Source organism: Cryptomeria japonica, chromosome 10 (assembly GCF_030272615.1).
Source record: "Cryptomeria japonica chromosome 10, Sugi_1.0, whole genome shotgun sequence".
Lineage (NCBI taxonomy): Eukaryota > Viridiplantae > Streptophyta > Pinopsida > Cupressales > Cupressaceae > Cryptomeria > Cryptomeria japonica.
In genome coordinates, this window is record NC_081414.1 from 496,744,015 (window position 1) to 496,816,103 (window position 72,089).

Below are 72,089 nucleotides of genomic sequence, written 5' to 3' on the forward strand. Positions count from 1 at the left end.
AGATGCAATGATGTTTATTGGGTTGAAGGTTTGAAATACAATTTGTTGAGTGTGGCATAGCTAAACAACACAGGTTACCGAATAGAATTTCAGAAAGGAATTGTCAAAGTTCATGACAAGAATGGAAAGTTAGCTGCTACCGGGACACAAAAAAAAGGTAACACATTTCACCTTGACTCAACTCACAACAAGTGTTTGTATGCAAAGATAGATGATACCTGGTTATGGCATAAAAGGTTTTGTCATGTAAATTTTGATAATCTGATCAAAATAAGTAAGAAGCACCGAGTAAGAGGTCTACCGAGTCTTGAAAAACCTGAGAATGCTATGTGCCGAGGATGCCAAATGGGTAAGATGACAAGATCAAGCTTTACAAGTAAGTCTTACACTTCTAAGGGAATTTTAGATCTTGTGCACACTGATCTTTGTGGTGCTATGAAGTTCAAAGTTATTATGGTGATAAATATTTCATATTATTTGTGGATGACTATTCAAGGATGATGTTGGTAATGTTTTTAAAAGATAAATCAAAAGCTTTTCAAATGTTTAAATGGTACAAGGCAAGAGTTGAAAATGAAACAGGAAGACAACTGAAATGTCTTAAGATCAGATAGAGGAGGAGAATTCACATCTGATGAGTTCAACTTATTCTGCAATGATCATGGTATTAAAAGACAAGTCTCTACACCGAGAACTCCACAGCAGAATGGAATAGCTGAGAGAAGAAATAGATCTATTGTGGATTGTGCTAGAACACTAATGATTGAAAAGAAAGTGCCACAAACATTTTGGAGAGAAGAAATAAGTGCAACAGTTTACACCCTGAACCAAGTACAATTGAAGAAAGGTACTTTGAAGACACCATATGAAATCTGGCATGATAAGAAACCTAATGTAAGTTATTTCAAAATCTTTGGAAGTAGATGCTATGTTCACAAAGATGATAGAAATGGCAAGTTTGATCAGAAGAGTGAAGAAGGAACATTTCTAGGTTATTCTTCTAGAAGCAAATCATTTAAATGTCTAATCAAATCATCTAACAAAATAGTAGAAAGTGCAAATGTGAAAATTGATGAATTTGTAGAAAGAAATGATGAAGGAAATTCCAAGGAACCAGAACACTATGATGAATTTGTCTATGTTCAACCGACAAGTCTTACTGAGAAGACTATTGAAGAAAATGAAGAGACCATCTAGTTACCGAGTGATGAAGAAGATCATACAGAGCCTACCGAGCCTGTATTAGCCAAGTATGTTAGAAGACATCATGCACCAAGTCAGATTATAGGAGATAAGGATGATCCAATGATGACAAGGAACAAACTGAGATAGAACACATGTCTGATATCTGAATTTGAACCGAGAATAGTGAAAGAGGCATTTAACAGTGAAGATTGGATAAATGCTATGACACAAGAGATTGGTCAAATCAAGAAGAATGACACATGGACACTAATCCCAAGACCAAAGGACAAAAATGTAATCAGTACAAAGTGGATTTTCAGAAACAAGCTAAATGAAAAAGGAGAGGTCATTCGAAACAAAGAAAGACTAGTTTGCAAAGGTTATGCTCAAGAAGAAGGAATTGATTATGGTGAAACTTTTGCACCTGTTGTTAGGCTTGAAGGAGTAAGAACATTGTTGGCATATGCTGCTTTCAAAAACTTCAAGGTATATCACATGGATGTCAAATCTGCATTTCTTAATGGAATATTAGAAGAAGAAGTTTTTATTGAACAACCTGAAGGATTTGTTGAAGACAAGAATAAAGATCAGGTATGTAAATTGAACAAAGCTTTATATGGTTTGAAACAAGCACCTAGAGCATGGTATGAAAGATTGCACTCTTATTTGATTAAGATTGGTTTTATAAGGACAAGTGAGAACAACAATATGTACATGAAGAATGATGAAAATGGAATACTGATCTCAGCCATATTTGTTGATGATATTATATTTTGTGAAAATGACTCTCTATGTAAGAACTTTGGAAATGAAATGAGCAAAGAATTTGAGATGTCATTAATCGGTGAGATAAAGTATTTTATAGGTTTACAGATACTGCAAATGAAAAATGAGATTTTCATTACTCAATCCAAGTACATAAAGGAAATCTTGAAGAAATTTGGAATGGAGGATTCAAAACCAGTAAGTACTCCTATGACTACCAACTGTAAATTATCAAAGAATGATGAATCTGCATCTGTTGATGAGACACTTTACCGATCCACGATTGGAAAGCTACAATATGTTGTTCACAGTAGACCAGACATAGCACATGTAGTAGGTATAGTTGCAAGATTCTCTGCAAATCCTAAGGAAACACACATGACAGCAATCAAAAGAATTTTTAGATACTGGAAAGGCACTGAAGATTATGGCTTAGTATATCAGAAAGGAAATGATTTTGATTTAAAAGTTTATACTGATGCTGATTGGGCAGGCAACATTGATGATAGAAAAAGCACAAGTGGAGGAGCTTTCTTTTTAGGAGAAAGACTAGTGAGTTGGCTTAGTAAGAAACAAGGATGTGTTTCACAGTCAACAGTAGAAGCTGAATACGTTGTTGCAGCATTGAATTGTACCAACATTGCATGGATCAAACAACTGTTGGAAGGTATAAATGAGAAAGTTACCGAGCCAGTAACTATATTCTGTGACAATACTAGTGCCATTAACATTTCAAAGAATCCTATTATGCACTCTAAGACAAAACACATCTCTATCAAATATCATTATCTTAGAGAAGAAGCTCAAGAGAAGAAAGTGGTGTTGGAGTATGTTAGCACAAAGGAACAAATAGCAGATATCTTCACCAAGCCACTACCAAGGGACACTTTTGAATATCTCAGAAGTAAGTTAGGGGTCCTACCCCTATCTTCTACTCACTGACCGAGTTCGGTGAAAGCATCAATCCGATGACTCTATCGAATATCTTTTAGGAGTTGATGTTGACTTACACACTTTAGGATGTTTTCTAAAGGTGTACAGGAAACCATACAGGGAACAAGAATTGAAGACAAAATGCTCTGACCAAGACTGAATTGACACATTACAGCAGGAATTCACTTCATACAGGAAGAAATTATGTTTTAGTTCTTTACTTTTTGGTATTGTTGTCAAAGGGGGAGAAGACTAATATAAGGGAGAGAAGACTGATTGAAAAGACTGAAGAAAATAGGAGAAGTCTAATGTATGGGGGAGAAAATATGTTGACAGCAAGAGAGCATTTCAGCATTTCAGAATCTTAGAAATCTGAATCTTTTAAGGTCAAATCAATTGGTTTTGCCATCAATGCCAAAGGGGGAGATTGTTAGCATTTGGCATTATAACAAACAATGGAAGATTGTTGGCATTTCAATAAGGATATTGAGAAGTTTGTTGATGATTATGGATATAACTGATTAAGGATGTTTACTGTCTTGATATTATTATTTTGTCATTGATGTCAAGAAATTGATTTTCTAATTCAATATGATGTTGCCATATCTTGAGAAATATGATTTGAAGAGTATAAAGATATCGGTAAAAGACACAGAAAGAATATGATGAATAAGAGGATGAATAAGGTATTCAATGGGCAACTATTACCGAGTCAGACAATGATGAGATCATAATGTTTATATTGTTTTGACATCATACATATGTTGTAAATTGTAAGGTTAATACTATACTATGTTACCAAGCAAAGAACCTAGTCGATAAACCCTAAGGAACCTAGTCGGTAAACCCTAAGGTTATCACTATCGGTTAATGAAGGCAGAATGTCTACCGAGTGAAGTTTAGTATTTACCGAGTTGTTACCGAGTTGTAACCGAGCTATAACAGAATACATTAAATGTTGACATGCGTTATTTAATGAAGGAAGCTGATGAGCTGAACTGATTAAATGATTGGTATGTTGTAAATAAAGTTTGTTAATGAATCTATGGTAAAGGAAGATCGACAGGAAGATCTACAGTTCAGATTGAACCGCAATACCCTAGCACAAGTTCCAAGAAATGTATGCAAGTTCCTAGGCGAGGTAAAACATTTTTTAGATCGAAGGATGCATTGAACCTGGTCAAGCATGAAGATCTGATGGCTATGATTAATCATGGGAAATGTGATCAAGGAGATTAAGCGGTTAGCTAATTGTTTATAAATAGGGAACTGTTGATAAACAATGCACGCGGGCAAGTGTATGCACAGGGATGCTACATAGTGATTAACGAGCACAGAAGCTTGAAGACCTTTTTGAATAATAGAGTATAGAAGCCCAGTAGATGGACAAGATTAGTTCTATGTCTAGATTGTATTGAACAAATAAGAATCTGCTTTAGCATTTTAGATGTGAAGTTGCAGATAGATTTTTATTACTATTATTTTGTGAAAGTGACAGAAAATCTCTTAACTGAGTGGACTTAATAGTCTTATTTGTAAAACCCTCTAGCAAGGTGACATTTTGATTGAGTGTTTGAAATCCTTTAACAAGGTCACTTCTAACAAGGTGAAGATCCTAACAGATCTGAGGGAAATCCCTTAACCGGGTCACATCTAGCAATGTGTTTGTAATCTTTAACATGATTTGCTTTTAACCGAGCATACTCTAGAAGAGTATATTTCTTAGTGAGTCCAAAATCCCACAGTGGTTTTTCCCTATTTGGGTTTCCACGTTAAATCTGGTGTTATGAGGTTTATGATGTTTATATGCTTTTGAGTTTGTATGTTTAGCAGTTTTGGTTATATTACTAAAGTATATGTTACCGAGGTTGAATCTGATGTTTTTATGGAAGATTAAGTTTGTATGATTCACCCCCCCCCTCTCATCTTGTTGGCTATTGGATCTGTACTTACATTAAGTATCAGAACTATCAAGTTTATTGTTTGTAATATAAATATGAGGCCTTCTTCTACTTCAAAGAGTTTCATGCTCTTGTGGAGAAAAATGTGAATCATCGTATTCATGTCATCTGCTTAGATCGAGGGGGGAATACACTAGTACTGAATTTTCCACATATCTGAAGGAAAATGGGATTAAGTGTCAACTAACTGTAGCATACACACCTCAAAAAAATGGTGTTGTAGAATGGAGAAATCGCATCATTGTGGAGATGGTTTGCAGTATGTTGAAAGATTCTCAACTAGATCATGCTTATTGGGTTGAAGCTATTCATACAACAATTTATCTTTTGAATCGTGCACTGACCAAGACCCTTGATGGCATCAATCCAAAAGAAGCATGGACAGGGGTAAAGCCTTCTATCTCACATCTTTGTGTTTTTGGATGCATTGCCTAAATGCACATTCCTAAACAGAAAAGAAAGAATCTTGATGAAAAATCCATGAAATATATACTTCTTGGCTATAGTAGCGTGTAAGGACCTGCTTGTCCTAACCCTAGTTAAACCAAACTTAAACTCACTGTTTTAATAAATAAATAAATTAACCATTATTGCATATGCAAAAGCAATAATTATCAACATGCAAGTAATAGATAAGTAACTGAACAACCATGCAACTCATAAATAACATGTAGAAATTAAATGTGCATGCAAAAAAAATAACAAACTAAAATTACGCATGAGGACCGAATAGAATGCAAACCATAATTAGTTACGATGTCGAGTTACGTGTGTGCATGAGTAGTGTAAATCGTATGCATGAAATTATTACAAATTAAATTAACATGCAAATACTCATAATTAAATAATCTACCAAATAATTAAATATGACCATGCATGCATGCGTAAATGAAAACTAATCTAAGAAAGTAAATCATGCATGTTAGTGGGTTAGTATGTTAGTAGCCTTTTCTTCTTCTTTTTTTCTTACATTGCATGACGACTTCTTGTCACTTTACATCATGTGACCTTATAGGTCCTTTTTTCATAACTTCTACATGCGACCATTCTGGTCTTTACAATGAAAATATATATCTTCAATTATTACATAAAATTTTATCTGAAATCTCTGACTTTCTTTGTCTCCAGATGTGTCGCCTCCGTTTGACCTGGATAACCTCCTCTCGCGAACCGGATGATGGACATATGACCCAGGCGTTTTATCCACCCAACCAAATGAAGTATAAGCTTCCCGGTGCTCTTGATAATCTCCCGTCCCTCACGATGGAGTATCCTAGCAAGTCGGTACCAACTGGTAGTAAAGGAATCCTATGTAATCATGTAGAACTAACTACATGTGTTATGGTAGGGAGAAAAATAAATAAATAAATATGATGGCCATCATTACCCTATTGGGGAGGTGAAGAAAATCACCCTTCCCCGGTTAGCCCATAAACAAGCACTCTCGTTCCATAATCATCCCTCATAGACAGAAAAATAATTAACCCTCCGCGGATTAATGTCAGAATAATATTATTATATGTTTTCTTTATAAATTTGTATAAATTTTCCCTTTATAATATAATTTCTTCAAATAAAAATTTAATTTTAATATTTTCAATAATTCTAAATTAAGAATCTCTATTTAAGTTAATATAATCTTTAAAATCAATATTGATGTTAGAATTTACCACTATCAAGACTTTCCAAATACGGTCATAATGTTTCAGTCGTTTCTTAAAAACCCAAATCCCAATTTCTTTGAAATTTTCACAGTAATCAGAAATATTTAAAATGCAAAAACCTAGTAAATTTCCCCAAAACCCAGTTTCTACTTTTTAAGATACATTGAGAAGATGGCATTGACAACACAACTGACACATCAAACAAACAAGCATTAAATCCACAATAGCCAATTTTTAAAGAAAAAGATCAAATTAAGACTCAAATAAAATATGAAAAATAAATGAACCTGGCTATGAGAAAGAAGAATCCCAGGTGTTTCCCAAATTTCAGACAATCTCTTCAATCTACCTTGTCGACTTCATAACAATCACACGAATCAAGAAGCTCAAAAAGAATTGGAATGATCAAATAACAGGTTTATTCCTCTATTTATAAACATTGAATTCTCTAAAAATAAAATTTAATTGTTTGCATGATTAAATTCTTAAAATAAAACTAATTATTAAAATTAGAACTCACAAAATAATTAATTGATTTTATTAAATTACAATTTGTTAAAGATTTAGTTTTTAAGAAAATAATTAATTATTAGGCTCTCGCATGTCGTCTACATTTTTAGTACATAAGTTTACTCCAACATTGTATTTTTGCATGCCTTGATCATTTATTTAAATTTATTAACTAATATTTTAATTAATTTCTTGAATCAATCTCATTCTTTATTTTAATTAGTCCTCTAATTTTAGTATTTATTTATATCTTACATAGTTTTTTTTATGTTTTATATATTAATTATCAATACATTTTATTTTTAATTACTCAACTAATTAATTTATTTACTCTCTTTTAAATAATTATATTATAAATAAATTTCTAGCTTGATTTAATAATTTATCCTTTTATTATAATTTTATTTTATTTTATCAATTTATATTAGACTCCATAATTTAATTTATTAATTGCTTATCTAACTGGGTACTTTGCACAAGGTTCCAATACTTAGGTTGCTACTGGCGAGCTAGAAAAACCCCTCCTCGGTCATATGTTCGCCTTCGACAGTTACCCTGCAACTTATACTTGACAAAAATTCGTCAGATCCCATTACATAAAAAATCTAGCAAAATATTAACATCATTAAATATCATAAAAATATTATTCATCATTATTAAATAACGACATCATATCAACAAAACATCATTATTAAGTATTATTAATCATAATAGTAAAGTAACATCATAAAATAACTAACCATCATCATTTTCACTAAACCACACAATATCATCCATCATTATTAAAAGTTAATCAAAAGGTATCTGACATAATAAATAAATCTAACTGAGGTCTAATTTGAGTCGTGACATAGCGAGTCTAAGGCATATTGCCTTATGGATTGTAACACAAAGAAAATATATATTAGTAGGGATGTCATTTTTAATGAGAAGAGAGTCAAGTTCTCATTCCACATCATCACCTACTTCAGATAGTGCTCCCATATTCAACATGGATGGTAAAAATGATGGGAATGTTGATAGTCAATCAACACCCACCAATGTCAAAAAACCACTACCAAAATGGTATATTAGTACCATTCAAGATGCAAAGCTTGATGGAGTTCTAGGTACTTCAACTTCAGGTTCGAGGACTCACAACATGGCCCACAATTAGGTAAACTTTGGACTAATGACTTCAGTTATTGAATTTTTTTAGCCATCTAATGTTCCAAAAGCATTAGAATCAAAGCCTTGGAAAGAGGCTATGGATGCATAGTATCAACCTTTGATGAAGAACAACACTTGGGAGCTTGTGGATCTACCACAAGGTAAGAAAGCAATTGGTTGTAAATGGATATTCAAAACTAAGTATAAAGCAGATGGTAGTATAGACAAACATAAGGCTAGACTTGTGGAGAAGGGCTATGCCTAGAATGAAGGTATAGAATTTGAAGAAACATGTGCTCCTACAACAAAAATTAAAACCATTAGAATGATTTTCGCTTTAACTGCTCAATTTAGATGGAAATTATACGAAGTGGATGTAAAAATTTCTCAATGGAGACCTTAAGGAAGAGGTCTATATGACCCAACTAGAGGGATATGTTGCACTTGGTAAAGAAGAAAAAGTGTGCAAACTAATCAAGTCCCTATATGGTCTCAAATAGGCTCCTAGAGCTTAGTATATCAAAATTTATGATCATTTGCTAAAACATAGTTTCACTAGGCATCCATATGATTGAAATCTCTACCTCAAGGATCAAGGGGGGGATATTGTAATCATTAATGTATATGTTGATGACTTGGTTATCATAGGAAACTTGGAAGCATTGGTTGAGGCAACTAAGAATGATCTCAAGAAGGATTTTGACATGACAGATCTTAGAGTACTACACTTTTGTCTTGGCCTAGAGGTATGATGAACACATCACCATATCTTTGTGTCACAGATAAAATATGCCAAGACATTGCTTGAGAAATTTATAATTATGGATTCCAAACCTATGTCTACACCTAAGGAATCAAGTTTGCAATTATCTACAACTAATACATCTTCTCAGATGAATGCAACTCTCTATCGTCAAATGATTGGAGGTTTGATTTACCTGACTTATATTAGACCAGACATTAGTTTTGCAGTTAATGAGCTATCAAGATTCATGAAAGAACAAATAATGTCCCATTAGAATGCAACAAAAAGGATCTTAGGGTATATACATGGTACAATGGATCATGGTCTAGAATATAAAAGAGTGATCAATTCTTCTTGATGTGATATACAAATGCGGACTATGCAGGTTTTGTTGATGATACAAAATCCAGATCTGGATATGTTTTCTTCCTAGGTTCTAGACCTATTTCATGGGGAAGTAAGAAGAAGCCCACAATTGCTCATTCTTCAACAAAAGTTGAGTATCATGCAACAAGTGCAACCGTTTGTGAAGCAGTTTGGTTGTGTCACATATTAGAAGGATTGGGGGTACCACAAAACCAACCTATAGTCCTCTATTGCGATAATCAAAGTATTTTCAAGCTAGTTTGTAATCTAGTGTTTCATGAACATACTAAGCATATTGAACTTGATTGTCACTTCATCCAAGAACATGTTCAACAAAACAACATACAACTCCAATTCTGCTCAACTCAAGAACAACGTGCTGCCATCTTCACCAAGCCTCTTGCACGAGTCAAGTTTGAAAGTTTTCAAGATACTCTTATGAGTACTTTAAATAAATGATGTAATAAGGGGGAAATGTTGGATATTCCATCATTCAATCCATGTAGAAGTTTATTTAGATAATTTGTTTAAATTATTTTAAACATGTGATGTTTGATATAGCATATGGTTTTGTATATGTTTACGTGGTTGAACTTGTAAGTGTTATTTTAAAGGATACAATTCATTGATATTACTGTTATAAATTTATAGACCTTGAGGGAGAATTCAATGAGATAGTATTATTTTCTCATTTCTTCTAATAACCTGGAATCCTTTATATTATGTGGAAGATTTACAACTAAGGGCACTCACCTTATGCCTCGTAAATGAGCAAGAAAGGGGAGAAAATATTTAGCAATATAAAGAGAACGGAAAGACATATCCCTTGAACATAAGGCCCAAGAGAGACGATCCAATTATCATTGTAGATGAATGGATTGATATAATCCAATGATTTGGTGTGTCTGCAAAGGTTCATGATATCAGACGAGAGAATTATCAAAGGCTCCAAGTGTTCATGAGAAATACAGTAGAGGAATAGACTTTGGGACACATGTAGCAATGATGGAGTGAATTAACTCCAGAATTGAAACACAGAGAGCCACATTACCTATATCACTTCATTGAACTATAATTAAGGGTTAGAAGGTACATCAGAGTAGTAGAATTGTGCGGAATTGAATGGTTGACTTTGCACTTCCATCCTCCATTACTTCTACATCCGATACCTCATTAGACTGGATAACATTTGACAAATAAGGATGAAGAAAAATACTATTTGGAGCAATTGACAGAGATAGGAGATTCTACCTACATAAGACATTTGGAGTAACTCAAACAATTGACTATAGGCTAAGTGTCTTAGGTAGCAATTCTTAGGATTTGAGTTACTTGAGGATAATAAAATGATAAAGTTGGGGGGTATGATGAGTCTATCTAATGTCCTAGGTTTTGTAGCTTGATGTCTCCAATGTATACCACTTTTAGACTTTTGTTAAGACTTATTTATACTCTATGCAGTCTATGCATCTAAAAGACTACAATTACTGTGTGTGTGTGTGTGTGTGTGTGTGTGTGTGTGTGTCATAATGGTTGTTTGATGAATGCTTGGCACTAAATCATTGCGAATAATGGTTTTTGTGTGTTATTTATGTCTGGTACTAATGTGGCATAGGAGAATGAATTTGAATGAATGAAGGGAGAGTTCTATTGCACCGATCATCATTAGTCGAAGGGGAGGGATTGAATGAACATGCATGTGGGATAACTAGGAGCGAGAATAGTCAAGACAGGTGAAGAAAAGTCTTTGGGGACTCTACCTCTATCTAAATGTAATTGTTGTTTGAATTGATCTTAGTCATGCACCATCACTTCCATAGTGATGGGAAGGATTCATTTATGTTGTGTTGTGACTGTTTAATAAAGGAGTTTCTTCTATAACAAACTCCCATAGTTTTGTTGCTTCTGTTGAATAAGTTGCTTGAGTCTTCAACACAAGCGACATATAGCTAGAAAAGATTAGAGGATAATTAATTATTAACTTCCTCCTTGGTGTTTAAATAGAGATCTATTGTTCTATGTAAATTGTTAGTCGATAAGAAAGAAGAGGAGTTATTCTATCAAATTTTAGTTTGTTTTGTACTTAGTTGTTACCACATCCATGATAATGAATAAAATATATTGATCTAGATTGTCTGCAACTAATTTAAAGTTACTTTAGATACTTTTTATAATGAAGAATTGATGAATGTTTCATAAGTAGTACTTTTATCTCATAGAGGGACCACATTACTCAAGCAGGCCACTTGAGGTAACATGAAACTCTCCTTTTTTTATTCATTCATTTGCATGCATGAAAGGATTAATTCACATTGATTTGCAGTTGTTATTACTTTAAGTTTGTTGATAATAAAGTTAGTATAATTAGTTAACTTGGTTGCAACCATCCTTAGCCGCAGAGTTGTTCATTTTAGGAAGCATTTGGCACCCGCAACCACTACTGTGTTTCTACAGAAGCACCCATAGCCATTGTTGGTCAATTAGTTTCAATTTATTTAATCTTGTTTATAGGTAATACACTTTATTTATGAAACAATAAGAGATAGAACCCTTCATTGCACATATAGTGCCAGTACCATCTTTGAGATATGTCCCTGGTTGATAATTTAAATGAGGCACTATTTAAGTCAATCGATTACCCCTTGAGCACTTCAACTGGGTTGAGTACATGGTAAACTATTCCAAACCAATTGAACATAATAGAGACTAGTCAGGTAGCCAAAATAAAAGCACAATGGAAGAAGATCACATAGGATGACAAACAAATGTCTCTTTAGGTCAACATGGAAGAGACCAAAAGAGATCGTAATGCCTTGCATAATCCCCCAGTAGAAAATACAAGGAACAAATAGCAAATGCATGACTAATAGAATAATGTCACAAAATATTCAATATCTTTATTACCTTGCACCAATAGAGTAACGAGGGTCATTCAAAGAGGACGTAACATAACACAAAGACATATCAAGCAACACATCATGAACAAGCAAACACACAGAGATAATCTAAAACACGAATGAAGATGGTCAAGCAAATCATCCACCCCAAAATCTTTCTTAACATCATTTAGGGAGGTGGACAAGATGCAAGACTGACAATATCAATCATGGTAGATGGAGCTACTACCAGTTCCAAACAAGGACCATACTCTAATGATGTGTCACTTTGTATGTCACTAGGAGATAGGGTTAATGCTTTGGAAAATCTCGAAGATAGCTCATGATTGATTTCAATAACCTCATACATATCATCGCAATCATTTGAATTATTTGTATTATTTGCATCTACATTGTTAGTATCATAAACATTATCATCCATATCATCATCTAGATTAATCATAATAGGATCTTTAATGTGAAAATAACAATTATCATACTTAAACAATTTAATCTTCTTAAGATATTCTTCCTCCCTTAGGCTAGTTATGGTTTGGTCAAATGGGATTAAAGCATTGGTAGGTGCCTTAGGGGAGGAAATGATTTGGGAAGCAAGTTCATGGGTCTTAGTACAACGTCTTCAATGTCAATCACAAGCATTGTGGTTTCATTTAGTTCGGTTTGAAATTTGAGAAGGTTTGGGATCAACCAACATTGGCTCCTTTTCTTCCTTTGTAGAAGTAAGAATGGAAGGAACCTCACTAAATGGAGAATTAGAGGATGTTGGATGTTTGCATGAAATAGGAGGTAGAATTAAAGCATAAATAGGAGGAATGAAAGGTGTAGGAAGGAGTCTAGTTCCAAGATGAGGAGGTCGGACATTCACTTTGGAAATTATTTCATTTTTATATTTTTGGTAAGATAAGAAGAAAATGTCCTGACGAGGTTGCAATGGTTTAGGTATTTGAGGCCAAGAGAAGTAAAGGTCAATGTTTCCATTACTTGCTATAGGCTTATAGAGACTATGATTGGTCGTGATAATTTATCCATTATGAGGGAACTTCAAACATTTATGGATAAGATAAGAAATATCTTTTATGGAGGTAAGCCAAGGAAGTCTTATTTCTTACTAGGAATTGGTGGGAGGTTGGGATAATGACAAAGGTAACATCCAAACACTTTTTACTAACTTCAACAGGAAGGGTAATGAAACCATAGATGGGACAAGTAAAACCATTATAAGCCTTAATTATCACATCATATTTGTCATAAGAGTCTTGATGAAATTGTCTTGTAAAGAGATGTTCTTTAGTTATAACATTCGCCATACACATAGGATCAACAAGCACACCCTGAGAAAATTTGCTATTAAGCTTTGTTGAAATGTAAAGGGGTCCATCAAGTGCCTTAATAGTCTCCTTATGATCAAAGGTAATGCAAGGTTTAGGCTTAGGTTTGGGTTTTAGTATTATCAAGATTCTTAGTGGTAGGGTTGCTAGGCACAACAACATTGGTGGAAGAGGAAGAGAATAAGCTAGAAGGTTCTATATTGTTGGTGGAATGAGAAGGTAAAGGATTGGTATAGATTTGCAAGTTTTGGTTAGGGGGTGCAACTGATTTGTTTCCTTTGTCATTAACACTTGTAACAATTATGGTATCGGAATCAATGAGATCTTGGATGAGATGTTTCAACCTATAATACTTCTTAGTATCGTGACCAAGTTGACGGTGATATGAGAAAAAGGTTTTGGGATCATGGGAAGTTGGAAATGGTTTGGAAGGGTCATGTGGCTTAATGGGAGGCAGTTTAAAAACATTAGCATTAATCAATTACAAGATAATATTATGCAAAGAGTTAGGAAGAGGTGTAAAATTACATGTTGATTTAAAAATCGACGACAAAGGAGCCACACTTGGTGTTGTAGCTTCCACTTATGCATCAACATTGTTTGAGGAATTATTGATCTTAATGAATCCTTTGTTTGGTTTTTGAAACTTTGGGAAATATTGTTGAACGACATCATTCTTATCAACTAGAGCCATTGGGGTGGATGCCTCAAAGTGGCTCACTTGAAGCCGATAATTATGAAGCACTGCACACAATTGGGTGAAAGAGGTAAACTCATATAACAATAACTTATCTCTAATGTCTTTGAACATCCATATTAGGCATATGATAAGATATTTGAGCATGCAAATGTTTAAATCTACCAATGAAATCAGTCACTTTTTATTTAACACCTTGTTTATAATGAATCAAATCAATCAAATAAATTTGAGTATCAATGTTATTTTGAAATCGTTGAATGAAAAAATTAGTCAATTTCTGAAAAGAATCAATAGAATAAGGAGGTAAAGAAAAAAATCATTGTAAGGCCTTATCTCAAAATGTCCTAGCAAACAATTTAGCCATCAATCTATGATCATTTGAGAAGACACTACACAAAGTGCAAAATATTTTCACATGAGTCAAGGGACCACCTTTTCCATTGTACACCTCTAATTGGGGAATTTCTATATCCTCAGGGGGAATGTTATGAACCACATAGAAGGAACGTGGTCTTGCAACATCATATGTAGGAACATTCAACTTGGATTGGGTCGTTAAAGCAATTTGTTGTTGTAAGGAGGACATGGTTTGGGCAAGACTATTAATGGTTGCTTCATTGAATAGGTTGGTATTGGACATGTTGGATAATGAAGGATGTGGAATGGTACGGGAAATGGATGGAACATTGAAATATAAAAATAAGACATGGTGATAACTAGGTATAGGAGATGTTTGTGAAGGACATGGAGCACTCACAAAAGGTGGTAAATAGGGATTTCTCCAAGACTAACATGTATAAGATTGATATTTTGTGTAGATGTAGCCATGATAGGTGTAGTATAAGTAGGCACATTAGGCAATGATTTTTGAATAGAAATAGGAATTTCAACATTATTAGGAGGAGTAGAAAAGTGAAGAACCTCGACACAACTTTTCATGGACATAAGATTATTATTCACAATATGAGATATACCACATAACAAATTCACACCATGTTCATCATTTTGAACCATCCTCCTCAACACTTCAATCAAGGGGATGACCTCACCATCCGAGTGTTATTGACCCATCCAATGTTTAAGATTTTCCAAATCATGAACATGATTTACTACTTGGATAGGACACACTCATGTTAGCAAGTCATCCTCATCATGCAAAGTATGGGAGGAATGATTGCCAACAATGTTAGGTATTTCATGTGGAGGTATAGAGGTTTCACCCAAGGTCCCATGGGAAATATTAATTGACTCGGGATCTACACCTTTTAGGGAAGCCATGAGTCTATAAATTATTCTCACAGGGATATTAGATGTAGGACTTAAGTTCATAAAATTCATACACCAAGGAAATATTCAAACAATAATTTTTTTTAACAAATTGACCATTTAAACATTGCATTGAATGAAGAAAACTTGAATCTCTAAATACATAAAATGTGATAAAGAGAAGTGTATGAACCATGTAGAGAACAATAATTAATAATAGTATGAAGAGAACCATCAAGGGTTAGAAGGGAAGAGGAGAAGATCTCGCTATTCTTTGAGAGATGTGTGGGGTGTGAACATACTTTTAGAGAAGGAAATGTAGTGAGAAAATAAGTACCCTTGTTATGCAACACGTGATATGTAGTGAAAGTGAGAGGTAGGGGGTGTATAAGAGGTATAATAAGAGGAAGGATAAAGGAAAAGGCTATCATTAAGAGAGAGGGCATGGAAGAACATTAAGATAATTGAGTCATGATGGTGAATGTCAAGGAAGTAGGCAAAGGTGAGGTACTATGAAAGAGATGCCATAATATGATATGTAGAAAGAGAAGAAGTAAAACTAGGAAATCAATGTCATGGTCAAGAATATTAGGATGGGTGGAAAAGAGTTAGTAATTAAAGTAAAGATTAATAAAGTTGGTACGGAAAGAGTTAAGGGAAGAGAGAAGCCATGGCGAAGGAAATGATAAGCTAAGGGCGGTTGGGAAGGGAGAGTAGGCAATGAAAAGAAAATAATGGGTATAGAAATGAATAGGTTGGTTGGTAGGCCAAAGAAAAATAATGTTTGAGGTGATGCCCCATAATGTTTTAATAAGTAGAATCTATTTATATTTGTCTTTGTTTTTAAGAAAATATTTCTGTGTTGGAGAAAAGTAGGTAGGATAAAAAAATTTGAAGTGTGTGAGAGTTCTAGTTCACCAAAATAAAGGATGTTGTTACTGTTATCACCAAAATTGCACCCGTGATGCAAAAGTTGGAAGCTTAAGCAATCTAGTGATACATGGGATAATTCCCAGGCATGTGGGTTGCCTATAGTGAGAATTAACCTCTAGATGAAGGGCCGACTCCCTATAAATAATTCTAAATAACTTAATAGGAAAAGGGAGAAGAAACTAAATTAATTCTGCGAATATGAAATTATGGTGATGCACCAGAAGGATGTTGGTATATGACATAAAACAGTCCTACAATCACCTATTTTGCACAGATTTAACTTCTGATTCTACAACACATAAATATTTCATGCAAAGGACATAAAATTTGTGAATTAATAGGAAAAATGCTTTCACAATTAAACACATGAATTCACCTATCACACTGCATAACCTGTGATCTATTATGAGACAAAAATTTGAAGGTCATTTAATCAATAATACATCAAAATAACTCTCAATTATACATAGAACATGTAAACTCAAAAAAAAGAGGCAAAAGCTGGTAATGGTATTCTATATTCTGTCAAACTACAAAAATCATGCGAGCTACAAGAATGTATTCTTTGCCAAAATGCAAGCAAGAGAATGATCAAGAACTAGTGAAAAAAGATGAATCTTTTTCACTTTATACAAAAAGCCTTCCAAAAGGCAAAGGAAAGATGACTCCAAATCAACTGAAGAACTCCCACTGAAAATATCTCCCCAAAAGCTCATCTACGAGCAAAAATAAAAAGCCATGAAAATAGGCTTCAAATCATGCAAAAAATCTCAAACTCTTGGTCAACTCAAGGTTGACCCATGTGGTACTCAAACTCAAACACTATCCCCTCAAAATCATGAGAAAAACTCATCCAAATCTCCACTCAAGCTCAAATCTGACCCCAAACTGCATGATGACTCCTCTTCATGATGAGTTTAATCTTTAACATGTATGCATACTAGGAAGATTTTTAAAGTAAATATATAACACATTCATAATAAACACTAAGTGGATTCATGATTTATCCAACTTAGATATTTTTTTTTACAATTTTTTCATATTGTCTCTACTTGCTAAAAATTGAACTCAAAGTGCCTATTAAGACGCTAATTTTTAATTATTTTTACATAAATATATAGGGATATAAAGATTAAAAACAATTCTATATATGTGTGAAAATAATTAATAATAATAATTATTAATTACTATACTAATATTGGCACATGACTTGTTTGTTTTATTTGCCAATATTAATATATAGTAATAATAATTTACAAATGTAAAAAAAAACATCTTTTATAAAATTTAAGTCTTAAAAGACAAGGGTTTTAGAGCCACCCCACGACTTTAATACACGATTTTCTTGTTTTCTTAAAAAAACAAATAAAAACATAGGCCATTAGAAAATGGATTTTAGGGCATGCAATGTAAAAGTTGAAACCCTAAAAGATTTCATTCATTCTGTCTTTCTGCTACTCGGTAAATTTATGCTCCTACCGATATGCAGTCTCAAGCTAGAGTTAAGAGTTTGGACTAGAACTAAAACTAATGCTCTCGGCATGAACTAGATTTCTATGCATAACTGATAGTGGTATGTGACTTTATTGTTCTATTTCTAGACCGATACTTCTAATACTTCACTCGAATTTTCTCTTCTATGTGAAAAAGTATATTTTTTGCATTTTCTTTGATGAATGCTGAGGGTTATCATTTCATACTGCTTGGATGGTCTTTTAAACTCTCCATTTTGCCTTACATTTTCCTTCTTAGAAGACTTTAACTCTTAGAAATGGTTTGTATGATTAAGGTTTTCGAAATGAAAACCCCCAAATTTTTGTATGATTTCAAAGAGTCAAAGCTTTCAATCTACTTGAAGTTGATGAATAACTTATTTATGCCGTTGTATTTTGCATTCATAAAACTCAAACAAGGCTGCTTATGAAGGATTGTGAATGTGATTGTCTTATTCTTCTATCACTGCTTATTCCTTTCCTTGAATCTGCTCTTTAAATTTGAAAGCTCACTGTCCTTTTCCTCTGTTTAAGAATGAATCTTTGGTTATGAAATCTCTCTCTTTTTACCCTTTTGAACTGGTGAAATTCTCTCAAAATCTGTGAACTGGGTTTTTTAGAGATTTTTTGGGTTCTTTCGTTTCTTTGTTTTCTAAATTATTTGAAAAAATTATAACATTTGCGATTTGGGTTTTTAAGAAACACTATGACTGTATTTCAAGGGTATTGCTAAAGTTGTTTGTATTATGCAAAAATTCATCGATCTTGTTGTTTGATATTTATGCTGGAAAATATCACTGTAGATGTAGCTTGGATTATCTCTGCTCATAATGATGACCAAATCATCATGCACCTTTATAATTGTTCTCAAAGAAAATAGTGACAAGATCATTTGGAAATCACTCTCTGTTAAAAAAAAATCACTGTTTTGGTGACTGAAAGGATCTTCATTTTCCGTCTTTATTGGTTTATGTTGTTGCTGTCTTTTGGGACTGTATTTTTTGTTCTCCTATAGCTGCAGTTATGCTCTCTTGTAGCTTTTTGACAATAACATGTTGTATTGTGTTACCATTCTCATGATGGCATTAGTGTGTTTTAGACATGGCTACCATCTCCTCTGTTGCATGTATTGTTTTTGGATGCCCAGTTCTCATTGTCATTGAATGACAATATATGCAACAATATAGCTCTTTCTGTTTGGATCACTTATGTCACCCTGTGAGTGGTGGCTTGTACGTTGGGCTCAACCCTTGTGGGAGCCCATTTTATCCTACATGCATAATCTGAAAATAGTAATAAGATTTCTCCTACACCTACACAATGAAAAAATAAGTTAGCAAAACACGATGAAGCTGAAAGCTTCAGTGAAATTTGTGCTCTTCTTCCTTCTAACTTTGAGTTTGGGCATTAAACACTTAGTGGCTGCCTATGATGAATGCATCTGGTATATCTAGCTATAGTGTAGAGGCAAAAAGTACTTGTTTCACCATTGCTTAGATTACAACTCTAAATCCATCTCTTACTCATGTTTGCAAGATTTTGAGGATGCAGAGTTGTTTTTTTTTCTTGAAGTTACTCGACCACAACTGGACGAAGATTGAAGAATAGAGGGAAGATGCTCATCACCGTAGGCAATGATGGAACACTTACCTTCTCTCCTCTCTTCTAGTTAGCAGTACCAATTCATTTACCACATGTATCTACTGTTTTCTTCATACTATGACTCAAATAAGGCTATTCCCACGGCTTGTGTGGGATTCTAAATTTAATATTATGAATGCAAATTTCAAATTTAACGCAATTGTTGAATGTGTCTTTCTCATTGTACTTGCATGATTTCCCCAAACTTTAAAATTGATAACAATGATGAGCAGAAACATGTGTACCTTTCTCAATCTGAATAAAATGAACCAATGCCACTCTACCTATTTGAGGTGTGGTGAAAAATAAGCAACAATTATATCCCTCTTGTGCCCTAATATTTTGATAATGTTTAAATGCACTAATTCATGTTGCTTCATATTGTTGAACAAAGATTCACAATGCACATGCAAATGATTTTGTTTTAAATCATTATGTATATATGAGTTATTCTTATCATGTTTGAATATGTTAGAGTTATGATGTGATTCCAAACTAACTACATGGTTTTGACCTAGTGGATGCAAAGAATTCATCACTCTCTGAGAAGGGAGGGAAAGTATCATTAGGAATGAGAGGTAATAGATGAAGGACCTAATGCTATTTGGAACCCATAGCTTGTATGTTATAGACTTGTTATGTTGAGTCAAGGTTAGGGTGTGGCGTCATCAACTCAGTGTTTATCCTGGTTAACCCCAGATGATTGGTCTAGTAGTTAGGGTTTGTTGCATCCTTGTTACAGACTATGTCATTCTTTTTAAGCAAAATTTTATATTTGAATCACTCAAATAAGTAAATATGATCCTTTTTAACCATTATGATTCACAAGATAAAAGAACAAATACATATATAATTACGTGTAAATAGAGCGAGAAATATAATTTCGTGTGTGTTATGCTACATGATAGTCCCCACACTTACACATATCTACTTATATATACTTACATATTATAATATAGGGTTCCAACTCTATTTACACACAACCACATATGTAAATTATGAATTGAACATGTCCACGACTTGAGTGGACCTTGCTTTACATATGTGAGTTTTGAGTTATATTAACATCGTAAACTTTCTAATTAAGTTTATGTGCAAGCATAATAAAGAACCATATGCTTTTAGTCGATGTGAATGGAATTAAAATTGTACTCTTAAACCATATTTGATATCACCGCCTTTCAAATGATAAGCGAATAGATTTACCACATAAAGGAATGAGGATCTGAGGTAAAGAATTGGAATTCAATGTTAATGACATGATTTTGGCTCGAAATGTGTTGAAATGATGATAACCATCTGCTATCAATAAACATTAAGTAATTTGAAGTCCCTAGAATTTAGACGAAAGTTCATAGCATTTGTTGGGACGAATTCGACATTTTATGGTATAATTAACACAAAATTCATCTTGGATAGTAAGAACCAAAACATAAGTAGGGAAACATAGCTGATAGAGGATTCAAGGGAACGCAGTTAGCTTTCACAATGAACCAAGAGTTCTCACATTGTGCTTGCAAATAAACTCTACCAAGTTACGTGCCTTTCACGGTGCTTGTTTGTTTATATTGAAACAAATAAAAGCTTTACCAAGTTTGATTGTAAGAAAAGCTTCGTTTATCAATCAATATTAATATTCTTGTACTATTTCTTAATGAATGTTTCTTACTGCATGAAGAGTAGCTAGATAGATGATAGTTAAGAGATAACTAGATTGTGCAAAATAAGAAATGTACAGAGATATGACTTCGATAAGTTACCTAAATATTAATTGAAGTTAATTTACTTAAAGATTGTTATCTTTACCATGAATTGGTATCATATACAAATATAAAATTGGAATTTCTTAAGGAAGGAATTGCTAGATGCATCTACAATATTGAAATGGATAGTTGCAACTCATTTGGGAGTTGGAGTAGTTAAAGGAAGTTTATCCTAGTAAACTTAGCCATGGTTAGAATCAACAAAAACACGACTCATATGCAATCTTGAGAAAAAGCTTTGAATTCATTTTGTTTAAAAGGACATAAAAGCTTAATTGGTTATTTCACAAAAGAGAGCAGAGAAAGGAATGAGGCTCAATTTTCGTATCAACCTAGAGAGTACTTCACAACCGGATTTGGAAGGCAGGTTTTGCCAGGTTATGTAATTTGCGCTTTTTATGATTATGTAAAGAAATTTTGAATGGTACTATGCAGTAATTATGCTTAAAGTTTAATGCATAAGATGAAAGTCAGAGTGAAAATATAGTTGTGATTAGGCCAAACAAAACAGTAAAGGGTAAACATACCTTGTCAGTAATTCGATAAGTTATACCCAAAATGTAAATGGAAATAATGACACAAGCAATGTTATAGATACTGTATAATGGTATCAAATACATTTAAAAGCTCAAAATTTTCCTAAGGATGGAAACAAATTGCAACACCGTTGTTTGTAATGAAAAACCGCGACTCAATAGTAAGGCAACGTAGTTATACAAGCTAGATTTGAAAAGCATAGACATAATTAGTATCAAATATAACATTTTGAGATCGTTAGTAGAACCAAACATTGAACTAAATGTTAGGAATCATAATTTTGATATGAAATTCCTTGAAAGGATAAGCACAAAAATTCTATGACTTCTACAAATTAGCAAAACTTTCAGATCTAATGAGAATCTTGTAACAATAAACATTTAAAAAGATAATTATAGCTCAATGATAGATTGAGTTCCTATACATGTGAACAAGAGAGAGCATGGTTAGCTAGCTTGTGAGCACAAGTATGGAACTAATAGATAATATCAATAAAGAAATTAAATGAATGAAAAGTATTTCATAAAGAATGAATAATAACAATGTGCCTATTACAACAAGTCTATTTTCTTCTAAATAAAAAAACATGATATGTGTAAGTTGCCTCAATAGAGTTAGTTAGCAGTACATAAGAGACAAACTTGATGGCTTAGAAATCTATCACTTGTTTTGGTCTAGCCGAGTAGGGTGATGATCAGTGACTACATGCATTAAGTGTTGCAAACATGTAAAACCTTTAGCCAAGGTGACACTACAATAAATATGCATCAATCAATTTTTTTGGTGTAGATATGCAACCCAATAACAGGTCATACTAGTTAGGAGTTTCCTATGGTGTGTGATTGACTAAGGTTGTCTAGGGTCAAACACCAATCTCATATGACATTAGATCCAACATCTATTTATACTCTATGAAGGGTTAGACCCTTCCAGTTGGAAGTGGCGCGAGAGACTGATAAGTCTATGGTTGGGCGGAAAATCACCTTGATGATACTTTCCCTCTTCCAAAAAGAAGTGACACTTAAAGATTCAGATTGGAATTTAAGAATCAGTGAACCCTAAACTACTCTTGTGTTGATTTATTATGTAGTTGTTAATAGTTTATGATATGAAATTATTTATGGTTGTTTGAAGATATTACTTTCTTAGAAAAGATAGATTTCTTTTCCTTTTGTAAAAAAAATTGTAGCTAAATTCTTAAGTTTTAATTAAGTAATTTTGTTTTTATTCCGCTGCTTAGAAATAACTTATTATAGACGTCATTTAAACTACCCTATAACATGTATTTATTTAACTAATAAGCACATTCCCTTCATTTAAGAAAAATAAGTATAAATACCAAGTCAATTGCAATTAAATCTAATTAAAATGGTAACTTTTGTTTACTAGACAAAAAAATGCTTTAAATAAATAAAACTATGTAACGTGGAAAGAAAGTGCTTACAAAGACCAAGAAGGCAAGAAAAACATCCCTAGTTTAATGTTTAAAAGAATGGAAGCCTAAAGGAAGATTATGTAGACCAATAAAAAATCACAAAAGCCTTTATTCAAATACATGAGTAAAACATAGAGTTGTAAAGACATTATAACATAAAAAATGAAATATGTTGGAAACACATAAATGCACATACATGATAAATTTGGGAACAATAATGGCAATATTCGAATTATGGTAGAGACCATGCACTTGTGGTAGTATCCCTTGATTGTACAATGACTAGATTTTTGGTAATGCATGTTATGGTTTGTGGATATTTGTAGTGCTTACAAATTTAGAATCTAACGATGGGCCTCAATATGTATATCTTGAACATGAAAAATTGTTGGGATGGAGTATGTCTCAATCATGTCCCTATTGGGTGTATTTAATCTCTACATGTAGTCTAAAATATTGGGAGTGTGTGTTCCCTATGGGTGTTTGTGGAGTGTACAAGGTATTAAAATTACCCATAAAATCCTTTAAGATATCTAACATTGTTGTGGTGTGGGTTTTATGAATGAAGGAGGTAAAGGAAAATTGAATCACCAAATTGTGCTAAAGGTCAGAGGAGGAATAAAGGTTTCAAGACTATAATGAGAATCTAAAAAGGGATACATAATCATAATGAGCTTATAGGGAATAATGTAAGAAAATGCTATAAAGGATATTCATAAGAAGAAATCGAAAGAAGTAGAATGACAGATTCAATAAAAGATCCATTTTTTAAACGGTTAAGGGAGATATCTTTTTAAATAATCTGAATGGGTTGCTGGGAAAATTAAAAAAAACCACGAGGGTTGGATTTTGTTCATTGTAAGGCACAAACATGAGATTTTGACCATTGTACAATATATTTGAATATTAAGAATGTTATTGCAAATGCGATGGAGTTTAGAACTCTACTATGATCATGTTAGTGTCTAAGTGGGAAAATAATATAATTGAAATTTGTCGAATGTTTAAATTGGATATAATATGTATTTTGACATCTTGCAAGGATATAAAGTTTGATAATTTAGCTAAATGTAATTTCAAATATATTAAAATGCTGATATTTGTATAGTTTGATGGTTAAGTTGTTGTGCTATTCTTGCCATCAAAGTTCAAACCGTCCTAGAATGTTTTTATTAAATGTTTATATTAGAAATGAAGTCCCTTGACTTCATTGATTTATAACTCGAAATCAAAAATATTTACCCCTTTATTAAATAAATAAATTAGAAAATAGATAATTTACTCTTTAATAAATAACATGCTAAAAACAAAATATTTTAAAAACCAATGAAAGGGTGCAATAAGTACCATGCAACTTCTTAACTAATTATTTAATATACATTGCTCAAATTTCCTTAGAATTTTATTGTAATTGATAGTTAGTAAACAAACTATAATCATATTATACTTACTAAATTTTAAATTGAGGAAAAGGACAAAACATATAATCAAGCGACAAATTTAAATCAAGCAAGAAGTGTATAATTTTATTATACTTTATGTAAAAGTGAAAGTTCAGTGCTTATTTTAAAAAAAATATAAATTATATGGTCCTAATAAAAAATAGTTATAGAGCCACCTACACCTTAAAATTTACGCTGTAAACGGTCTCTCGGGACGATGGAAAAAAAATATACGTTTAGGAAAGTAGCCGAAGCCATAACGGTCAATAACCTAACTGCAGTTAAGACCGACGTTACTGCAGTTAACTAACGCGGGCCCCACTTCCGACACTTTTTCTTTAATTTCCACAATAATTCATTTTCGCGATGTTGTATTCGATCCAGCGGTTTAAGAGCAGACGATTAATGCATAAGCTGTCTGCATTTCTTTAATCTACATTCGGGCGAGGTGTTTTGCTCATAGATTCCACGCCTTGCTGTGAAGTTGATCGCGGAAATAAATTATTCATTGGCCATCCACTGAATTAGATTGTGGGTTGACATCCACCGAAGGTTTATAAATTGTTCAGAGGCCATTGACGGATTTCCGGGCAAATCTTTTACAGCGGCTAAGCAAGGGCTTTTCCAGAGCACATTCAATTTAACGTTCCAGCTGGATAGGCTGGAGTGGAGTCGTGGTGTGTGCCTGGAAGCTCGCTGAGATTTCAGGCATGAAATTCGGTTAATCTTACTTAAATCTGTTTTTGCCGTTGATTCGGAGGTTGCTTGGCGAACATTTATGACGATTTTAGGGTTGTATGATGTCTAGTAGGTTGTCTTGCTAGTTGTGCAGAAAATTCACGGTTGGAGTTTTTTTCTTTCTATTCTGCTGCTGTGTTCGCGGTTTTATAAAGAAAGCTCATCTGTATTTTCAGCGTGTCAAGACAAATTCTTTTCGAGTTTAGGGTTTAATGCTTGTTGAGCTGTGTGAGGGGAATGGGAGATCTATTGTTGAATTTCGTTATGTTTTTGTTGACATTTTTCTGATCTCGAGCTTGGTTGAAGGAAACCAGTGTTGGTTTCGGTATCAAATGCTGTGGCTTTATGGAGCTGGAGTATTCTGAGGCTTAACTTTTTTGAACTTTTGCAAGGGATGGGTTTTTACAAATTCCTTTGTTTTTTGAGTTATGGTCATCAGTTAAGCTCTCGTGTAATTACAGACGAACACAATAGAGATATCGAATTTTGGATTTGAGCCTCAATAGATCCAGGATGGGTTGTTTTCATTGGTTTTTATCAGAGTCGTGAATTTCTGAAGAATGTTAAAGCGAAGTCTTTGTTAATTTGTTTATATAGTGGGAAAGTGTGTAAATTCTTCTTGATGTTTGTATTGTACTGTGATTAAGGCCAAGCTTAAAATTTACATGGAAAGAATATACGCAATAACCTACCATTTTCTTTTCCTGCCCGTTGTTTCTCGGATCAGCGAAGTTAACCATATAATGGTTCCCAAGTGGTGTAATACAAAGTGGCCCTTAGTTTATTTTTTTCCCTTTTCAAAAGGATCTCGTCATTTCAATTTTTTGGCTCGTGCTTGTGATTCCAAGTCTAATAAAATAATTAACCCAACATAATGCACTCGTCTATTTCTCAAACGGGACCTTAAATGATGTAGGTTTTTTTTTCAGGTTGTCCTGATCGCTTTATATTGAAAGTATTGCTTTGAAAAATATGGAAGCTGAGTTTTGTTAAAGACATAAAATTCCCAGAGTCCATAATATTGTAGATAGTTTTTCTGTATTAAGCTGTAATTATTTTTCTCATCAAATATGGTTTTGATTAGGATTGGCTATTGTTTTTGAATTCCCTAAACTCAGTCAACGTGGGGAAGATCAAGTGGGACATTTTAGATGTTGCCACATACATAGTTAAAAGTCATTGATTGTTATATTTGTACAGAAAGCTGAAGACAGAGAATTGCGCATAAGGGATAACTACAGTTTTGAAGAAGGCTTGGGCCGGTGACAGATTTCTGGCAAGACTGGAAGGCATTTTTCGAGTTGTAGGCCGTGTTAAAACACTCTTCGATTGAGTCTCATGGTAAGTTTGATTATTTCATTCTATTGAAAATTGGGAAGTAGTACCTTCTTCAGGGAAACATTTGACATAGGGAAGTTTCTTATAAAAAGTTGGGTTGACTACGTAAGCAAGTGGAAATCGTTTGTCAACATCCGAATCCTTGGTCGTGTTAGTGGCATGTCGGGCACAAAACATAACTCTTAGATAGTTGGTTCTGTCAATATGACTAGATTGGCAATGGCAATAATTAAGAATCGAGTTTTAGTGATGTTCGTGTAAACTCTCACTATCATCTTTCTTATTTGCTATTATCTTTCTTCTTTTCTGTGATACTATCTTACTTTGTTTAATCCATCTAAATGCAAGAGTTATGGTTCCGATTTCTTTCCGAAGAATCACAAGCCTTTAAAACTTCTGTGGTTGTATGTCAGAAATAGAGTTATGGTCTCTTCTTGTCTATTCCGTAATACAATTATTTCTTAATGGCTACTTATTGGTTTTGGTAAAGATTTTCCGTGCCTCGTGCTTTAGAATTAAATTTGAGTTGTGATCGTTTCTGACAGGCTGAAAATGAGAACCTTCCTCCCAAAGTAATGAAGGAACTTGCGAGGGAGATAAAGAGTCTTGATGAAACACCACCAGCAGGCATTAAAGTAATCGTTAATGATGACAGTTTCTCAATCATATTCGCAGAAATAGAAGGACCAGGTATATTGCAAATGAATATTAGTTAAAGTTAACATGAATATAAAAGTTTAATGTTTTTGTATCCTTGACATATACTGCTTGCACTTGTGAGAGGTCTCAAAAACAGTTTACCATGAATGTCATTTTAACTAGTGCTTTCTTTGTTATGCAGCTGGCACCCCATATGAAAATGGTGTTTTCCGCATGAAACTTGTCTTAACTACCGATTTTCCACAATCTCCACCAAAGGGTAATTTGTTGATTTGCATTACTTTTAAGTGTCGATTCTATAACTTTAAAAGGATTACATATTTTTCTAGTTGTGAACATTCCCTTGGTTAACTATTCTTCATTTCATGTTCAAGACCTTCTAGTCCATTTATCTAAATGGGTTAGTGCTTGGGAGGGAGTGTCTGTGTTTTATTATTTGATAGTTTGTCTTTACTGCAGGTTATTTTGTGACAAAAATATTTCATCCTAATATTGCAAATAATGGAGAAATCTGTGTCAATGCTCTGAAGAAGGATTGGAATCCAAGCCTTGGATTGCGACATGTTCTTGTGGTATGCTTATGTTCCCATCCCTGTTTTTTACTCATGAAATGTATTATATTGGCTGCGAGCTGTGACAACCAACAAGTTAGATGATTGTACACAATTGGAAAAATTATTTGTAAATGACATTCTGTATGTTAGTGAATTTTTCAAATCAAATGAGGTTGGTTCTCGTGAATCTGAATTGCAAAGTCAAAAAGTAATTATTTATATAGATGCACGTTTGGATCAATCATGGGGATAAATTGGTTATGCTAATAAGTTCTAATAACCTGGACTTTTCCCTGAAACTCTAATTATATGGGTTGCTTGAACAAGAGCTTCTTGTGTGAGATGATTGAGAAGTATCCTTTTGGTGTACTAGAGATTCGAGTTTATCTAAGTAGTTTGTAACCGTAATGGATTAGTGTTGGGTATTGCCATACAAAAGATATAAAAACTCTTACCAAACAAACAAAATTGACCATATAATTTATAAAATATGAGATTCAGCCCTGAGCATCAACTAGTTTTTATTGTTTAATCCTTAATTTTTCTGTTTTACTTCATTTAATTTAGATGTGTCAGAAGCTTGTGGCAGACCTGGGCAGGGTGCTGTGTGCCCCGCTTAATCCTGAGATGATTGAGAAGTATCCTTTTGGTGTACTAGAGATTTGAGTTTATCTAAGTAGTTTGTAACCGTAATGGATTAGTGTTGGGTATTTCCATACAAAAGATATAAAAACTCTTACCAAACAAACAAAATTGACCATGTAATTTATAAAACATGAGATTCAGCCCTGAGCAGCAACTAGTTTTTATTGTTTAATCTTTAATTTCTCTGTTTTACTTAATTTAATTTAGATGTGTCAGAAACTCGTGGCAGACCTGGGCAGGGTGCTGTGTGCCCCGCTTAATCATGAGCATCAATGAATGTTCACCTTTTTGTTTTTGAAAATTTTCATTGGAAAACTATTTAAAAAGCATTGTGATTGAACTCAGGTTCCTCATGTGTTTTTTTGGAGTGGATTCAGGACAGCTTTGTTGAAGGGTATGACTTGGGTTTGAACAGGGCATGAGGTTCCCTGCACAGGCATGCCAGAAATAGATACCTTGCTTGAGCCCTGCCTGGCTCTTGCAAACCTAGGATAGGGTTTGCATACCTAGGCATTATACCATAATCAGAATGTACCCAGGTCTTTTTGACATGTGAACCAGACCAGGCGCAGGACCTGGTTGGTGCAAACCAGGTCTGGGGGCTGAACCAAGTAAATTCTATAAGATAAACTTAAGGCAGCTCCACATTCAACAGTTGAAATTCCATCATTTCGGATGGGGATGATGATGATCCCTTTTGAAATGTGAAGCAGCCCAGTAAAAGGACCTGGTTTGAACTGGACCTGAGTCTTGGGGTTCTAGAGGAGCATAATCCGGTTAATTCTATAGCATTTCTCTGCTGTTCTTCCTATTGCGAAATTTTTTTCAGTTGACTATAATCTATAAACTTAAGACAGTTCCACAATCATCAATTGAAATTCCATCATATTAGATTTAAATGATCAACTGGGGAAACTGGTTTGCAAGTAAGTTCCCAATTTTAGTGTAAGCCATTCAAAGACATATAGATATTTGAGTTTTTGTTGTGGCGTGTGTCTTTATGTCACTAGAAGTTGAGAGTCAATGCTTTAGGTACTTCTAACAGTGCCCTTGATAGACTTCGATTTGGGAATTTTGGGTATGTACCGAGTGTACATAATATTTAGATAGGAAAACATGGAGAAACTTGCCTCAAATACTAGTGTGTTTGTAGAAAAGTTTAGCTGCATGAAAGTTTTGGACTGCATATAGCAGCATTCATTTGGTGCATTTTGATTTGTTTTGCACATCATAATAAAAGTTATCAAATGTAGCAACTGTTAAAAATTCATAGTTTACACCTTGGCAAGTACTTCCGCACAACTTGCTGAGTTGGCATGGCAAGTCGTAAGTGAAAGCTCACCGAGTTTTTGGCAAAGTGCTGAAAACTTGCCGCCACTGTCTGCATGGGAAAAATGTGGGTTTGAGGTGAACAAAGGAAAAAAAATGTGGGTAAACATCTACGTTGTCGAATCCTCTTTGATGAGGACTTTTCAAAAATATTAAGTCCCAAAATAGTCGTTGTCAACTGTTTAATCAATGTTGGATAGAGAAAACTGACTTCACATGCCAACAAAGAGATGACATTATTATATTTTTATCAAACTCGTTAACTTAAATACCATTTACCCTCAACCTACCATTTTTTTTACAACAATGTGTACGAGAAAATTGTAAATCTTGTAATTTCTTACTTGCCTAGATATGCAATTTTTGATGATGATTTTCAAAGACAATCATAAACAATATTTATCATTTAGCAACTAGCTATTGTTTCCACTATTCGATTTTTTAATCCTGTATTCAAGAATCAAATCTAGTAGAAAATATTTCCTAATGGTTTTTTAGATTCATCTGATACATTTTAGAATTGAATTTGGTCAAAATAGTTAAGTTTTTTAAAGAATCAAATCTAGTAGAAAACACTTCCTAATGGTTTTTTAGATTCATCTGATAGTTTAGAATTGAATTTGGCCAAAAAAGTATAAGTTTTTTAAGGTTGCCGAGTTTTTGTTGGGTTGTAAATTTTGGGCTTGCCGGGGTACTCTGAGTCTGAATTTGTGAACTATGGTTAAAATGTTAAAGAATCAAATCTAGTAGAAAAGTAAAATACTTCCTAATGGTTTTTTAGATTCATCTGATAGTTTAGAATCGAATTTGGCCAAAAAAGTAGTTTTTTAAAGAATTGAAGTATTTTTAAGGTTGCCGAGTTTTTGTTGGGTTGGAAATTTTGGGCTTGCCGGGGTACTCTTTGAGTCCGAATTTGTGAACTATGGTTAAAATGTTAGCCACCCTATATGATAGTTGCTACTTCCCAACTTTATAAACCTTGGAGATATCATGGAGGATTTTAGCCACCCTATATGATAGTTGCTACTTCCCAACTTCATAAACCTTGGGGATATCATGCAGGATGTTTAAAAAGCATGTTAAGTTATTCAGATTTTAGAGCTATTTGGAATGGCCATCCATCATTGGCATCTGTATTAGATAATAGTTAAACTTGAAGATGAATCCTAGTTCTGGGACATGAATTGAAGACATAACAAGGAGGAAATAGATTTTTTTTATTACTTATGTCTAAAGACAACTCTGAGACAACCAATAACTAATATGTTTGAGTTCTGGTACTTTGGGTCGCCCACAATTAGATTGTTGATGAAAGACAAAAGGGATGGGGCTTTCCATTATTCTGGAACAATCAATAAATGGATGGGGCATTCACAAAGTAAGAGCTGTATTTCTGAATGTTTGCACCACACACAAAAGAAAACTAGCCAACTGGGAATACATCCTTTGTGATCCTTGCAACAGTTGATTGATATGGATAGAATTGATTTGTACTAAATGCAACGGTAGATTTGAAGTTTTATTGTTCTAGGCTAATATATTCAACTGTTTTTTATAGGTTATCAGGTGCTTACTCATAGAACCTTTCCCAGAGTCTGCATTAAATGAGCAGGCTGGGAAGATGCTTATGGAAGACTACGAAGCCTATGCAAGACATGCCAGGTATGTTCAGAATGAACCTCTTGTCTCTCATGTTCATCTTAAATATTAAGCATTTTATTGAAATTTTGATGTTGTCTGTATTTTTTTTTGTATTTTCTGCAACAGATGTTTGGGTTAAGTTAAGTTACCTGTTTGGGTTGACCTTTTTGGGGATATTTATAATATTTTTTTTTTCATGTCCCAATCTTTATCATGAGTAGTCTTATTATTTTTAAGTTAGATGTGGCGGTGGTTTTCCTTTGTGGTTTCTGTTTTATCCTTTCAAAAAACAAAATATGGAAAATTGTTAAAACAGCATCGACAAATTAAAATTGTTCTATATTATTATCTTGGACTGTGAAAGCTGAAGTCTCTGATTGTTAGTCTAGGCTTCGGGTAATCTCTGTAAACTATCCTTGACCTTTTAGGAATGGAAGCTTTAGTATATTTGCATATGTTATAACGTTTTTTTTTTAAAGAAAAATTTAGGAAATAATTAACCAAAAAGCATAATCAGGTCAGTGAATACTATGTTTTAACTTAATGAGGGGGATTTACTCTGTGGATTCTGATTTAGCCCGTAAGAAAACAAAATATGCTGAAGTAAAATAACATACATAAATCTCTAAATGGTGTTAACATTATTAACCAAAAAGGAGCAGCAGGATGATTTTTTGAGCCAAATTATCAAAATAGAAGATGTGTGGGGGATTTACTCTGTATTTTTAATCTAGTAGTGGGGGATTTACTCTCTGGATTCTGATTTAGCTCATAAGAAAACAAAATATGCTAAAGTAAAATAACATACATGAATCACCGAATGGTGTTAACATTATTGACCAAAAAGGTTCAGCAGGATAATTTTTTGAGCCATATCATCAAAATAGAAGATGTGTGGGGGATTTACTATAGTCAATGGATGCTAGTTTATAATCTAGTTGTGGGGGATTTACTCTGTGGGTTCTGACTTAGCTGAATATGTTAAGTCAGAACTAAATGGTGTTAACATACACCAATCACCAAATGGTGTTAACATTATTAACCAAAAAGGATCATCAGGGCGATTTTTTGGGCCATATCATCAAAATAGAAGATGTGTGGGGGCTTTACTATAGTCAATGGATGCTAGTTTATAATCTAGTTGTGGGGGATTTACTCTGTGGGTTCTGACTTAGCTGAATATGTTAAGTCAGAACCAAATGGTGTTAACATACACGAATCACCAAATGGTGTTAACATTATTAACCAAAAAGGATCATCAGGGTGATTTTTGAGCTGTATCATCAAAAGAAGGTTTAATGTGTGGGGGATTTACTATAGTCAATAGATGCTAGTTTATAATCTAGTTGTGGGGGATTTACTCTCTGGGTTCTGATTTAGCTGAATTTGTTAAATCAGAACCAAATGGTGAACATACACGAATCACCAAATGGTGTTAACATTATTAACCAAAAAGGATCATCAGGGCGATTTTTGAGCTGTATCATCAAAAGAAGGTTTATTGAACTGCTGCATAATCTGTGCTAACCTATATTAGAGGGAATGTGACATTGCATTGCTAATTTTCAACTATGTAAATATCTTATTTTCAGACAGGATGATCTATATTAGAGGGAATGTGACATTGCATTGCTAATTTTCAACTATGTAAACATTTTATTTTCAGACAGGATAATCTCACTTTAGAGATGAGAACAGAGAAAATGTTTTAGAAACTACCCCTTCTGGAAGCGATCAAGTGAAGTAAATATACAAGAACGTGAAAACAACAACAGTGAGGTGTTGGAGAGAATATATATTATAAAAAACCACCAGCAGTCCAAGATAATAAGTAAATAAGTTTAGAATATGTAATTTAGGGTTGTATTACCGATGGGTTTTTGGCTGACTTGGTTATTCTTTTACAACTCATCTGTTGAGGTTCTCATGAGATTATAGGCAGGTTATTTTCGCAAAGTTAACATTTGATTATACCTGGTTGTCTAGATGTTTTTTAAAATTATGTCGGTAATTTTCCACCTTTTTATTTTATTCATGATTATATTAGTACTTTCCCACCCGTGGGTTTTGCATTCAATTTGATTTTTTAAGTTATAGTAAAATATTGTCATGTTGCCCGTAAAGAACACACATATGATTCATGGTAAAGTCAGCTGTGTGCTATATATAATAAATGCAGCAGTGATGTAACTTTTATCCATTGTCTTTAGAATTTTATTTATATTTAATAGTCATTGGAGCGACCCTCTTTGTAAGTTGTGGATGCTTGTGCAAAGTAGAAAGTATGAAGGATTCATAATTTGTCCTACTACAAATAATAACATTATGGTAAGATATCAGCTTGAGAAGCTCCATTTCATGTCTTATCTTAAGAATTTATTTATGAGCTCTCTTTCTCTTGTCTTCAAAATTTGTTTACATGTAAGACTTGGATTAGAATTATTTCCCTTCCACAAGGATTGAGATTAAAATAATGATTAGAAGTTGAGTAATGAGCCCTCCTGCACTGGATAGGGGGGAATGCTACCCTCGCCTTTTCTTTTAGGGCAGCAATGCCCTATGCAAAGTGGCAAATAGCAAGGAAAGTTTTATTGTTGTACTTAGAGTTGATATCAAGTTCCATATAAAGGTAGCTTTAACTTAGTTGGGGGAACGTGATTTGTAGGAAACCTTCATAGTTTCCATGTAAGGCAGGGATATACCTAAGATATGCCTAAGGGAACCCTTTCCTTTTTGTAAAACCTTGATAGTTCCATATAACTAAGTTCTAGTTGCTAGTTGTAGGTGGTTATCATTCTTCTTTCTTCAATTCAGCTTCTTCTTGGACAAGTTCTTCATTTATAAATACGCTTAAATAGTTTGTGCAACCAGAAGAGGAGAGGGTTTGCCGTCTTGTCTGTTTCTGCAGGGATAGTTTTGCTGATTAGAATTCTTTCTAATTGCTACAGTTCAAAGCATGATTAGAATTGAAAATCTGGATGCACTTCTAGATGCCAAATAGAAACATATTTTCTCGCCCAAAAATCTTCAGTTTCTAGAAGGAGAGGGTTTGCTGTCTTGTCTGTTCTTCAGGGACACTCTTGCTGATTGTAATTCTTGCTGCTTGCTACAGTTCAAAGCATGTTTTGAACTGAAAATCTAGATGCACTTCCAGATGCCAAATAGAAGCATAAAAACATCTCGCCCTAGAATCCTCAGCATTTGATTCTTGCCAAATTTTTTAATCCTGATTGAAGTTTTATAAATTCAGTTAGGACTCCAGCTTACCATCTTATTTGTGTATTTATATGTTTGATTGATCTATTGCTTATCTTATTCTTTATCTTATCAACTAACAGTGGGAAACTAGCATGATGTCTAAGTTTGTGCTCAGGCTAATTTGAAGATACATATGATATTAATTTCAGCTGTGTTCTCTATAGTGTGTAAGGGGTGAACCCTGTTGTATGATGCAATCATAGAGTTATTAACTGTGACATCTGCCTGATTGGGATGAATATTAAGTTGTTTATCATATCATTAATTTTGTAAAGTCATTCAAATGGTATGTAAATTTCTGCGGTCCTTTCTATAGAGTGAAAGGGGTTTACCCTGTCCTATAACTGTTGTATAGAGTGGGAAACTATCATAATTTCTAAGTTCGTGTTCAGGCTAATTTGGACATACATATGATATTAATAATTTGGACATACATATGATACTAATTTCAGCTGTGTTCTCTATAGTGTGTAAGGGGTGAACCCTGTTGTATAATGCAATCATAGAGTTTTTTAACTGTGACATCTGGCTGATTGGGATGAATATTAAGTTGTTTATCATATCATTAATTTTGAAAAGTACGGTGTTCTCTATAGAGTGAAAGGCGTTTACCCTGTCCTATAACTGTTGTATAGAGTGAAAAATGTGAACCCTGTTGTATAATGCAATCAAGAGGTAATAACTGTTATATTCTTCAGATTGGGATGATTATTAAGTTGACCTTACTATGTTGCAATTTGTCCAACCAAGTCTGGTTTAGGCATATGTTATAAGTTGCTCATTGTTGTGATCTGGGTTTAGCATGAACTGTTAAGAGAAATTTAGTACAGAAGGGTTGACTATTCATTCATAGTTAGTGCAGTTTCAATTGGTTCAATATCTGGCACAGCTAAGTTCATGTGGAATGCGCAGATTTCTAAAGAGGGTATTTCTAAGTTCGTGTTCAGGCTGATTTGGACATACATATGATATTAATAATTTGGACAGACACATGATATTAATAATTTGGACATACATATGATATTAATTTCAGCTGTGTTCTCTATAGTGTGTAAGGGGTGAACCCTGTTGTATAATGCAATCATAGAGTTTTTTAACTGTGACATCTGGCTGATTGGGATGAATATTAAGTTGTTTATCATATCATTAATTTTGGAAAGTACGGTGTTCTCTATAGAGTGAAAGGGGTTTACCCTCTCCTATAACTGTTGTATAGAGTGAAAAATGTGAACCCTGTTGTATAATGCAATCAAGAGGTAATAACTGTTATATTCTTAAGATTGGGATGATTATTAAGTTGACCTTACTATGTTGCAATTTGTCCAACCAAGTCTGGTTTAGGCATATGTTATAAGTTGCTCATTGTTGTGATCTGGTTTTAGCATGAACTGTTAAGATAAATTTAGTACAGAAGGGTTGACTATTCATTCATAGTTAGTGCAGTTTCAATTGGTTCAATATCTGGCACAGCTAAGTTCATGTGGAATGCGCAGATTTCTAAAGAGGGTGGTTGTATGTGGTACAATCCAATGTTTGTTGTGTTCCGGTGGGCTGGAGTGAGCCCTGTTGTATAATGCAATCAAGAGTTAATTAACTATATGGTAATGCAGTTTCATTGGTTCAATATCTGGCACAGCTAAGTTCACGTTGGATGTGCAGATTTCTAAAGAGGGTGGTTGTATGTGGCTGTGCTACACTCCAAAGTTTATGGAGTGAGCCCTGTTGTATAATGCAATCAAGATTTAATTAACTATATGGTAATGCAGTTTCATTGGTTCAATATCGGACACAGCTAAGTTCACGTTGGATGTGCAGATTTCTAAGTGGTTGTATGTGCTACAATCCAAAGTTTATGGTGTTCTGGTGGGCTGGAGTGAGCCCTGTTGTTTAATGCAATCAAGAGTTAATTAACTGTGATTTCCTTTTAATTGTGATGAATATTAGGTTGAGCTTAATATGTTACAATTTGTTCAACCAAGTCTGGTTGGGCATATGTTATAAGTTGTCTCTATGATCTGTGTCTAGCATGAACTGTTAAGAGCAATTTAGTACAGAAGGGTTGACCATTCATTGATCTGCAATAGTGCAGTTAGGGTTCCCCTGAAACTATATGGTCAATGTGGTTTCATTGGCTCAATATCTGGCAAACAGCTAAGTTTCATGTGGAATGTGCATATTTCTAAAGAGGGTGGTTGTATGTGCTACAAAATCACAATTCAGTTTATGGTGTGCCGGTGGTTGTATATGTTATAAGTTGTCTCTGTGAGCTGTGTCTAGCATGAACTGTTAAGAGCAATTTAGTTCAGAAGGGTTGACCGTTCATTGATCTGCAATAGTGCAGTTAGGGTTCCTCTGAAACTATATGGTTAATGTGCATATTTCTAAAGAGGGTGGTTGTATGTACCATGTACTACAAAATCACAATTAAGTTTATGGTGTGCTGGTGGGCTGGAGTGAACTAGTACTAAACATCAATTTTTAAGATTATGTATTGTAACAGGGTCTCCTTGTTATAGAAATGTAGTGTATATGGTGTTCCCGTAGGCTGGAGTGAGCTAGTACTAAAACATCACATTCAGATTATGTATTGTAATGGGGTCTATTTGTTATAGAAATGTGGTGTAACTGTAGACAGCATCTTTCAAAGGTAAAATGAAAAGGTTGTTATAAGGTCACTCACTGACCAAGATCAGGTATAAACAGATTTATAATCAGATCTGACCAAGCTCCGGTATAAACAGATCTATAATCAGATCTTGCCATATTTAATCTTAAAAAGGAGCAGAGATTTTTTGAAAACTTTTATACAAGTTCTTGATCAAAAACTGTGTACACAGTTATTCTTTTCTAAGGTAACTTTTATATTGCAAGGAAGGGAGTAGAAATTGGAGTTGAAAATAAGTGCCATTTTATTTCTTAGGAACTTTTAATGTCTCAAATAGGGTAATTTTTTGAAATGTTTTTCAATCATTCTCTGGTGTTTGATGGAAAATTGTGTACACAGTTTTTCTTTTATTTTATTGCAAGGAATCCAGCTTTATGACTTTAGTGCAATAGCAATTCAGTAGCCTTTTAGGAGCTGTGTAAAGTTTTTGATTGAATGGAGGAGCTGTGATGTTTTTGCTTGAATAAATATTTTCCGAATGATGGGATTTGAAACCAATGCATTGTTTTCTCGGTGTGTCCGTTGAAGACCAAAAAACTATTTTTGAAGATTAATATTACTTTGCGATTCAGTAGCCTTTTAGGAGCTGTGTAAAGTTTTTGATTGAATGGAGGAGCTGTGATGTTTTTGCTTGAATAAATATTTTCCGAATGATGGGATTTGAAACCAATGCATTGTTTTCTCGGTGTGTCCGTTGTAGACCAAAAAACTATTTTTGAAGATTAATATTACTTTGCGATTCAGTAGCCTTTTAGGAGCTGTGTTAAGTTTTTGATTGAATGGAGGAGCTGTGATGTTTTTGCTTGAATAAATATTTTCCGAATGATGGGATTTGAAACCAATGCATTGTTTTCTCGGTGTGTCCGTTGTAGACCAAAAAACTATTTTTGAAGATTAATATTACTTTGCGATTCAGTAGCCTTTTAGGAGCTGTGTAAAGTTTTTCATTGAATGAATATTTTCCGAATGATGGAATTTGAAGCCAGTGTATTGTTTTCTCGTCGTGTTCGTTGTAGACCAAAAACTATTTTTGAAGATTAATATTACTTTGCATGCCTTTTATTTGTAGGACCAGGAAATAAGTGTTAGTTTATTCCTTAAAAGTGGTAGTATTGTTTTCTCTGGAATTAGGGTCATTTTTGAAATATTTGTCAATCATGGATGGATCTTCATTGTTTTCTAGTGTTATAGATGGGAATCAACAGGCAAATAAGTATATAGAACTTTGGTTTATTTCTCACAGTGATGTTATTCTGAATTGTACAGTGGTCACACTTTTGTGATTCTGAATTTAAATTAAACATTTTTGTTTGTTATCAAGTTCAAACATTCTGTTGGTTTGGTTTTACAGACTATATACAAACCTTCATGCTTTGAAGCCCAAGATGAAAAGTAAGGCAGCTATTTCAGAGTCTACTGCTCTAAATGAAGGGTCAACAAATAACATTGTTTCTGCTCCCGGTCCCCTCCTACCATGTAGTACAAATAAAGAAAATAATAGTCAAGATCCAAGCATGAATGTCGCTACAACAGAAGCTGTGGGAGTTGGGGCATCAGCAGTTCAGAAGAAAAAAGAACTGGCGGCATCTATGAAAGTGTCTGTGGACAAGAAAAAGTTGGATGCAAGAAAGAAAAGTTTGAAGAGATTGTAAGTTATTTGTCTGATGATATATTGCACAATGAGATAACTTAATCTGAATCATTGAAACCGTGATCTTTTAGCCAGATTGGGTAAATAATGTATGTAAAGTGAGAAACGTCTGGTCTCTCATTTTTTATGGAGCCAAAATTTGGAAACTTGATAATTTGTAAGAACAAGGTTCAAGCTGTCAGCGAGTGTCTAGCAAAATGAGATAATTTATTGTCATTGAAAATGTTTGATCTCTGTAGCCAATTTGTACAGTTGGAATTGCCTGGTCTTTCAATTCTTTATGGATCCAAAATTTGGTAACTAGATAAATTTTGAGAGAAAAATGTTGGCAAAGTTGAAATCTAGGAAAACAAGAAATTTCATAGATTCAGCTATTTACATTAGTATATCATAGATTCAGCTATTTCAGAGTTTATCTTTGTAGCCAGAATGGGTAAATAATGCATGTTAAATGTCTAGTCTTGCGTTCTTATATGGAGCCAAATTAATTCTTCTATGGTTTTTTGTAATAATAATTATTCTGCCTTTGGAATTGCTCGAGGCCCCAAAACAGAAGTCCTTTTATATTGGAATGAATGAAAAACCGTAGCTTGCAATGCTTTAGATTCTTGTTATCCGAGCCTTGAACATCTCTACTGAAATTGGTAAATATTGCATGTTAAATGTCTAGTCTCGCATTCTTTTATGTTATTTTGTAAGAATAATTATTCCACATTTGGAGTTGCATGAGTTCCCAAAACAGAAGTCCTTAGATTTTTATTATCTTAGTCTTGAACATCTCTACTGAAATTGGCTTGTCTAGATTTATCGAGGAACACTACCTTGTCCCTTAAAAGTATATCATTATACACAAAACTTGGAAAATGACTTTCATGTCAGTGAGGCCTAGCAACATTGCCTTGCTCCTCCCTCTTAAAATATAATTATATACAAAACTTGAAAAACTTTCTACTTCATGTCAGTGAGGCCTAGCAACATTGCCTTGCTCCTCCCTCTTAAAATATAATTATATACAGAACTTGAAAAACTTTCTACTTCATGTCAGTGAGGCCTAGCAACATTGCCTTGCTCCTCCCTCTTAAAATATAATTATATACAAAACTTGAAAAACTTTCTACTCCTTCCATTGGAATGAATAGCTTCCTCCTTGCCTCTCTATAAATACATAGATTCCTCCTTGCTCCTCTATAAATATGATTATGTAGAGCTCCTCTATAAATACGAATAGATTCCTCCTTGCTCCTCTATAAATATGATTATGTAGAGCACCTCTATAAATATGGATAGCTTCCTCCTTGCCCCTCTATAAATATGATTATGTAGAGCACCTCTATGGATAGCTTCCTCCTTGCACCTCTATAAAGATGATTATGTAGAGCACCTCTATAAATATGAATAGCTTCCTCGCCCCATTATGTAGAGAAGTTCAGGGCCGGAACGTTCAGATTCTGAGAGGAGTCAAAGCAATGATTCTGATCTGTTGTGATGCAGTTTGAGGAGTTGGCCGAACATTGTCTTGCCCCTCTTAAAATATAATTATATACAAGACTTGAAAAATGAATAGCTTTCTACTTGCCCCTCTATAAATATTATTTTATAGTGAAGTTCAGGGCCTGAATGTTCAGTTCCGAGCAGAGGCGAAACTATGATTTTGATCTGTTGTGATGCAGTTTGAGGAGTTGGCGGAACATTATATACAGAACTTGAAAAATGAATATCTTTTTACTTGCCCCTCTTAAATTATAATTATATACAAAACTTGAAAAAAATATCTTTCTACTCCTTCCATGTTATAGAGAAGTTCAGGGCCCGAATGTTCAGATTCTGAGCGGAGGCGAAGCAATGATTCTGATTCTGATCTGTTTGAGGAGTTGGCGGGTCTAATGGGAGGGAATAGAAGTCGGCTTAAGTAGGTATATGGAGAAAGTGGAGGGTTTATTAACTGAACTGCTTGAACAATGAATAGCTTAATACTAGTAGATTTCCACAATCTATGAGATTGATATACGCTGTTTCTGGATTTGATTTGGAAAAACACTCACACAATCAAATCCAGAAGCAGAGCATATCAAATGAATAGCTTTCTACTAACAAATTTATTTAAGTATATCAGAATGAATGAAAATCTGCAGTTGGCAATGCTTTTAGATTCTTATTATCTTAGTACAGAAATTGGCTTTTTAGATTCTTATTATCTTAGTACAGAAATTGGCTTTATCTAGATTCATGGCCCTGGTTAGCAAATAATGGAAACTTGCTTTTCATGTCAGGAACATTGCCCTGCCCCTCTTAAATATCATTATATGCAAAACTTGAAACTAGCATTCTACTTAAAATTGCCCAGATTTCATTTTCGGGAGCAGCATTGCCTTGCATCTTCCTCTTAAAATCATTATGTTTAGCTTCATGGATGTGGATGTTAAAAGTTTTTCTATATAGAAACTTTGTAATGCCCCGCCAAAATATCCTAGAGAAGTATAACCAACTAACAAGCAAATAGTGATAATTTTTTTTTAAAATACTTCATCTAATCCATTAATATAACAAATGAAAATGATACGCAAGTGGAAATAGATGTAACATCCCATGATAAACATTCCCTAGGGTATCTCAACGCCATAACTAAAGCAACATAAACATTCATCATCACATTGCACCTAGCATATTCAATTCTACTCAAGTGTGTCTTTTTAGACCATTTACTTCCTATCTCATTCACTACCCCTTTATCCTTTTAAATTCATTTTAGAGCACCAATATCAAATGTTACTAATCCCAATTACTTCCTATCTCCTTCACTACCCCTTTATCCTTTTATTTAACATTACTATGCCATTTCTAATTTCACCTACCACAATCTTAACCTCTTTTTTAATTACAATAACATAAATTTAACACTAAAAGCATAACAATAGATCCAATCTCATTATTTCCATTAATGAACTAATATTCATGATACATGTATATATTCTCTTACAAGAGTCATAGCCTCATTCTAATACATCAACCATCATTACATATACATTCCCATTTAAATCAACGAGCATAGCTCTCAATCTATAAATACAAAGATCTCGTGAATCCACATCCACGCACAAGCGCATCCAATAAGAACATCCCAATGGAAGAAGGCATCAAACCACTCGACCATGTGGAACCAAAGGACTCCCCGCTAGCAGATGACACAAGGTCTCACACACACTCTAGACCTAAGCTGACACCTAGCAACTAAAGGATACTACAACAATTCAAGCACCACAACAAAGAAATAACATATAATCAATAAGCCAAATCACATTGCAAAGCTAGTCATAAAACATAGAACTGCCAAGGACACATGTAGGAGTGGAGTGTCGTCACATGCTACCCTCACAAAGAAGAGATAATATCATACTTCGATAGACATGTCAAAGCATGCTATCCTCACAAAGACGAAATCACCTTGAGAGACATGTGGAACCACAACTCAACTCATTTGAGAAACATGGGAGTACGGTTTGCAATCACCATGGCCTTACCAACCTTATCCCAAAACAACCTCCCTGGGACTAAGCATTGGGGCCCAAAACTCTTCATTATCCTGATTAAATGAATCCTAAACACCCAATCCATCTAATTAATTATTAAAGTTATCACTTGATTACATAAGGAAAACTTTCATGAGCTTTTGGAAGTCTAGACCCACTAACATGTGGCCTATTCCCATGTGACCCTAGCCGACACATGAAAGTCCACTCCCTCGAACCATGTTCTAAGACCTTAGGGTATACACATACATCAATGACACAAGAGGCTCATACAAATTCATTCTATAAATAACATCCACTAACATATAGATATGAAGTCCAATCAATAAACAAAAACCAAAACGCTAGTAACATGAAGTGACCAAGAGCCTCAACAATCAATCATAAGAGCTTTCCCTTGCTCAGCCATACACATATATATAACTCAAACTCCACAGCAAGACACATCAACTTGTTGGAGCCATAGAACATAATAAATAAGCAAATCTCACAATATACGACACTGTAAATCACATAAACACCATCATAAGCCTTTGGTACAAAAGACAATTCAAAAATCCGATTCAGAAAGCTAAAATAGCCATAAACATGAAAACAGAGCAAACTGACAAATTTGACAGGTCTTGAAGTGCATATGACAGACCTTGAGGCAAATATGACACAGGAAGTAGCACATTTAACACAATCTAAAAACTCAGAAAAAACGGAAACATAAAGTTACGATAGACTCAGAAAAATCATTAAGGCTTTGAAAAGACGCTAAGGCAACCAAATAGGGTCGCAATAATGACAATAAACCAAAGGAACTCTTCCAAAAATCATAGGGAGAAGAAACCAAAATAAACACTTCTCCCAAAAACCATACGATCTAGACACAAGTAGAACCACAAGGTCTCCATCACAATGAACATTAGGGATTCAATGGAAGCAACACAATCTCAAAACAATACTGATCCTTAACAAACAGGAACATAAAATTGTCACGCCACACACACACACACACAAAATGGGTGCATTCACGCACATCAATATTCCCATAAATATACATTTACAAATACTTATTACTCCCCAAACATAATAGAATAAATCATACCATTAATCTAACTGAATAACATCCTTCCCATCCCAAAAAATAATCTTTACATAGGCACAAATCAAACATTTCATTTCAAAATCAAAATGGAAGAAGGAAAAAATCTCTAACCTGGAGTGTGGAAGTTATGTCAAGAGAATATGATGAAGAGCAAATCCGATCCAAGAAAAATTCCAAGGCAAATTCAATCAAGCTTACAAATTAAATCTCAAATCTCTAATACACAGAAACTAATTCCAGAATAACTGCCCAACAATCACACATGAAATCCAATCAATAATAATACATTAAAAAACTATAGAGAAATTCCAGCCAATCAAAATATTCCCCAAAACTATATTACTTACCTACCATACCCCCAAATATAATATTTTATTTACCAAGGCTATCAGCGAATAACACAAAGGGGTAGGTAGAATTTATAATATTTATTTACTCAAATAGTTACAAAGGAAGTATAATAATAATATAACAACCAATAAAAAATAAATAATAAATCAAGGTCCAATAAAATAAATCAAAACTCAATGATAAATAAATAAAGGACAATTATAAATAAATGCCACGATAAATATAAAATCATAAATATTTAAACAATAAATAATAAACAAACAATTAAGTAATAAATCATTAAATCAATTAAATAAATATAAAAACACCAAATAAATATTATTCGATCAAGAAACATAAATCAAACAATAATAATAAATCGCTCAATAAAATATCAAAGCTAAACATTAATTTAATTTATTTAAACTATTTGAAACAATTATTAATTAATTAAATAATCAAATACTCACAATGCCTCAAGGCAACCCAACATTGGGTCGAACATCATAACACATGACTCTAATCACCGACTCAAGCCACAACACTCACTAATAAGGACGACACGAGCATTTTTGCAATTTGTTTGGCGAAGGCATATAAGGTAGTTTAAAGAAAGATGTGAAAAGGGAAAAGTTGAACAACCCCATAAGGATACATCTGCTGTTGAAGCAAAAATAAAGCAGGAAATGCTGAGAGAATTTGAAGCAATTACCCCTGAGCAAGGGAGAAAATTGGTTGTAGATGCTCGAGTGCTAATTCTCCCAGAATGGGACATAGTTGATGCAATAGTTTTTGATGCAGTAAGGAAGGAGACCAAGCCTTTAGAGGGAATAAATTATAGTAACGACCATGCAGCACTTGTTATGTGGTCACTAAAGAGGGAAGAAAATAAAAGGAGGAAAGATTCCTCAGAATCTGATTACTCAGGGGGCATGATTGTAAAGAGAGTCAGGGATACAGGGGTAGTGGAAGCTGCTAGCATGACCTTAGAGTCTGCTAAATTCGGAATGGCAATGGCTGAGAAGGAGGCTAAGGAGAACGTTGATCTCTAGGTAAAATTAGAGGTGGTCCTTAAATCTTACAACAAAGTAAAGCTTGAGATAGCTCATAAGGATAACACCATTGCAGAGTTGAAGGGTAAATTAGAAGGACAATATCAAAAGGGTGAGTCTTCCAAACTGATAATTGCCTCTTCTTCTACTAGGCCCCCTCCTTCCAGCCCAATTGTTGAATTCCCTCCTTCTCCCACGACTCTTGGTTTCCAATCAGCTGAGAACATCCAAGATGAGATGGAGAAATTGAAGCAGGCTTAGGCAAATTTTGCAAGAAAATATGAGGAGAAGATCAGGGGTACCACTTTGAAGTTTGCTGATACTGTTGGAGCAACAATTGTTTATATTAATATGAAAAAAATATTGACTCTTTTGGGTTCCTTGAAAGAAGATAAGGCTATTTTGGATAAATGGATTGCCAGAGAGGTTGATTTAGAGTCTATATATTCTTTATCCCAGGAAGAAGTAGGTGCTGATGTCACTATCAAACCTACTTATGAATTATTAAAAGGTTTGTCCAGGTTTGCAGCGAAAATAGTCAACATAGAAAGGAGGGCAAAGTTGTATCAAAAAGAATATGCAGATAAAAAATTTGAATTGTTTCTTGGAGGTTTTGTTAGTATCAGTAAATTGAAAGATAAAGAAGTATGGCTAGGCGAGTTAGGTCATAAGTTGTCTCAGAGAATAAACAACATTATAAATATAGATGATACCTCTTTATTTATTCAAACCATTGAAGAGATTGAGAAAATAAAATCACATTTTGGCTTTTTGGAAAAGGAAGTTAAACAGTTAAAGGAAATGTGGAAATTTTTGAACAAGCTGAAGAAGAAAATTATTAGTTTCTCTTGGCCTAATGATGATACATTCAAGGTATGGGAAATAAAATATGTTGTGAAAGAGACAGAAGCACAGGGAGATTCTTCCGACGCTCCAACATGTGGCAGTTCTTAGGTGACCTGAAGTGGTTAGTTCTTATAACAATTTTTTCCGGGTAACTGAAATTTTGAAGAATTAAAGACACTTGGCACCTGACCTACAAATATTGAGAAGTCAGTTAGTCATCTTCCAGCTAAATAACTAATTAGTTATGCTCCTATTTCAATTGTAATCAACGTAACTTTTTTGGGGGGGAATTATGGTTAGGATGAGAATATTCTTCTAGGAAAGTCCGAAGCTTGTTGCATCAAATTTTTATAAATGGATAGCAACACTACCTGGAAAGGGGATCACAAGAATTTTGTATGAAAGCTCTGACAAAATGTATACATGCTTTTGTTTTGGCATTCTAGAGGATCATTTTGTGTCTTTGTAAAACTTTGATGAGAGAATACTAATATACAATCATAACATTTTTTGAGCCCAGTTCTATGTTGTCCTTGTGTCTGTATGTTGGTTATCATTTTGATTAAATGATCTAGATTGTTTTGTTAAATGATTTGCAAGGAAAATTATGGGAATGTCTTAGGTTTTTCCCTCAAGGAGGGAAATTAAATATACTTAATTCCTTTTCGTTGATAATCAGTAATTCTGCATGAATTTGATGACAGGGTCTAGCATAGGTTGAGAGTTTATATATGTCAGACATATATAGATTCAGTAAATCGAGGTGATGATATGTATGTGAATTTCCACTGTCAAATTGTTATTTGATTTTAATGACTCTGAGGCCCGAATAAGGCACTGGTATGGCCTGTTAAAGTTTCTGACATTCTTGGTGATCCATTACGATGAAAATGAATCTTTCATTTATGTTCGGGTGCATTTAAAGTGATAAGGTTTGTAGAAATTTGCATTGGTTTTCTTTAAGTCACCATTTAAAATTGTGAGAAAGCAATCACAAAAGGGTATACCTGCCCAAGCTCTATTGAGCTTGAAGTGTAGGAGGTTTCTTTGCAAACCTTGTTAATTGTTGTCTTGCGCTTCTATTCTTGTTGTTCTCTCCTTGTGTGAACAAAGGCTTGAGATCTTATAGAGAAAACAAAGCAATAAAAAATTGAGACCAACAGGACACATGTAGAAGTGGAGTGTCATCACATGCTACCCTCACGTAAGAGATAATATCATACCTTGAAAGAAATGTCGAAGCATGCTATCTTCACAAAGATGGAATCACCCTAATAGACATGTGGAATCGCAACAACCCATGTGAGAAACAAGAGAGTACAGTTTGCCATCACCATGGCCTTCCCAACCTTATCCCAAAACAACCTCCTTGGGACTAAGCATTGGGGCCCAAAAATATATTCATTATCTTGATTAAATGAATCCTAAATACCCAATCCATCTAATTAATTATTAAGGTTATTACTTACATAGGGAAAACTTTCATGAGCTTTTGGAAGTCTAGACCCACCAACCTGTGGCCTATTCCCACGTGACCTCAGCTGACACATGAAAGCCCACTCCCCCTAACCATTTTGCAAGACCTTAGGGTATACACATACATCAGTGACACAAGAGGCTCATACAAATTCAGTCTATAAATAACATCCACTAACATATAAATATGAAGTCCAATCAATAGACAAAAGCCAAACTGCTAGTAACATGAAGTGACCAAGAGCCTCAACAATCAATCATAAGAGCAATCATAAGTTTTCCCTTGCTCAACCACACACACGCGCGCGCGCGCGCGCATGCACACACACACACAACTCAACCTCCACAACAAGGTGCATCAACTTGCTGGAGCCATATAACATAATAAATAAGCAAATATGACAATATACAACACTGAAAATCACAAAAACGCCATCATAAGCCTCTAGTACAAAAGACAAAATTCAAAAATCTGACCCAAAAAGCTAAAATAATCATAAACATGAAAACAAAGCAGACTAGCGTATTTGACAGATCTTGAAGTGCATATGACAGATCTTGAGGCGCATATGACAAATCCTAAGGCGCACATGACACAAGAAGTAGCACATTTAAGATAGAGTCTAAAAAATTTTAAAAAATGGAAACATAAAGTAATGAATGACTTAGAAAAATCATTAAGGCTTTCAAAAGACACTAAGGCAGCCAAATAGGGTCACAATAATGACAGTAAACCAAAGGAACTCTTCCAAAAATCATAGGGAGAAGAAACCAAAGTAAACACTTCTCCCAAAAACCATATGATTACCGGTAGGAACCAATACAACCAGACATAGGTAGAACCACAAGGTCTCCATCACAATGAACATTAAAGGATTCAATGGAAGCAACACAATCTCAAAATAATACCGATCCTTCAGAAACAGGAACATAGAATCGTCACAACACACACACACACAGAGAATGGATGCATTCACACACAACAATATTCCTACATAATACATGTATCCATATAAATATCCATTTACAAATGCATATTACTCCCCAAAGATAACAAAATAAACCATATCATTAATCTAATTGAATAGCATCCTTTCCATCCCATAAACAATCTTTACATAGGCACATAGCAAACATTTATTTTCAAAATCAAAATGCAAGAAGGGAAAAACCTCCAACCTCGAGTGTGGAGGTTATGTCAAGAGAATTTGATAAGAGAAAATCCAATCCAAGTAAAACTCCTAGGCAAATCCAATCAAGCTTACAAATCAAATCTCAAATCTCCAATACGCAGAACTTAATTCGAGAATAGATAACCCGACAATCGCATAGGAAATATAATAAATAATAATACATTCAAAAACTATAGAGAAATTCTAGCCAATCAAAATATTCTCAAAAACTATATTACTTATCTACCATACCCCCAAATATAATATTTGATTTACCCAAGGCTCTCAACCAATAACACAAAGGGGTAGGTAGAGTTTATAATATTTATTTACTCAAATAGTAACAAAGGAAATAGAATAATAACATAACAACCAATATCAATTAAATAATAAATCAAGGCCCAATAAAATAAATGAAATCTCAATGATAAATAAATAAAGGGCAATTATAAATAAATGCAACAATTAAATATAAGGCCACAATAAATATAAAATCATAAATAATTAAATAATAAATGATAAACAATCAAATAAGCAATAAATCATTAAACCAATTAAATAAATATAAATGCACAAAATAAATATTAATCGATCAATAAAACATAAATCAAACAATAATAATAAATTGCTCAATAAAATATCAAAGCTAAACATTAATTTAATTTATTTAAACTTTATGAAACAATTATTAATTAATTAAGTAATCAAATACTCACAATGGATTAAGGCAACCCAACATTGGGTCAAACAACATAACATAGAACTCTAATCGCCGAGTCAAGCCACAACATTGACTAACAATGATGACAACTTAAGCCTAGAGTGTATAGAGGGAACTCATGACATCTCCAACAACTTGAAATTGGGATAAAGACATGCTCAGGTCTGCGAGACCAGGCAGAGTCGATGTCTAGTACCTGCAATCCTGCAACCACCAATAACCATGATACAACATATATAGTAACATATATCATAAAGGATTAGACAAGTGATAAAGAATCACAACGTCATATCATGCTCATGACGAGTGGTATGACATCATCCCTATCACAAAGACAGGAGTAAGACAATCACACACACCATAACATTAGTTCATCCAATTCAATCATAAAGTAGGGTTAGTATAATCAATATGCTATCATAATATCATAAACAATATAATCTATCCATGAATAGTAAGTGCATAAAGATCATCAAATGCATGTCCACCATCATAATAATCAAGGATAGCTGTCATCATCCATATAGGTCATCGTATAACATATGTCCATATCAATGTCTAGCATCATTAAAATAACATCTAATATATAGATAGGGTCATAAACATAAATCAAAACATTACACAATAGTCTAAATAAATCTATCAAAGCATGAATCAAAAGATGAATCAAGGAGGGACACTACATCCTCCCCTCCTTTGCCTAGGCTTACTCTTGGAATCCTGAGAACAAATAGGGGTAAAGATATTTCATTCGTGCTACATCCTCCCAAGTCACCGATGAATCATCACTCGGGTCCTATTGGATCCTCACCTGCTCTATGTCACGACCTTTGAGGGTCAGACCCTGACGTTGAAGAATGCACATGAACTCCAAAGAAAGCTGCCTGTCCTCTACCTGCAATGCATACCAATCCAAAACATGGGATACATCAGGATAATATGGTCTCAAAACAGACACATGAAACACATCATGGATACGAAACAAGCTGGGCGGTAAGGCAAGACAACAAGCCACATGATCAATCCTCTCCAAAATCTCAAAAGGTCCAACAAAACGAGGTGCCAACTTAGAGCCTTTTCCATAACGAATAGGACTCTTTCGTGGACGCACCCTAAAAAATTCATTGTTTCCCACTAAAAAGTGTCGATCAACATGATGAGCATCCACGTATTTCTTCTATTTTTCTTGCGCTACCATCAAATTCTCTCTAAAACCCGATAAGTAGGATGCCGATGAAAGAGTTCATCATGATCCTCCTCCTCATCCAACTCATTCACCTTTGTTGCAGACAACTGATGACCCTAGCACACACAATGCTTCCGCTGCACTACTTTGATCACAACTATGCACAAGGGAATCCATTGCCACCTATCAACTTGGTTTGCCACCACAAGCTTGCATTGCTCTACTAAAGATGGAGAAATGAAAGAATTTGAAGCATCTGAAACAAACAATACTGAGAAAGATATACCACCTATCTCACTTGCAGTCTCCACAAATGTAGGCTCTAAAGCTGCTGGCTTCTGACTGGTCCTCTGAGAAATTTTTTGAGAACAATGAATAGCAATATGTCCCTACTGACCCACAAGTGAAACAACTTATCTTACTAATACCTTGATTAGCTAAAGGTGTACCAGCTTGCTGAGAACCATCTCTATATAGGTTCTGCTGAGTATTTCTTGTCAACTGATCTGCGTGAAAACGAATAGCACACTGCCTACTACGCTTCTTATTAACCTACGATCTATGCTTGCGATGTCCACCCTTAAATGATGGAGGGTAACTCCTAGAAAATCCTGAAATCAACATCTTTGTGCCTCTCGCATCCAATCCTGCAGCTGGAACAACTGTCAACTGCACTTATGGCGTAACTCTTGAAGCCCAAGACAAATTCCTTTCAATCAAGCGCACCTCTCACTACCTACAAAGATCTAATAAGGAATGAGCACAAAAATACTCCAAGAACATCTCCCAAGATACCATCAAAATATCTAGATGAAGCTTTAGCTCCTCAAGATACCACCAAGTGGAAGCGATTCCACAAAGATGCATGATTGCACACCTAGCCTTGGTATTGCTGATACATGGGAACATAGAAAAATACCTTCCTAAATCCAAGAGCCAAATTTCTGTCTCAATTCTGCTGCCTCGAAAGTGGGAGGTCGAGACATAAGAAAATCTCTCATATGTCCTACTGAAATTGCATCTTGATTGAATACTGCTTCTTCTCTTCTCTGTGGCAAACTCTCTCTCTCTCTCTCTCTCTCTCTCCTGATACACAACTCTATCCAAATGTCTAGAAGGATGAGACTCCTCCCTCTGATGCTCCTCCTACCTCGATCCCAAATGTACAAGAAGCTCTTGAAGTATATTGATCAATTACGGATCTACATCACCCTGGGCTCCTTCCTCCTGATGGTTAAGCTACTGCCCCTCATGGCATGCCTTTTCAAATCCTTAGGACGAGGTTTTTGTCAAGTACCTATGCAACTACCATGTCCATGACCTCTACCTCTAGTAGACATCTTGTCTGACCAAGACGCAAAAGAACTATAAGATAAAACCTAGGGCAACTAATGCAAGAAAAACAACTAGCAGGGATAACCGCATGGCTAACCCAATCTATAGTGCTAATATGCACAATGGGCTCATATGAAACCAGAGTACCTAGTGTATAAACATGGGCTCTGATACTAGATGTAATGCCTACCAAAATACCCTAGAGAAATATAACCAACTAACAAGCAAATAGAGATATTTTAAAAAATAAATACTTCATCTAATCCATTAATATAACAAATGAACATGATACGCAAGCGGAAATAGACATAACATCCTGTGATAAACATTCCCTAGGGTATCTCAACGCCATTACTTAAGCAACATAAACATTCATCATCACACCCACTTAGCATATTCAATTCTACTCAAGCATTTCCTTTTAGACCATTTACTTCCTATCTCATTCACGACCCCTTTATCATTTTAAATTCATTTTAGAGCACCAATACCAAATGTTCCTAATCCCAGTTACTTAATCATTATTTAACATTACTATGCCATTTCCAAATTTACCTACCACAATCTTAACCTCCTTTTTAGTTACAATAACATACATATAACACTAAAATCATAGCAATAGATCCAATCTCATTATTTCCATTAATGAACTAATATTCAAGATACACCATGATACATCTATACATTCTCTTACAATAGTCATAGCCTCATTTTAATACATCAACTATCATTACATATACATTCCCATTTACATCAAGGAGCATAACTCTCAATCTATAAATACAAAGATCTCATGAATTCTACTAATACATAAGCCATATAAATGATATATATCCATCCACTACAATATCCATTCGAAAGTTGAAGAGACAAGAATCCACATCCACACACAAGCACATCCAAGAAGAATATCCCAATGGAAGAAGGCATCAAACTACTCGACCATGTGGAACCAAAGGAACCGCCTCCCCATGCTAGGAGATGACACAAGGTCCCACACACACTCTAGATCTAAGTTGACACCTAGCAACTAAAGGATACTACAACAACTCAAACACCACAACAAAGAAATAACATAAAATCAATAAGCCAAATCACATCTCAAAGCTAGTCATAAAGCATAGAAATTCCCAAAGGCGTACCGTCAACTATGGAATAAGGAACAAGGACCAAGGAGACATGTAGGAGTGGAGTGTCATCACATGGTACGCTCATGAAGGGGATAATATCATACCTTGATAGACATGTCGAAACATGCTATCCTCACAAAGAAGGAGTCACTCTGATAGTCATGCAGAACCGCAACTCAACCCATTTGAGAAATAGGGGAGTATAGTTTGCCATGACCATGGCCTTCCCAACCTTATATGAAAACAACCTCCCCGAGACTAAGAATTGGGGAGATCAACCCAGACAGTGCAGCAGGAGTAAACATAACGGAAACAAGACAAGATGATGGAGGCAATGCAGAACTGACTGAATTTGTATCATCAAAAGCAACTATAATCTACCAACAACATGTGGGCTACCACATTTGTCTCACAAGCCTGATTACAGTATATGCGTGTTATGCAACATCTTACTCAATCAAGAACGTGAGATAACTCCGGATCACCTAGTCCTTAGATTTATCCTCTATATCTTCCTCACTCCTATTACATGCTAGATTACATTGATTTATTTGATCTGAGGGATCCACATCAACCCAAGAAGAATCAAATGCTGATGAAAAAAATGAAATGTGTAAAACCACTAGGTCAGCCTCCGCTAATGAAAATCCTTCGAAAAATCCAAAGGAAGAAGTGCGGATGAGAAGGAAGGTCGGTCACATGCCAAGGAACATTGAAACAATGAACTGGAGCTTCGCAAGCTATGAAAAGGATCCACAAGATCCACCAATAGAAAATAGGTGCAAGCAGTTCTGGTGTTCTAAGCCAAAGAACTGTCTTGGAATCCAGAAGTGATAACTTTCCGGGAAAAGATCCAACATCCCGTGGACTTAGGGTAAGGAAGATCATCATGTCCACAAGAAAAATCGAGCTCCACAAGATCCAGTGAGAAAATGCAAAAAGAAATGTTGAAACTGCAAAATAGGGAACAAACTGAAAGGAAATGTTTTTGGTTGATGCAAGATTGCCAAGAACCAGAGATGCTCTTGCATCAAACATCCGGGGTTGTTAAAAAAAGTGAGTCCGTCACTTTGCTGTCAGAGGGAAACCAAGGTAGTCTGCCTCTGCTTGATAAATCCAAGATGAATCTTCAATTGGCCTGTCCTTCCATTTCACAAGATACTCTCTGTACTGGTTGCTCCGGGTGCTATGCCCTATCCTACTATCCAAAATGTCTTCAATCTGATTTGGTTCCTTCTGGGGCATCTTCTTCTCCAAGTCTGCAATACTGTCGCACTAAATTCTGATTCACGATACTAATGTAGATCTGCAATGTTGAAAATATAGGTGAAATACCCAAACTATCATGTAACTCCACTTCATATGCATTTCCGAAACTGAATTTCCTCAAGATCTTGCAAGGTCCAAACTTTCTCATCTGTAACTTGTTATAGGTTCCAACTGGAAATATTTCTTTTCTCAGGTACACCATCACTTCATCGCCAAATTCAAATTCCTTATTTCTTCTCTTCTCATCTCATCTTCTTTCTTCTTATACTTGTTGTTCATTTCCTCCAATTGTTGTTTAAATTGAACATGTAAGGCCTTCATGTGATCTGCAAATTTTTTTGCTTCTGCACTATTCTTGTCTTCATTACTGATATCTCTCAATTTTGATGTACCTCGAGGGTGTACTCCGATAACAATCTCAAAAGGTGTCCTTCCGGTACTCCTGTTCACTGAATTATTGAAGGGAAATTTGGATTGTGTAAGAATCAAATCCCAGCTCTCGGTCTTCTCTCTAATTAAGCATCTCAACAAATTTACAAAGTTCTGGTTTACTACCTCTATCTATCCATCAGTCTGTGGGTGAAAAGTAGAACTGAATTACAAATCTGTTTTCATCTTCTTCCAAATTGTCCTCCAAAAATAATCGACAAACTTAGTGTCCCTATTTGAAACTATGCTCTTAGGTAATCCATGCAATCTCACTACCTCCTTGAAAAATAAGTCAGCTACATGCACTGCATCTGATGTCTTCTTACAAGGTATGAAATTAGCCATCTTTGAGAATCCATCCACCACTACAAATATAGAATCATTCCCTCTCTGTGTCTTAGGAAATCCAAGTATGAAATCCATGCTTATGTCCTCCCAAGGTCTCTCCGGAACTATCAAAGGCTTATACAATCCAACATTCTGACTACTACCTTTTTCTATCTGACAAACTCTACAACTCTGGACAATTTTCCTAACATCCTTATGAATCTAGGGCTAAAAGTAATGTTCACTCACCAATGCCACTGTTTTGTCAACACCAAAGTGTCCGGCTAGTCCTCCACTATGCTTCTCCTTTATCAAATTCTCCCTCATAGAACTCTTAGGTACACACAACTGTACTCCTCTAAATAACATCCCATCCTGAATGAAATAATGTAACCACTTACTTCTATCCACCATAACTGGTTCTCTACATGCTTTCCAAGGTTCTGCAAAATCCAAATCTTCAACATACAAGGTCTTCAACTCCTCAAATCCTAACATTGTCACTCTCATCTCTATCAGTAAATTCCTCCTTATACTCAATGCATCAACAACTTTGTTTGATTTTCCACTTCTATGCTTCAAAAAAAAGGTGTAACTCTGCAAGAACTCTACCCATCTCATATGTCTCTAATTCAACTTACTCCGACTGTTCAAATACTGCAAAGCTTGATGATCGGTATACAACACAAACTCCTTAGGCAACAAATAATGTCTCCACTTCTTCAATGCTTGAATTATGACATAGAATTCCTGATCATACACAAAATATATTCTTGCATCATTCAACTTCTCATTGAAATAAGCTATTGCTCTTCCTTCCTATCTTAACACTGCTCCAATTGCATTTCCACTTGCATCACAGTCTACTTGAAATACTTTGGTAAAATCCGGTAAAGATAACACAAGCTGCTTAGTGTTAGTGAACAGATTTGTCCTTTCTTAAAATGATCAATTTTAAACTCTGTCGCCTTCTTTTAAAGACAAGTGTTCAACTAAACGGTTGGGTAAGTGTTATATAAACCACTTCCCTCTGAATTTTCCATAGGTACAACTCCCTATTTTAGTTATTCAAGGAATAATCTAATTAATTTTATTTGAGTAGTAGCTTTTAACCTGAAAGCATGTAAGGCTGCCTACTTCATTCTTGGATGAGAGGCCAATATTTCACACGTATTTCTGAAAAAAAAACTATCTTTCCTTTCTGAAAAAAAAAACTATCTTTCCAATCTTTTCAATACAAGAGATGGAAGTAACTGAAACAAAGTTCAGAACACCATTTCCACAATTCCAATAAGAAACAAACAGATAAGAGAAACCGAATCTGTTCTCAAACACAAATCTTTTCCTAAAAACAAACACTCAAAAGAAGGGGTACCGGAAAAATAATAATTTTCTGCAATAGAAAGGTCATTACTGTTATTTGATTAGATAAGCATATGCAAAGATATGTGTCTACACAGATTCAAAACCCACAGATTTTCCTTCTCCCAAAAACAATATGATATTTATATATATCTATATATGTTATGCGACAAAGGCACAATAATACATCTATAAATCCTTTCCAATTCCAGATTTCAAGACCAATCTGATCCTTCCTTCTCACAAGATTTTTACAAAATAGAAGAATCACAAAACCAAAAATTAACTAAAATTCTTTACATCATCTAACCCCTATTCTCTCTACTTTCCTTTAATTTAAAGTTTTTAGAACATGGGAGGTCTCCCTGAAAACTCGACCTCCCCCAAAACAGTTATGAAACCAACAAGATGTATTTTGGGACAGATGTCCCGAAGTCTTTGCATAAACATGAGAAATTACATAAATAAAGGAAACCGGGCCTGGATCAATGCATTATGTCGCTTTCCCATCACCATCATCCTCTCTGCTTTTGTGGGCGTCGTGGGCGGTTGTGAGCTCCTGGATAATAGATTGGTTTGGAACCTTCATCGCATTGAGCTTTGCCTTCGCCGCTTCCTTATTCCACCGGTGCTTCACCATCTTTTTGGCATGTTTCGATAACTGATCATTTCCAATGAAGGTCATGGACTCAATTCTAGCCACCCTTGTTATATCTTCCGGAGTGAAATTACCCTTGGCTTTGATTTTCTCCATGTTTATCCAAAAAGCCCTGATTGCATCCTCTGTGTTCAACCCGCAAATTCCCAATTGCCAATCATGGTCAAGGTTAACCACCTTGTTGTCATTAACTATACTGCACTGGAGATCCTGGAGCTCATAAACAGAGGTCTCAGCGTCAGAGATCACAGACTTGAAGGTAAGCACCCGCCACATTATGGTTTTCTTCAGCACAAAGAGCTGACATTCATCCACTAGCAGTTTGATTGAGTGTTCAGTCAGAAACCTGGTAACCCCATATTCTTCTATTTTGGTGAACAAAGGCAAGATATTCTGCCATTTGTGTTCCTCTTTCTCCCACGACACAAGCTGATTTTGAACTTCTGCGATAAGACTCTGCATCTCGTCACATAACTTCCAGGAGTCGGTGATATACTTCTCCCCATCCTTGACTATTCCCTCAATCCATTTCTCCATGGCTTCTACAATACTCTTGGCCCGTTGAACTTGTCTCATTAACTTTTTATTTTCTGGTGAAGTTGGGTCGAAGTTCTCTGTAGCATGAGATATAGGGAGTGCCCCAAAGCAACCAATGCTGTCGATGAACTGGGAAAGAATATTTATGTGTTGCTTTAGCTCTCTCTTTTCCCGCCCATCCTTCTCCGATCTGGTGAGCATTTTCTTTGACGATACCTGGAAGAAATGATTGTCTGAGTTCCTACTCATATTTCCCAGCTCCACCTTTGTGATCTCAAAATCATCGGGGCTAGCTTCCTTGTTTTCGTCCTTGGGTTTGTATGAGGCGATTTCAGCGACCCATTTTCCAGTTCCTTCATCATTGTCCAGGCGGGTGGCATTTTTTGAACCTTTTCGGCTTGGGGCCCTTCTCTGTGTACTTAACGACCATTTCCTGAATTGGAATAGTCACGGGAAGAAAATTCCGCTTTCTGTTCACCGATGTGGTCAACCACTTAGGAGTTGCACTGGAACTGGTTGTTCCTTCGATCACTTTGGAAGGTGGTGTCATAGCCACAGTCACCTTATGAGAATCTAGGGCATTAGCAACATTGCTATTCAGATATTCAACTTCAAATATTTGGGCATCAAGAATCGTATCTTTTAGCCCTGTATCCTTTGCTTGATACATCTTTCTTTGAGCAACACCTCCGGACCGGGTATGTCGAGGAGTACAGAAATCCAAAGATGAATTAGACCTATGTGTAAGCTGGGGTGGCTTTTTATCTGTGCTTGCATGGACAAGCATAGAAGCATTGTTAGAAAGACGCTTTGGTGAACATAGAGAGACCTCATTACTTCTCGCAGAATTAGACTTAACGCCTAATTTCGCTGCTTTCTTCCTGGCAACCCACGTTGCAGTCCTCTCCAAAACTCCTCTGGTCCTTAATTGTATATCATCTTTCTCCTCCTCGCCCTAGTTGATTGGAGGCATTTCAATTTCTGCACGGGCTAAGTATCCTGGTTCGAATAGCTCTAGATAGTCCTCTTCGAGCCCCTTAATGTCCAGCTTTACCTATAATGAAATGACTTGTTCTAACACCATCCTCATATTTCCCTTTTTAAAAACCTCAAGCGCATCGCTGCAATCTTCCCATAAGTCTTCTAATTGTGGCATTGGGAGGTATGGCATTAGACCAAGACTTCGGGAAAAACCCTTATTATCAAAACCTTTCCTTTTAGGATACAGGGAAAAATTGAAATTCCTGAGATCTGCTCCAATACTCAAAGCGTCGGACATTGAACTGCAGGACAACTCACCCAATTGAATGGGAAAATGACCCTCCCATTTATCCCTGGGTTGTTCCTTTTTGATTACATAGGTCAACTGCCTACATATCTCCGCCAGAACAAAGCAATCTGAACAAAAATGAGGGAGCTTGAAGGGCTCCTCTTCAAAGCCACCTATCCTTATGTAAAAGAAGTGTGGAAACTGGATATAGAAAATACCAAACTTCTTTATCAATGTCTACGCATCCTCAGAGATTCTTTTGGCTTTCATATTCTTCAATTCATGGCACAAGTCGCCCAGAAAAGCATTGTGCACCCTTCTGAAATCCTGCAAGGCCTTATCCTTTTGCAGCATGGGATAGAACTCATATACGGGAACATCCTCCTTAGTGAGCTATTTTGGTATTCCAACTAACTCCTTAACACACGCCAAACAATACAAGAGATACAAAGACATAAAGAAGTTCTGTTTGAATTGTTTAGCCATACTCAGTTGTTCCCTCATTGAATCAGCAATCAATTCAGCCCAATCAAGATACTGCTTCCCTTCTAAAACCAGTTGCACGTAGCAATAAATCCAGTCGTCAAAGCTGTAAGCTTCAACAGACCCTCTGGCCCGGTGCAAAAAAAGCATAACATCATGAATGTGAGGCAACATGTGATTCTTATTAGGATTCTTGGGTAATCTGGAACCACCTCTTTGAGGAACCTTCAACCAGAATTTTACTACGTTGTTACGGTGTCCAGTTCTGTCCGCGTTGAACTCGGTGATTGTCTGAGTAGGGGAAAAGTTGGAGAATTGGTAATCAGGTATCTTGAAGATGGAGGAAATTACTTCATGATTTATGGCAAGAAGGGTTTCACCATTGTCTCTCCTAATGGTCTCAGAGACTGGGTCGTATCTAGCGATACATTTCCAAATCAATTCTGGGCAAGGAATGGCTAGGGGAAAAGTTGCCGCTTCTATGAGACCGCTACTCAAAATCTCCACACCAAAAGATTTTTCAATTCCCTTGAACACCCTCTCTTTTAAAACCTCAAGATTTTTCCCTTTAAGGTCGGTATCGCTAACTATGGGTTCAGTACATGCAATGCTAAAAACATTCCTGAACAAATGCAATGTGGACTTCATAATTCAAAGCAACAAGCCTTAATTGGTTGCAGCAAACCTTTCTATGAGAGAGAAAATGCAAGTAAAAACTACTGGAGAGAACAAGAAAAGGACTCACCTTCATAGCTAAACAACCAGATGACGACTAGTAGCAAACAAGACTCCTATCCAAGAAAAATAAAACTGCAATAGCGAGGAACAAGATGTAGAGCACTAATAATCTTTCATACCTTATAGTGAGGGCAATGATACGAAACCATTGAATGCAATAATTCCAATTGTCAGTCTGAGTGTGTTAAGTTTGTGGATTGGACATTGCACGCATGCATTGAATGCATGGCGGCATTTTTGAAGTAACCGCCAGTTCCCGAAATGATTACTTACTTCGAAACGCCAACAATTGACGTCACCTTAAGATATGGTTCACCTCCTTTATATTTGGCAATCAATGCACCATCAAATCACTTAACTCGTGGGACCCACCAAAATAGAACACATATGAACATCCTGGACAGACTTCCTTGGGGTTCAAGTAGTTCAAGACGTACGCCGCGCTCGGGAAAAATCTTGTCGAGAGCATTAACTCTATCAAGCACTGCTGACCATTTGCACTGCATTGAACATGTTGAACACGTTTGAACCTTTTGAACCAGGTTCAATATGTTCAACACCTGAAATGTGATGATGTGATATGTCGCCACACAAAAAAAAAACATAAGGAGCCCCTGCAAAAACTTAAAGAAAAAGTTAGTATGGAAAATCCCCCGGAATGCCTAGGAACTCGTGGAACCTAAATGAACCTGATGAACCCAGTTCAGGATAGTTCAAAGTGTTCATAGAGTTCAACCAATTACTACAACTTGGCATTTTTCATCGAAAGACGATTTACAAACGGATTAGGGGCTTGAACCGAGGTGTTACAAGAAAGACAAGGACTCTGAATGGAATTTTTATAGGATGACTCACTCTTGTCATGAGGAATAAATGATGCAGTAACACTTAGTCACCTTCTACTTCAACAATTTAAAACTCCTATTTGCTCCAGTCGTCCACTTGAATTCCTTTCTATCTCCTCTCATTGTCTCAGTCATAGGGCTACAAACTGAACTGAAATTTCTGATAAACCTTCGGTAGAAACTAGCCAATCCATGAAATGATCTTACCTCTCCAACGCTTTTTGGTGTAGGCCATTCAACAATTTCTTTTACCTTCTCAGGGTTCATCTTCAATCCATCCACAAATATCACAAATCCCAAATAGACTAACTCTTCCTTCATGAAACTACACTTCTTAAGATTTATTAGAAACTTCTCTTCTCTCAATCTCTGCAAAACTTGTTTGAAATGCAACATATGTTCCTCCTTTGTCTTACTGAAAATCAAGATGTCATCTAAATACACAATAAAAAACTTACCCAAGAACTTCTTCAATACCTCGTTCATCAATCTCATGAAAGTACTCGATGCATCAGTCAACCCAAAAGGCATCACCAACCATTCATACAATCCTTCATTTGTCTTGAATTTCATTTTCCACTCATCACCTTCTCTGATCCTGATATGATGATATGAACTCTTCAAATCTATCTTTGTGTAGTATTTGGCTCCACTCAAGCAATCCATTATGTCATCCATCCTAGGCAAAGGAAACTGATACTTTACTGTGATCTTGTTTATTGCTCTGGAATCGATACACATCCTCCATTCTCCATTCTTATTAGGTTCTAACATGACAGGTACTGCACAAGGACTCAAACTTTCTCTGATCAAACTTTTCTTCAACAATTCCTACACTTGTCTATTCAACTCTTCATTTTCTGCCAGTGTCATTTGGTGTGCTGCTTTGTTAGGAAAACTAGCTTCGAGAATTAGGTCCATGCAATGACTGATACTTCTTACAAGCGGTAATCCACCAGGCACATTATCTGAAACGATGTCTTCATATTCTGTCAACAATTTCTTTATCTCCTTCGGTTGTTCTTCATGCTCTGGGTTCTCAGTCTTCTTAGGAACTATGGAAAAACACACATTCTCATGTCTCATTCCATCTAGGAATTTCCTTCCATCAACCAAACAAATTCTGGCATTCGTACAAACTTCACTTTTCAGGGGCTCCTCCAAGGGTAACAAGGTTTGCTTCATCCCATTTGCTACAATAGTGTAAATATGTTCTTTCTCCCATCATGTATTGCCTACCTATCAACTTTCCAAGATCTTCCCAACAAGATATGACAAATATCCATAGGCATACTATCACATAAAACTTCATCATGATAGTTTCCGATTTTCAATTTCACCAAAAATTGCTCACTCACTAATATCTTATGATCATCCCGAATCCATGGTATCTAATAAGGCTTAGTGTGTTTTAATCTTTCCAACTTCAACTTATTCACCATTTCTTCTAAAACAAGATTATCCTAACTAACACTATCAATAATGACCTTACAACACTTACCAGAGACTTTACATCTAGTCTTGAACAAATTTTTCCTCTGCAAAGGCTCTTCATCCTCTCTGGTATGACATAAAGCTCTCCTCATCACCAATAGTTCTCCATCTTCTGGTTTGTTAGCTGGTCCGGTATGGTCTTCTTCTAGTGTTCTCTGCCTTCCTACATTCAAATGCACGATGTCCTTCTCCTCCACACTTAAAGAAAGTTCCTTTAAACACTCTCTTATCTCGTCTTCTGTCATCTTTTCCATAACCCTCATTCCAGTAACCATCATGTTCTCTTCTCTGGTAGAATTTTTTGTCATCCTCCTGGCATGAACTATGATCCTTTCTTACTTTCTTATCCTTGTTCTGATCTACACAGGTGCCTCTTCCACTCTAATATCCTCTTCCTCCTTGAAATCTTCCTCCTGAAAACCTTCCACCTCTACCTCTTTGTCTCTGCTCATGTCTTTTGTTCAACTTCTCTTCTGATTTCAAGGCATATTGGTAAGCCTCCTCTACACTCTGCAATTTGATCAAACTAAGTTCATATTATATAGACATCAACAACCCATTCAAATATCTTGCAACTGTTCAATTTCATCATCAATATGTACAGATCTGATATTCAATTTGTAGAATTCTTCAATATACTACTTCACACTAGATTCCTTCTGCTTCAAGTTATTTAATTTCCAAAATAGATTCACTTGATAATCAGTTGGCATAAACTTTGATTTCAACTTGGTAACCATCCGATCCCATGATTTGATCTTCTCTTTACCTCTTCTTTGTCTATCAACCTGCAAATGTTCCCACCAAAGAGATGCATGACCTTTCAACTTAGTACAAGCATACCTCACCTTCTTATCTTCCATGGTGCCTTGAAAATCAAAATACTTTTCCATCTTTGTGATCCAGTCTAATAATTCATCCGAATCCAACTTGCCATCATAATCTGATGGACTAAAATGCAATTTGGTATTATCTCTAAGCAATGCTCTTATAAACCTTTCCTCATTCAGATCATTCACCGATGGATTTTCTGCTTGTTCTTTGGTTCTTCTTCTTCTTCGTCTTCGCTCACATCTTCAATATGTCGACCTCTTCTCTTGGCTATCTCGACAACTTTGAATTGGGCTGAAATTCCTCTCAACATTTCCATCACAACAGGGTCTACATTCCCACACGCTCCACCATTCATATTTCCTCTTTGCGACATTTTCACGCAAGTCCTCTGTAGCTGTAGGTCAGATCCTTAATTTGCCACCCTACAACAAAATCTTCAGGACAACGCGATCTCCAGAATGAAAAGTCACTTTGATATCACTTGGTGTAGTCACGGTTAGGAGGGACCTCAAGGAGATCAATCCGGACCGTACAACAAGAGTAAACACAACAGAAACAATACAAGATGATGGAGGCAAAGCATAACTGATTGAATTTATATCATCAAAAGCAAATACACTATGCTGGGAACATGCAGGATACCACATTCAACTCACAGACCTGATCACAGTATATGCGTGTTATGAAACATCCGACTCAAGCAAGAAAGCGAGCCAACTCCGGATCACCTAGTCCTTAGATTTATCTTCTATATCTTCCTCACTCCTATTACATGCTAGATTACATTGATTTATATGATCTAGAGGGATCTGCATCGGCCCAAGAAGAATCAAATGCTAATGAACAGGATGAAACGTCTAAAATCACCAAGTCGGCCTCAGCTAATGAAAATCCTCTGAAAATCCAAAGGAAGAAGTGTGACGAGAGGGAAGGTCGGCCACATGCCAAGGAACATTGGAACAACAAACTCAAGCTCCAGAAGCTACAAAAAGGATATGTAAGATCCGCCAATAGCAAACATGTCCAAGCGGTTATGGTGTTCTAAGCCAAAGAACTATCTCGAAATCCATAAGCTATAACTTGTCAGGAAAAGATCCAAATGTCCTGCAGACTTAGGGTAAGGAAGATCATCATGTCCACAAGTAAAATCCAGCTCCGCAAGATCCGGTGAGAAAATGTAGAAAGAAATGTTGAAACTGCAATACATGGAACAAATTGAAATCAAATGTTTTTGTTTGATGCAAGATTGCCAAGAACTAGGGATGCTCCTGCATCAAAAACTCTATTTATTATCTTGATTAAATGAATCCTAAATACCCAATCCATATAATTAATTATTAAGGTTATCACTTGATTACATAAGGAAAACTTTCATGAGCTTCTAGAAGTCTAGACCCACTAACGTGTGGCCTATTCCCACGTGACCCCAACTGACACATGAATGCCCACTCCCCCTAACCATGTTCCAAGACCTTAGGGTATACACATACATCAATGACACAAGAGGCTCATACAAATTCATTCTATAAATAACATCCACTAACATATAGATATGAAGTCCAATCAATAGACAAAAGCCAAAATGCTAGTAACATGAAGTGACCAAGAGCCTCAACAATCAATCATAAGAGAAAACATAACTTTGCCCTTGCTCAATCATGCACATATATATAACTCAACCTCCACAACAAGGCACATCAACTTGCTGGAGCCATAGAACATAATAAATAAGCAAAAATAACAATATACAACACTGGAAATCACAAAAACACCATCATAAGCCTCTGGTACAAAAAACATAATTCAAAAATCTGACCCAGAAAGCTAAAATAACCATAAACATGAAAACAAAGCAGACTGGCGCATTTGACAGATCCTAAAGCACATATGATAGATCCTGAGGTGCATATGACAGATCCTGAGACACATATGACACATGAAATAGCGCATTTAAGACGAAGTCTAAAAACTCAGAAAAAAATGGAAACATAAAGTTATGACTGACTTAGAAAAATCATTAAGGCTTTCAAAATACGCTAAGGAAGCCAAATAGGGTCGCAATAATGATAATAAACCAAAGGAACTCTTACAAATATCATAGGGAGAAGAAACCAAAAGAAACACTTCTCGCAAAAACCATACGATTCCCGGTAGGAATGAATACAACTAGACACAGGTAGAACCACAAGGTCTCCATCACAATGAACATTAGGAGATTCAATGGAAGCAACACAATCTCAAAACAATACCGATCCTTCACAAACAGGAACACAGAACCGTCACGACACACACACACACAAAATGGATGCATTCATGCACAACAATATTCCCATAAAATACATGTATCTAAATAATTGAATATTTTCTCTAGGTAAATTGTAGTGAAAACATTTATTTATATCACATTTTTATAGTTAACTTGACATTACTACATACATCCTAGGGTTTTTATTCCATCTTTATTTAAGGTTTGAATTCTTATTTTTTATATTTTGCAGGAAATTTCATACCATTTTGTGATCTTGTTTTCATCTTGGCCTATGCATACACTTTTTTGATCTCTAGAGGTTTTATTTATTGATTTATTTTATATTTCATCATTTTCTCTTTTTAAATTATTTTATGTCATATCTTTATAATATCATTTGTCTTTTGTGAATTGATTGCATGGTAAGTTTTATCCACACCTTCAATTGCCCATTAGGAGCCCATTAGGAGTCCTTTAAATCTATAGATCACACAATCTATTGTGAATTGCATTAACATGGGTACTATTAGTACTATTAAGTTGATTTATTTTTATTTTACACTAACTTTGCTAGTTTGGCTGATGTTAATAGTTTTGTGTTTTTGGTTGAAATCCTTCATGATTTGTTGATTAATCCATTTGGTTTAAAGGTGTCTCAAGGTATTGATTCTAAGGTTACGGGTAAAAGCACAAACCTGTGTCACACTTTTATAAAGGAACTAACCAACACAACTAAAACCGTTCAACTTCGACTGCATAAAAGTGACATTTCTAATTTGAATTTTGAAATGATGTAAACTGATCAAATGTATACATATTAATAAAATTTATGTGTTATTTTAAATTTTTTTTTGGAAAAAAAGTTGATATATTTTTTTATAGATTCAAAGACAGATTTTTCATTGTTGAAAAATGTTGAAAAACAGGGGTTCTAGTCGGCGTCACAAAAAAAAATGAAAACAAACTTATTGTCTTTTTAATTTTTTTTTTCCCCAAATAGAGAACATATATATATGCATCGTTAAAAATAAAATATTTAATTTTGATGTATATTTTTCTCGTTATAATATTTTGAAGTCCAACATAGCTAAATTTGACATTTTTCATTCGGCGTCACCTTTTGACTACTAAGATTATCATTAACCAAAAAAAGAAAAAACCCTTTTCGAGAAGATTCTCTCATCTAGTGAGAAATTTTTTTTTAATATCATTTAATATTTTAATTTTTTTTAATATCATTTAATATATATATTTTAATTTCTAATCAGCCTCTTTTTTAACTTGAAAAAGCTACTCGCAATGTTTAATTAATAATTTTTTAAAAAAATAATCAAAATACTAAAAAATATATGACTAGATTTGTGACTTCGAGCTCTGCAAAAGGGTATTTTTTGATTTTTGTAAAAAAAAAAGTCCGTCTGACATAAATTAGGCAAAAGTTCAAATTTGTTGAAATGTAGAGTTTTTTGGCATTTTGATGCCACATCATGTGACACCTTGGCTAGTCCGGTCGAACTAGGTTAGTTCCACTGGACTACCTTGGCACCAAGTTGGTACCCCACCCGACCAAGGGACAAAAAGTGATTTTTTGGTCTTATTTAGAAATTCAATCGACTAGGTTATCAGAGTTAATTTGAAGGCCATTTGGACGTATTTTTGTTGACGACTTTTAAAAGGTTTTTTTATTCAATTTAATATTTTTTGTTTATTTTAATTTATTAATATAAATAATTTTTTTTTTTGATCGGTAATTGGCCGAAGCTTGAATAGCTTTTGACTGGAGCTATGAACCAGTGGGGACACAGTAGGGGGCCCCATCCCCATTACATATCTTTGAATTGTTATTATTACTATGTTTGATTGGATTGACCCCAAGACCTTCTCCATCCTATGGAAGGCCAAGAGTCACAACTTAGAATTCCAATTCAGATGTCCCTATTGGGAATTGAACTTGGGTCTCCACAGTGAGAACCCAGTATTTTAACCAGTTAAGCTCAACCCCTTGGACAATATAAATAAAATTTTAATATTTATATTACGTGTGTAATTTGATATAACAATTTATTAAATTGGATAAAAGTGACAACATTGAGTTTTTGCCCATTTTTTCTTTTAAATAATGTTAAAAAAATTATCTACATGTCTGTTTGTTTTTCCTTTCTAGTTTAATTAGGCTCACATCTTTATTTCATTTTAGGGTTAATTAACTTGTTTGAAGTGTCTTGTGCCTTTGTCATGCTTTGTGTTTAGATAGAAACCTAAAGATGATAACAAAAGTATTCGAACTCCTCTCGTCTTCCATTGGGCGTTGGGTGTAAGAGAAATTGTCATCATCTTCTTTTTAGGTAGAAAGTCCTGCCCTCCTGAGAAGCCCATAAGGCCGGGTGAGAGGGGAACGACCCAAGCGGTACTTCTTCAACCCGCTATATAAATTAATACGTTAGGCGAAAGCCGCGACAACCTGGTGACGTGTATCTACATTGACGATTTTCCCTTAGTATCCACCCTTGTGTGAGATGCATAAAAATACTCTTGAGGACTGGGAATGGGTTCTTAAATGAGCCGCTGCCACATTGGTAGACACTGGGTACCGCTGAAGTTCCCCCACTAGACACCTTAGAGTAGTGGCCCACCCTTATATTTGTCCAAACATTGCGATATTTTTCAGTGCAAAGGGATAGCTGGTTTTCCCCCCAAGATACTCACCATAAGGCTCCTATGAGATGAGGTAGAAATCCTTGGCTTAGCATAAGCTACTTGTAGCTTTCCGGGGAGAGGATGACAGGGTCATCCTTCCAGTCTTGGAGGCCCCTAACTGTCCTCTCATGAAAAAGGCAAAATTAGTGAATACACCCCTCAAGGTGTCCCTACACTTGAGTGTTGGCAATTGACACTCATTGGATTCATATGTTGTCATTGATGGCAACAAGATTCTCTAGAAGGCATATACTGAAAGATACCAGCATTTGAGGCATACACCGGTAGATACCGACATTAGAGTAATCAGGGTCATCACCAACACCGGCACCGACACCGACATCCAACACTTCAGTGAAGCCGACATCAATTTGGGATCCGAAAGGTTTTACTTGTAAAATCATTCTATAATTATTGTATAGAGTCAACATTGAATATTTTTTGTAATGTATTGTAAGACGACATAAGGCATATTGTTTGTAAAGGGTATATAAGTCAGTTTATTAGGTCATTTTGATATATGACAAGGAAGTAGAATAGTGTGATGCGAAGGATATGTATGTAGATCATTTGTATGCGGAAGTAATATCATGCAATGATCAGTAGATGGTTTGTAAAGTATTCTTGGAGGAAAGGAGATACCGATAAAAGGGTTGAGGGTTTATGAACCGGTACAGAACAAAGCTATAACCATAACTCTTTTTGGCATTGCAGATGCATTTTGTGAGTTCACCATTACCGTTTTATCTTAGCAGAAGCTTGTAGTCAGTGAGACTCTTTTGTGTTGAGTAGTGTGCTCTAGGCAGTGTGCCTTTCTGCATGTGCAGGTCCCCATGCTATGTAATATCTTTCATATGGCTAGTGAATTGATATTGTGGGTCACAAATCCCACCGTGGTTTTTCCTCTTTGAGTTTTTCCACGTATAAATTCAGTGTGTTATGGTGTTCATTCATGTGGCTGGTTTATTTACTTCAAGTTATATGTTTCTTCATTTACCGGTTTATATGTGTATGTTGTAATAAGGTAAAATCTTATATTACCGGCATAACACTGATTCACCCCCCTCTTAGTGTTCTTGGATTCCTTGTATTCCAACAATTGGTATCAGATCCTGGTGCCTTGGAGGAAGTTTAACAACTTGATGAAGATCCTGAAACCGGAATCATTGAATATGGCTATGGAGAAGCAACTTGAGATGGCACTTGAGCATTATGATGCTGAAAGGTTGAAGAACTTAAAACTGCAAGATGAATTGAATTCTGCTAATGAATTCATTCTTATTCTACAAGAGAGGTTATCATCAGCTCAAGCTAGGAGGAAGGAACTTTTGCAAAACCAGGATGATGAAGAGAAAAATGCACTTAAGGAACAATGTCAGAAGCTGAGTCAACAAAAAATGCTAACGAAGAATGAAATGCAAGACCTAACTATGAGGATGTCAAAAGATATTGAGGACATAAAGAAGAAGGAAGAAAATCTTGCTATATCTCTGAAGAGCAAATTCGAAGAATGTGGTAGATTGGCTCATGAGAATGATATGTTGAGAATTGATTTGGTACAATCCTAGAATAATGAATAAGAGCTAGAGAGACAAATAATAACTCTGAGAAATGATCTGACTACTGCAAGTGAATATAAAGAAAAATTCAGGATTAGTGCTGCACAGTTGGATGATTTATCGAAAAGACAAAGGCAGAGTGAAGATTCTAGAGGACTTGGATTTGTACAAGGCGAAAGCTTCGATATTGCAAATGAAGATCAGTCAACCGGTATGCAGAACTCATTAGACCATAGGAAAACGGTAAGGCAATCTAATGCTTACAAATTCAATGGTAGATGCTTTGTTTGTAATAGATTTGGGCATATGGCTAAACAGTGTATAAATAGAGCAAATCAAAACTATAGTTTAGTTCCCAGTCAATGCACAAATTGCAAGAAATATGGTCATAAGTCAGAAGATTGTAGAATGAATGTTAAATGTCATGCATGTGGAAAATTTGGACATTTGGATAATCAATGTAGGTCAAGGAATGACATCGGATATGTCAAAGCAATTCAAAAGAACAATGTTACATGTTATGCATGCAACAAAATAGGTCATATTGCTAAGTGTAGACACCTAAAAATGGTCAACGCTTGCGGAATCGTACTTTAACATTTGCGCATTGCCTTATTTTAGGGTTTTTGCGTCGCATTAACATTTCTCCTATGTCACGCACTTGGTTTTTATCATTTGTGAGCATCGAGTCATTCTTTTGCATTCTTCAGTTGTCTCGCTTTCGAATTTGGTCTTGCCGATAACAATCTTCAGTCATGATTTTGGTCGATCTTGTCAATCTCTTATGAATTTGCCAATCTTGTCATCTGGCGATCGATTTGTCATTGATCGTTGTCATTTTCAATCTTGTCGACTTGCGATCGATTTGTCATCGATTGTTGTTATTTTCAATCTTGTCGTCTCGTGATCAATTTGTCATGAATCATGTCAATTTGGATCAATTTATCATTGTTCCTCGGCGCATTTATCAATCAAATCATTTATCAATTCAAAATCATGATTGAATCGATATCAATTATCTTTTGTCAAGACCTAATTGTCGTTCTTGCATTTCTAATTCATCTTCTAAGGTTTTATGATTTATTCATTTAATCTTGTTTGTCATTTTCCCTCTAGGTTAAATAATTTATTTATTTATCCTAAGTCTTCTTGTCACAATTAAATATTATTTAATTGGCTAATTAATTCTCTCTCTTTTTGTGAATTAATTAATAAATGAAGAATTGTTAATTAATTCACCTAATTTTCTAATTTTCTAATTTCCTAATTTTCTAATTTCATCAATTCCTAATTTCCACCTATTTTCTAATTTGTCAAATTTAATTTCCACCTAATTAATTTTCTCTAGTTCTCCCTATTTTTGTGCTTTGGTGGAAGCATGAATTTCTCATGCGTCATACTTTTGGCATAGCAAGATGTCATAAGCCTCTAGTCCTCTAACCTTTGCATTGGCAATATGTCATAATTCATGACATAGAAGGTGTCATAACCTTCTTCTTTCCACTCAATTTTCCCATTTTGAAATCAATTGCCTCTAATATCAATTTCATGCTAATCTTGTCTTTTCTCCAATTTGTCTATAAATTGGATGAGTTTCTTCAATCAAAATCCCCAATTGATCGCATTTTTGAATCCCAAATAATCACATGATCTAATAATCACTTTGTCGAATCAATCACGTTTTGAGTACTCTTGCGCTAATTATCAATCTTGCTTTCACATTAGGTTTATGCACTTGAAGAAGAAAGAAGGACAATGGAGCCACATGAAGGAGATATTCAGATCTGCATTTGGTTTGCTTAGCTTTTAATCTTGAATGTTTTGCTTTCATGTCTTTATTGAGTGTGTTTAGGATTGATCATTGCATTTGAGCTTTCGTGATTGAGCTAGATTAGTATTTTGATTTGCTTGTGATGATTTCTGATTTCCTAGCTACATTAATTGGTGAACCCGACGTGAACTAACCACTTAACCATGCTTTTGAGTGCTTTTGAGTTGATTTGCAGGTCAAAAACCCAAGAAATAGGGTAGTGCAGTGTTTTCTGGGAACTTCTGCGCCTGTGTCAAGCATTCTGCGCCTGTGCCATACATTCTGCACCTATGTCAAGGACATTCTGCACTTGTGTCAGACATTTTGCACCTGTGTCAGACATTCTGCGCCTGTGTAGGGCCAGAAACAGAGGTAAAAGACAGTGTTTTTCACTTGCAAATTGTTTTCTTTTGCATTCTGTTTCTACTTTTTTGGTTTTGTTGGTACTGATTCTTTGTGCAGAACCTTG

At 35.1% G+C, this 72,089-nt stretch overlaps 1 protein-coding gene across 1 annotated transcript; it reads left to right on the top strand.

Moving 5' to 3' along the window:
* Nucleotides 1-25,081: 25,081 nt before the first annotated feature.
* On the top strand, nt 25,082-39,443 carry LOC131039343 (ubiquitin-conjugating enzyme E2 22). Its single transcript, XM_057972056.2, has 7 exons — nt 25,082-25,421; nt 26,652-26,792; nt 27,335-27,479; nt 27,631-27,708; nt 27,909-28,021; nt 31,536-31,639; nt 38,893-39,443. Exons 2-7 carry the CDS (start codon nt 26,790-26,792, stop codon nt 39,191-39,193), a joined length of 744 nt encoding a protein of 247 aa, XP_057828039.2. The 5' UTR covers nt 25,082-25,421; nt 26,652-26,789; the 3' UTR covers nt 39,194-39,443.
* The last annotated feature ends 32,646 nt before the right edge of the window (nt 39,444-72,089 follow it).

Bases quoted from the DNA above. Each gene is read 5' to 3' on its own strand.
- LOC131039343 (XM_057972056.2), top strand. The intron at 27,480-27,630 runs GTATATTGCAAA...TTTGTTATGCAG, and splicing joins CGCAGAAATAGAAGGACCAG to CTGGCACCCCATATGAAAAT. The intron at 31,640-38,892 runs GTATGTTCAGAA...TTGGTTTTACAG, and splicing joins GCCTATGCAAGACATGCCAG to ACTATATACAAACCTTCATG.